This window comes from Nycticebus coucang, chromosome 10, assembly GCF_027406575.1.
Source record: "Nycticebus coucang isolate mNycCou1 chromosome 10, mNycCou1.pri, whole genome shotgun sequence".
Classification (NCBI taxonomy): domain Eukaryota; kingdom Metazoa; phylum Chordata; class Mammalia; order Primates; family Lorisidae; genus Nycticebus; species Nycticebus coucang.
The window spans coordinates 116,184,485-116,247,455 of NC_069789.1; the positions used below are offsets into that span (position 1 = coordinate 116,184,485).

Sequence of the window (62,971 nt, forward strand, 5' to 3'; positions counted from 1 at the left end):
TGAGTCTGGATCATGGAAGCTAGCCCTCTGCCCCTCAGCCTTGCCCAATGAATGCCCAATCCTCTCCTTCCCCTTTTTGGTTCCTGGTATTTTTTTCATTCTCCACATCTGAGAGGTTCCTGGACCTCCAATGTTCTTTCTCCACCTTCGATTTCTTGGAAAGTGGGTTGTCTTCCATTTACACTCTTTACTGAGCCTCCTGCTTCCTACCCAGGTATGTTCTGGCCCTGACCCTCCAAAGGATTTAGCAGATGACCAGTCCCTTGCCCACAGCCCAGCCTTCTCCCTTTAGCCTTGCCCTTCGCTGGTAAATGCAAGCCTTGACTCTGCCCCTTCAGGTGTTATGTTGCAGGCTGTGATCTGGTGCAACCACTGCCAAAAGCAGATTCATCCTTGTCGAAAGTCTCCTGATTGCGGGGGTGAGAGCTGCACCCAGGAGGAGGGGTTGCTGAAGAGGGGTGGGGCGAGACAAGGGACTGAGTCTAGAGAAAACCAAGATGGAGAGAGCAGACAAGAAAAGGCAGGGGTTCAAACCAAATGGAAGGGATATAAGGGAGGGCAAAGAACCATGAAGGAGTGTCCCACAGTCATCCCTCATCCTCAGAACGCAATGTGGAGGTCTATGAAATGGAAGATATGATCCTGGACTGTGAGTTAAGCTGGCATCGGATGTCTCAAGGCCTCACCAATTACAGATTTTATAGGGTGGGGTCCTCAACTCCTGTAACCTTTGAACTCTCTAGTCTATCATGTGAGCTCCTTGGTCCCTGGATCCACTAGCCTGCACCCACAACCCTCATGACCCTTGAGCTATTAGCTGTGGTCTCTACTGACTGCTGGGGACCCAATTCCCTGACCAGTGACACCCTGCACCAAGGCCCCATGATCTTCTCACCCCTGTACTCCCCCAATCCCTGAATTCCCCAGGCCTCTGTGACCCCTTGAGCTTGGGTCTAGGTTTGGGGGAACAATTCTGAGACTTTGGTGTCCGACGGAAAAGAGCCCACCCTGACCAAACCCATGGTGGGTGTAGAGGATGCAGGCAATTACCGCTGCGAGTTGGGCTTGGTGAAGTCCAGTCCAGCCACAATCATCCATTTTCATGTTACAGGTCAGTCCTGCGGTGTTAAGAGTGGGAGTTGGAGCCCAGGGAGTTAGGGGCCAGTTTCAGGGGAGTGACTTCCTGTTGGGTGTGGTTTCAGGCCAAGGGGTGTGGCTTCCTGCTGGGAGCACGGTCTCTGGTCCGCACGCAGGGTCCCCTTAGGTGTGTTCTGGCTTCAAGCAATTGGAGGCGACATTAACTCTTGGAGAGCTGGGTACTGGGGCAGGCTTGCCTTTGCCCTTCTGGGACTGCTTTTTGTCACTTTTCCATCAGTGTTGCCCAAAAGGGCCCAGGAGGAGACACCATCACCAACCACTGCAACAACCGCACAGGACACGATGACCTCGCAGTCGTCCACACCCCTTCTGTCTCCGAAATCCGATAGTATACTGAAAGACCGCCTTGCAGGGCTGCTGATGTGGATCTCGCTGGTGCTGATAGTTTGCCTCGTCTTAGCGTGAGCAACCCACCGGCTAAGGCGGACTTGGAGGGAGGGGTTGGGGTTTCCTGGTACCCAACGCAGAACCAAGTCTGCACTTAGGACTTCCACTCGGGGTGGGGCTTATTTAGGAGGGGGACTCCGGAGGGCGGAGCTTAGATAATTGCAATAGAGGTCAGATAGGAGGCGGCTGGGAGGGGTGTCCCACACTCAATTGGTACCTAATCTCTTTTCTCCCCCAGCATGTGTTGTCGAAAGAAGGTGATAGATTACATAACACTTAAACTATTCTGTACTGACCAAGAAGAGGAAAAGAAATCCCAGGGTCCATCTCGGGCTCCATCTCGGGCTCCATCTCGGGCTGCATCTCAGGGTCCATCTCAGGTTTCATCCAGGGTTCCATCCCAGGTTTCTTCATCCCAGGTTCCAACGAGAACATCCTCAGACTTAAGGAGCGAATAAAGATTCATCTTGTTTAAGTATCTGACTCACTCCTCCAGACTGATCCTAACTTTTGGTATCCTGAAAAGAGAGGTTGGGAGATGGGCTCCTGCCTAAGGGAAAGGGGCTGAAAATGAGGACCCCTGGGTCCTGGAGGAGTCCAGCTGACTGTGAAGTGATTCCAGAATCAAGGAATCAGGCAGGGCCTGCCCTACCCTGATCTCCTCCCCCAGGCCTGGTCTCCTCACAGGACACCCCCTCCCCGCTCTTCCTGCCGGGTTTCCTCTTGCTTTTCCTGTCCCCCACCCAGTTCTGGGAGCTGGGGCAGAGGCAAAGGCTAAACAAGAACAGTGGAACTACCCCGGCCAGTGGAGCTAGGGCCTCCGGGTGCTGCCAGACCCAAAGCAGGGTAAGAGCCAGGGGCCCAGGAGTCCAGCCACCTACTCCCTTGGATGCCAGAGTCAGTCCCTGGCCATCTCCCATCCCAGGACCCAGGAGTCCAGGATCCCATCCCTCTCTTCCACCTGGATTCAAGAGCCTGAGCCCAGACAAACCCCCACTCTGGGGTCCAGGTCCCTTTTATCCCATTCTCACACTGAGTGCCTTAGGAGTTGGGACTATACTCATCCTCCCTTAGGGCCATGCTGTCTGGTGAACGGAAAGAGGGCGGAAGCCCCCGCTTTGGGAAGCTCCATCTCCCTGTGGGTCTGTGGATCAATTCCCCCAGGAAGCAGCTGGCCAAGCTGGGGAGGCGCTGGCCCAGTGCTGCCTCTGTCAAGTGAGTGCCCAACTCCACAGGATTCCTGCCCCTACCCTCCTGCCTTGCATCAGTTCTGGCTTATGGTCCAGTCCCTGCACTGGGACATGGCAGTGACCCTGAAAGGGTTGGCTCTGGTTATTGCACTGTCTGGGCAAGTGAGATGGTGGGCAGGGGGAAACGGTGGGAGAGTGGGAAGATGGGCCAGGAGATGGAGTTAGGTAGGGTGGGCACAGAGGTGGGAACACAGAAGGAGCAGGCGTTTGATTCACCTTCCTTCCTCCCCTCCCTGCTCACCTCTCGGAATTTCCTTTTGTGGGACTCGTATTTATATATTTATTTCTCTTTCTTTGCCTCCTGTCTCTGCCCACCACCCCCATCGCTGCCCACCTCTTCACCACCCGTCTCTGCTTCCTTCTCTTTCTGGGTTCCTGTCCCTCTCTCTCTCTGGGTCTGTACCCAACCTCTCTCCTAATCCGTCCCACGCCCCCATTTTGATGTGTCCTTCTGGATCTCTCCCGCGACTCTGTTCCCCGGCGGACTCCCAGGTCTTCGTCTTCGGACACCGGGAGCCGCAGCAGTGAGCCACTGCTCCCACCCCCACCGCACGTGGAACTGCGGCGAGTGGGCGCGGTCAAGGCGGCCGGAGGAGCTTCTGGTAGCCGCGCCAAACGTATCTCCCAGCTCTTTCGGGGCTCAGGGACTGGGACTACTGGGTCTGGCAGCGTGGGAGGCCCTGGGACTCCGGGGGGCGCGCAGCGCTGGGCCAGCGAGAAGAAACTGCCTGAGCTGGCGGCGGGTGTGGCCCCGGATCCCCCATTAGCCACCCGCGCCACGGCGCCCCCTGGGGTCCTCAAAATCTTCGGCGCTGGACTGGCGTCGGGCGCCAACTACAAGAGCGTGCTGGCCACGGCGCGCTCCACGGCGCGCGAGCTCGTGGCCGAGGCGCTGGAACGCTATGGTCTGGCGGGCAGCCCCGGCAGCGGCCCCGGAGAGAGCAGCTGTGTGGACGCCTTCGCGCTGTGCGATGCCTTGGGTCGGCCTGCGGTGGCCGGCGTAGGCAACGGCGAGTGGAGGGCAGAGCACCTGCGTGTGCTGGGCGACTCGGAGCGCCCGCTGCTGGTGCAGGAGCTGTGGCGGGCGCGGCCTGGCTGGGCGCGGCGCTTCGAGTTGCGAGGCCGCGAGGAGGCGCGCCGCCTGGAGCAGGAGGCCTTTGGCGCGGCGGACAGGGAAGGTGAGTCTGTGGGCCGGCTCTGGGGCGGGGTCTGCAGGGCGAGGGAGAAGGGGCCCTGGTGTGGCGGGCCCCGACTCAGGGGGCGGCGCCTCGGGGGTTGCTGGGCCATACTCGTAGGACCGGGACACCCGGAGCGCGGAGCCGGAGCAAGGCGGGGATCAGCCAGACGGGCGGGCCTGAGAAGAGGGTAGAGCCTGATAGTAGGGTGGGATTTTTCCAGGGGCGGGGTTTGAGGCTCGGGCGGGGCTGGCCTGATGGCTGATGGTGGTTGGCATTGTCCTAGAGTGGATCCGGAGTGGGGTCAGGGCCTTCAGTAGACATTTCGGATTGCCTTGGATGAGGCTGAATATGTAGCGGGGCCTGCAGAATATTGAATCCCGAGGAGCGTTTGTGGGGTCTGGGAGCTGGGCAAGCCTGGCAGGAGGGGCAAGGACAGGCAAGAGTCTGAGGGATGCAGAGGATTCCGCCTGTGTGTTGGAGAGAACTAGAACTGGAGGAGTACCACGTACCACGTCCTCGAGGGCTGTGCAGAGCCTATGGGCGGAGCCTGTGATACTGGGGCGGGGCCTGCGGAAGAGACAAGCATGGAGCATGAGGCGTGGGGCTGGGTGAAGCATAGTGGCTCATGGTGGCAGGTGAGGCGTGGGTATCTGTGGCAGGAGGCTATTCTGCGAAGTAGATTGAGGTGGTTTCCTAGGGGCAGGGTCTATGTTGGTGGAGCCTACAAGAGGAAGGAAATGGGAACAGGGGAATCGGCTCATAGGTCTGGCCTGAAGGGCCTAGGAGTGGGCGGAGCCTCAAAGGGGCTGGCCTTGGATCAGGTGGCCTTAGGCTAGGTTGGCTGCCAAAAGTGGGCACTTGGGAAAGGAAGGGGCTAGAGGAAGAGGTATTTGTAGAGGCTAAGGAACGTTATACCACAAAGGGGCCTGGTTTCTGAAAAGACCCTGCCTAGAACAGGAGGTGGTGTCAAAGATCATATGGCAAGTGTTGGACCGAGCCTGGCAGGGATGGGGCCTGGTACATTGAGGACCAGAGGCTTCTCCGGGAACTCTCTAACAACTTTTCTGTTTCTGAGTCTCCCTTTAGGGGGTAGAGTGTTGTTATCTATTAAACTGATTGGTTTTGAACTCAGGCTTGGATTCCAATCTGTTCTTTGCTAGTTAATCTCAGCAAAAACCTGGTGAGGAGTCAATGGAATATACATATATATGTACCACACACATCCATATATACACACACGTATATATAGCTTGGCACATAGTAGGTACTTAAGAAAGAATGGCGCTGAGGCAGGAGAATTGCTTGAGACCAGGAGTTCAAGACCAGCCTCAGCAAAAGCAAAACCCCATCTCTACAAAAACATAGAAAAATTAGTTGGTTGTAGTGGCAGGTGCCTGTATTCTCAGCTGCTCGGGAAGCTGAAGTAGGAGGATTACTTGAACCCAGGAGTTTGAGGTTTCTGTAAGCTACCATGATACCTCTGCACTCTAACTCAGGCAACAGAGTGAGACTTTGTCTCAAAAAGAAAAATGGCAATTATAATCATCATCTCCCCCCCCCCCCAAAAAAAGTGTTCATTGGCACCTACTATGAACCACATATTTTTTTAGGGCCTTGAGGAATACAGTGGGGACACTGACAGGTAAGGCTCTCACCCTCCCACATCACAAGGCTAGTGGGAAACATCAAATCATTTGGCTCATTTCTACTGTGTGCCTACTATGTGCCAGAGCCTGTGCTGCTCCACACAAAGCCCAGAGTACCTACCTGGTGGTGCAGTTACCTGCTTCAACATGGACTGTCAGGGAAGGGTGTTCAGGAGTTGGTTTCTATCACCCTGAAGGCAGGGTCCTCTCTGTTACCCAGTGCCTAGAACAGTCCCAGGCACACAGTAGGTGCTCAATAAATACCTGTTGCAAGAATGAATGAAATTTCTGAGCTGAAAGCTGCAAAAAGGGTAGTATCCAGGCGGGAAATGTGGTTCAGCCAAAAAGAACACCATACGCAAAAGCCTAAATGTGGGAAGCAGCCTCTTCTCTCTGAAGCCTGTTCTTAGTCTCCTTGTAATTTCTTTGTGTCAATTTGTAAGCTCAGCCTCACTGTTCTATCTTTCTGCAGGCACTGGCGCCCCCTCGTGGCGGCCGCAAAAGAACCGCTCCCGGGCGGCTTCAGGTGGGGCGGCACTGGCCAGTCCTGGTCCAGGGTCGGGATCAGGGTCCTCGACTGGGTCCGGAGGCAAAGAACGCTCGGAAAACTTGTCCCTGAGGCGAAGCGTGTCAGAGCTTAGCTTGCAGGGTCGACGGCGGCGGCAGCAGGAACGCAGGCAGCAGGCACTTAGCATGGCCCCAGGGGCAGCCGACGCCCAAATTGGACCTGCAGACCCCGGAGACTTCGATCAGTTGACTCAGTGCCTTATCCAGGCCCCCAGCAACCGCCCCTACTTCCTGCTTCTCCAGGGCTACCAGGACGCCCAGGTGAGTGTCGCCTTCCCTACCGAAAGAGCTCTATCGGTACCTGTGGCTCAGTGGGTAGGGCACTGGCCCCATGTACAGAGGGTGATGGGTTCGAACCCGGTCCGGACCAAACTGCAACAAAACTAGCCGGGCATTGTTGCGGGCGCCTGTAGTCCCAGCTACTGGAAGGCTAAGGCAAGAGAATCGCCTAAGCCCAAGAGCTGGAGGTTGCTGTGAGCTGTGACGCCACCGCACTCTACGGAGGGCGGGCGACGGAGCGAAACTCTGTCTCTAAAAAAACGAAAAAACCCTGTGAACCACCCGACGGTTGGAGGGCAACAGAACTACAACTCCCAGAATTCTCAGGGTTCTCTGGGAGGTGTGGTCCAGCGAGGTTCCACAGAAGGCGATAAAGTCAGAGACCAAAGAAGGAAGAAAGTAGACAGCTGAGAAAGAGTCTACTGAAGGGGCAAATAGGGAATGGTTCGCTTAGTTCATAGTTGGAGGAAAGCACTGTCTTCCTCAAGAAAGAGTGCATCTTAGAAAGAAGATTTTGGAAATGCCCAGTTTTTGACGGGGAGGGATGGGAGAATCCATCTCCTGGGGCAGGGAAATCATTTGTTGCCTGGATTTTGCTGTGTATGTACGTAGGTTTTATTGGTAGGGGAAGTGAACTAACCATTTTTAAAAGGTGATTGTTTACAAGGAAACGATTTCACCATTATTGATGGAGGCAGGTGGTATCGATACTTCTATTTACTTTACATATTTGGGAGATAATAAAACTTCTTTGTTAGGAAGCAGAGAGGAAGAAAGGATTGGTGGTTGGGGATCTATGGGAAATTACTTCATTAATAGAAATGTAATATTTTACTGGAAGGAAATAAACATTTATTTGTGGTGATGGGATATTATTCGTCCTTGTTGTTGCCCACCTTTGAGTGACAGTGGTACAGCCCAGCTCAGCAATTACAGCTGGGACCAATGGCAAAGCCACTCGAGAAGGTGGTGGAGCTTATTGGACAGTTCCATTTTTACAGGCACAGACAGATCCAATACGGTTAGGCAGCCTGGCTTTGTATGTGGATGAGAGGCTACCACTATTCAGGAAAGAGCTCACATGGAAAAATTCACTCCTCCCTGTAGGGCAAGGGGACAGGGGAGAGCTCATTTTAGCAAGGATCTTGCATATATAACAACAGCCCATTTCTCTGGACAAAGTTGGTGAAGAAGAGACTGTCTTTGGGGAAGGTGGTCAAATCGAAAGAGGATAAGTCCCTTATGGGAAGAGGGGGAAACATTAGAAACATCTATTCCCTGGAGTGGGGTTCATGAGAAATTCCTTTGTGAGAAAGAGTCTTCATTGGAATTGTAGATTCCTTGTGGACAGAAATAATAGGTGAATCTCTTGTAGGAATTCATTTGGATTTGTCTGTTCGTGGAGGGATTGTAATGTGAGCGTCCTTTGTGGGTACTGTGGAAGCATCCCTTCTTGGGCTAAGGGACAGGAGAGCCCGTTGTTGAAAGGGGCTCATGTATTTGGGATCATCTCATTCCTTCAGACAGGAATGGAGAACAGAAGATAGTCAGACTAGAAAAGGCCATTTTTTTCTAGAGGGGCAGGTAAGTAACTGTGTTGTAGGAAGGGGTCTCTTTAGCAGCATCAATTCATGGGGTGGAGTAATGGGAGAGTTCAGTGTAGAAAGGGGATTTATGCATATTAAGATGTCTACTCTCTCAAACATGGTTGGAGAACAGAAGGGCTTATTTTAGGACAGGGGTCAGACTGAATGCTTATTTTTTTTTTTTTTTGGTTTGGCTGGGGCTGGGTTTGAACCCGCCACCCTTGATATATGAGGCTGGCACCCTACCCACTGAGTTAGAGCCCCGCCCTGAATGCTCACATTTTTATAGAATGGAAATGAAAAAGTTCATTTTTAAAAAGTGGTCTTCGGCCGGGCGTAGTGGCTCACGCCCGTAACCCTAGCACTCTAGGAGGCAGGGCCTGGTGGATTGCCCTGAGCTCAGAGGTTCTAGACCAGCCTGAGCCAGAGCCAAAGTGAGACCCTATCTCTACCCAAAAAAAGCCAGGCATTGTGGCGGGCGCCTGTAGTTCCAATACTTGGGAGGCTGAGGCAAGAGAATCGCTTAAGTCCAAGAGTTGGAGGTTGCTGTGAGCTATGATGCCAGGGCACTCTACTAAGGGCCACAAAGTAAGACTCTGTCTCAATAAAATAAATAAATAAATAAAATAAAAAACAAATTCAAACTAAGACTTCGATTGAAAGCCAAAACAACAACAACAACAAAAACCTTCAAACTAAGACGATTGAAAACAAAATTCAATAAAATAAAAAGTGGTCTTCCCTGGTTTGGCACTTGTAGCTCAGTGGTTACGGTGCCAGCCACATACACCCAGGCTGGTGGGTTGGAACCTGGCACAGACCTGCTAAACAATAATGATAACTACAACAAAAAATAGCTAGGCACTGGGGCAGGCGCCTGTAGTCCCAACTACATGGGAGGCTAAGGCAAAAGAATCGCTTGAGCCCAAGAGTTAGAGGTTTCTGTGAGCTGTGATGCCACAGCACTCTACCAAGGGCGACATTGTGAGACTCTGTCTCCAAAAAATAAATAATAAGAAATAAAAATAAAGCAACTTTGGGGCGGCGCCTGTGGCTCAGTCGGTAAGGTGCCGGCCCCATATACTGAGGGTGGCGGGTTCAAACCTGGCCCTGGCCAAACTGCAACCAAAAAATAGCCAGGCGTTGTGGTGGGCACCTGTAGTCCCAGCTACTCGGGAGGCTGAGGCAAGAGAATAGCTTAAGCCCAGGAGTTGGAGGTTGCTATGAGCTGTGTGACGCCACGGCATTCTACCGAGGGCCATAAAGTGAGACTCTGTCTCTACAAAAAATAAATAAATAAAAAAATAAAGCAACTTCAAAAAAAAAAATGGCTCGGGGCCTGTGGCACATTCGTTGGGGCGCCAGCCACATACACTGAGGCTGTCAGGTTCGAACAGAGCCTGGGCCAGCTAAACAAAAAATGACAACTGCAACAAAAAATAGCCAGGAATTGTGGCAGGTGCCTGTAGTCCCAGCTACTTGGGAGGCTGAGGCAAAAGAATTGCTTCAGCCCAAGGGTTGGAGGTTGCTGTGAGCTGTGACACCATGGCACTCTACCGAGGATGACATAGTGAAACCCTGTCTCAAAAAAAAAAAAAAAAACTTGTGGTCTTCTGGAATGCATGTGTTTATTTGGTGTATGAAATGGGACACTCCCTTAAGAGTGTATTCTTCTCCCAAAAGAAGGTATTCTTGGGCGGCGCTTGTGGCTCAAGGAGTAGGGCGCCAGTCCCATATGCCGGAGGTGGCGGGTTCAAACCCAGCCCCGACCAAAAAAAAAAAAAAAAAAAAAAGAAGGTATTCTTTTGTTTTTTTTTTTCAAAAAAAATTTTTTATTCTAATATATAAGCCATTTACTGTTAAGAACATATGTTCTATGACACATCTTTCTTTAGATACACAGAGGAGAAATAGATCCCCTTTAAAATTTTGTATTTGAGGGTGGCTCCTGTGGCTCAGTGGGTAGGGCACTGGCCCCATATACGGAGGGTGGCAGGTTCAAACCCGGCCCCAGCCAAATTGCAACAAAAAAATAGCCGGGCATTGTGGCAGGTGCCTATAGTCCCAGCTACTCATGAAGCTGAGGCAAGAGAATCGCCTAAGCCAAAGAGATGAAGGTTGCTGTGAGCTGTGACGTCACGGCACTCTACCGAGGGTGACAAAGTGAGACTCTTCCTCTTAAAAAAAAAAAAATTGTATTTGACACAATACAGCAAACACCATGACAGGAAAATACACGTGTGTGCCTTGATGAGAAACAAGATAATTGCAGTCTCACAGTGTCTCTCCACAAGATACTTACTAATTACAAAAGGAAAACTAGTAACTTTACAGGAGAAACCTGGCAGACAGCCCTTACCTCAGATCACAGGTTGTGAGGGTATGGTCCTCAAGTACACCCTGATACAAGGGGCTGAGAAGGACCCAGCACTCCTCTGCAGCACTCCTGCCAGGATGCGCAGCTTCAAGCTATTCCTGAAAAAAACAAACAAAAAAACCAGACAAATGCAAATGCAAACTGAGAGACATCCTAAAAAACAGCTGCTCTATGCTCTTCCAAGGTGCCCAGGTCATGCTTTTTTTTGAGGCAGAGTCTTATTATGTCGCCCTCTGTAGAGTGTTTTGGCATCACAGCTCACAGCGACCTCAAACCCTTGGGCTGAAGTGATTCTCTTGCCTCAGCCTCCCAAGTAGCTGGGACTATAGGCACCCACCACAATGTCAAGCTATTTTTTTGTTATTGTTGTCATTGTTGTTTAGCAGGCCCAGGCCAGGCTCGAACCTGCCATCCTCAGTATATGTGGCTAGTACTCTACTCACTGAGCTACAGGCACCAAGCCCTAAGGGGGTATTCTCTTTTTTTTTTTTTTTAGAGACAGAATTTCACTTTATCACTCTCAGTAGAGTGCTATGGCATCACAGCTCACGGCAACCTCCAACTCCTGGGTTTAGGCAATTCTCTTGCCTCAGCCTCCCAAGTAACTGGGACTACAGGCGCCTGCCACAAGGCCTAGCTATTTTTTGTTGTTGCAGTTTGGCTGGGTCTGGGTTTGAACCCACCACTCTCGGTATATGGGGCCAGCATCCTACTTACTGACCCACAGGCGCTGCCCCCTAAGAGGGTATTCTTGAAATTGTCTACTTATAAGCAGAGTTACTAGAAGAGCCCACTGTATGGATATCTCTTTGGAGATGAAAATTGAGATTTTCCATTGATGTATGGGGAAACTCTTTGGAATGCTCTATCAGGAGAGTGGGGGGTAATGGGTGAGTCTATTGTGGGAATATATCTCCTTGGGAATGAGTTAATCATGGGTTGGGCGCATATGAGTGAGTCCACAGTAGTAGAGGGATCTTCTTCGTGGGATGGAGAAATTGGAGAAAACCTTTGTTCAATGGGAGATCTCCTTAAAGATATCTTTTTTTTTTTTTTTTTTTTTTTGTAGAGACAGAGTCTCACTGTACCGCCCTCGGGTAGAGGGCCGTGGCGTCACACGGCTCACAGCAACCTCCAACTCCTGGGCTTACGCGATTCTCTTGCCTCAGCCTCCCTAGTAGCTGGGACTACAGGCGCCCGCCACAACGCCCGGCTATTTTTTTGGTTGCAGTTTGGCCGGGGCTGGGTTTGAACCCACCACCCTCGGCATATGGGGCCGGCGCCCTACTCACTGAGCCACAGGCGCCGCCCTCCTTAAAGATATCTTTTCATTGCATTGGGAATATTGAAAGAAGCTATTATTGGAAGGGGAAATGTATTTGGAAGCTTCCATTACGGGGGACAGAATAATGGATAAGTAGGGCCAAGTATAGGAAAAGGGGAGAGTTCCTTTAAAAACCTTTTTTTTCCTTTAAGGGAGCGTTCTTTGAGGGTGAAGGTAATTGGATAGTCCACTTTGGAAGGGGGGATATCCTTGGACCCATTCCTTGGCTGGATGCCATGGAACAGTCCACTGTAGGAAGGGATTGCCTTGAAGAAGAGGTGAGGAGGATGGGCTAGTCCATTGGAGAAAGATCTCCTTGTAAGCATCTATTCTTTGATGGAATAAAATGGTAGAGTTCACGTCAAGAAAGGGGTTTACTCATAAGTATCTAGTCTTTGGGATGGGTGTTATGGGACATTGTACCATAGATAGTGCCTTGTAAGAGTTCACAGAGAGTCCACTCATTGGAGATAGGACTACTTAGGGTCCTGTGGGAATGGAGGAAATTACCTTGGAAGCATTCATTCAAAGGAGGTGGGACATGCAAAGATTGATTATAGGAAAGAGATCTTGTATATGCAAGCGTCCATTCCTCGCGGAGAGGTGTCCTTAGTGCACCTTCGCTTTCTCTCCAGGACTTCGTGGTGTACGTGATGACAAGGGAGCAGCATGTGTTTGGCCGGGGCGGGAACTCATCCGGCCGAGGCGGGTCCACAGCCCCGTATGTGGACACCTTCCTCAACGCTCCTGACATCCTGCCTCGTCACTGCACAGTGCGTGCGGGCCCGGAGCCCCCTGCCATGGTGCGCCCATCCCGGGGTGCTCCAGTCACACACAATGGGTGCCTCCTGCTGCGGGAGGCCGAGCTACACCCAGGTGACCTCCTGGGGCTGGGCGAGCACTTCCTGTTCATGTACAAGGATCCCCGCAATGGGGGTTCCGGGTCCACGCGGCCGACGTGGCTTCCTGCGCGGCCCGGGGCCACGCCACCAGGCCCTGGCTGGGCCTTCTCCTGTCGCCTGTGCGGCCGAGGCCTGCAGGAGCGCGGCGAGGCGCTGGCCGCCTATCTGGACGGCCGTGAGCCGGTACTGCGCTTCCGGCCGCGCGAGGAGGAGGCGCTGCTGGGTGAGATCGTGCGTGCAGCGGCCGCTGGCGCGGGAGACCTGCCACCGCTTGGACCCGCCACGCTGCTCGCGCTGTGCGTGCAGCATTCTGCCCGGGAGCTGGAGTTGGGCCACCTGCCACGCCTGCTGGGCCGCCTGGCCCGGCTCATCAAAGAGGCAGTCTGGGTGAGTGAGCGCCTCCGACGGCCGACAGCCCCACCTGTGCCCCAAGTCCTTTCTCCAGCTTCCACCATCCGACCTTGAACCCTCTTTCCTATTCTCCCATGATGGGAAGGGCGCCGGCTAACAGCTGGGGCGCCGAGGGATGCTGGGAGTTGTGGAGAGAGGGCACCTTTGGGGATAGTGGAAGAACCCATAATGGGAAATCGGGGTGTCGGGGAGGAGGGAAGATCCGATTGGATAAGAAGCTGGGAGAGACCATTGTGGGAAGTGAAGAGGGCAGCCCCTTTGGAGCAAGAATGGCAACACCATTCTCGGAAGGAAGGGAGAGCGAAGCCATTGGATCTACTGATGGGGTTGCCAGAAAGAAACCATTCAGAGTTGGAGACAGGTTCCATCCTGTTGTGCTAGGGCCTAGTCAGAGAGAAGCTTAGGGAATTTCTTGGAGGTAAAAAGAAACTCCATTTGAGAAGAGGACCTAGGGGCGGCGCCTGTGGCTCAAGGAGTAGGACGCCAGTCCCGAGGTGGCAGGTTCAAACCTAGCCCCCGCCAAAAACCAAAAAAAAAAAAAAAGAGAAGAGGACCTGTGGGAGAGAGACTACTTCTGATCATAGGGATGTGTGTTTTAAAAGGTAAGAAGAGGGTGGCACCTGTGGCTCAGTGAGTAGAGCACCGGCCCCATATACCGAGGGTGACGGGTTCAAACCCAGCCCCGCCAAACTGCAACAACAACAACAAAAAAAAATAGCCAGGCATTGTGGCGGGCACCTGTAGTCCCAGCTACTTGGGAGGCTGAGACAAGAGAATCACCTAAGCCCAGGAGCTGGAGGTTGCTGTGAGCAGTGTGACACCACGGCACTCTACCGAGGATGATAAAGTGAGATAAAAAAAAAAAAGTAAGAAGAGGGAGACACTATTCTGAATCTTGAGATTAGAGTCCATCTGAAAAGTGGGGAGAGTCTCTGTGAAAAAGGTGTTTCCAGAAAAAACAAAGTCTTATTAACTCATAGGCCCTTCAGTGAATCCCTCTCCCCTTGACCCTGATCTTACTGTTCACAGGAAAAGATTAAGGAAATTGGAGACCGTCAACCAGAAAAGTAAGAGAAATTCTGAGCAGAAAGGGCTGGAGGGATGCAGGGGCTGGGATCTCCATCCACTTTTGTGTTCACCCCATGCATGTTTTAGCTCAAGTTTCTGCTCCTCCTTGGGACTCAGCCTGTCCATCTGTGAAGTAGGGGTTGGTCTTGGTCTCCTACTTAGACTTAGATCATGTTTGGACACTTTGATGAGAGTTGGGCAGCAATCACGAAGTCCTTCCTCTTTCCCCAGCCACCCTGAGGGGGTCCCTGAGGTACCCCTGACTCCTGAGGCTGTGTCTGTGGAGCTGCGGCCACTTATGCTATGGATGGCCAATACCACGGAGCTGCTGAGCTTTGTGCAGGAAAAGGTCTTGGAAATGGAGAAAGAGGCTGACCAGGAGGGTGAGCTCTGGCCCAGGCTCAGGCCTGCTTAAACCCCCATTACTCCCTGCACCTGGAGACCTGGGCTTCTAGCTGCCAGCCTTTGGATCTTTCTCTCACCCCCAGGCCTGTCCTCAGACCCACAGCTCTGCAATGACTTGGAATTATGTGATGAGGCCATGGCCCTCCTGGATGAGGTCATCATGTGTACCTTCCAGCAGTCTGTCTACTACCTCACCAAGGTTGGCCTTTCCTCTTGCTTCCTGTTTGATAGAGCATCACTTCCTGTTTAAACTACATTGTATTGCTCTGATGTCACTTCCTATTTGACTCAAGATTTCTTGCTTCTCTGACATGACATCCCGTCTTACCCCAGCACTTTGCTATTGTAACTTCACTTCCTATTTGAACTTACATTGCTTCATGCCTTTCTGGCTTTATTATTGTCTTTGCAATCATCACCTCTTAACAGGCTAACCCCATTATCTTTTTATATCACCACTACCACTTTTTCAGTCTCCCATTTTCTAAGTTGGCGGTTTAGTTGATGATACATCCTATGGGGAGAGAGAAAAATATAGATAAATCAGAGTGTCAGGAACTGTCATTTAAACTGAAGGTCCTCTTCAATCAGGCCTCACTTCCTGTTTTCACTGACTTCACTTCTTCTAGCTCTGAATCCACTCCCTTTTCTGAGCTACAGATCATTTTCCCCTTAAGTGTCCTTCCTGCAGGGGCTGCTTTTTGTGCCAGTTTCCCCTACCACTACCCTTGACCTTACTATTGCTTCTTGGAATTCTCAGGGTTTCTGGCTTGGACGCCCTATCTGTGAAATCAAAAGGGTTCTGTTGGGACAGATAGTCTCTAAGTTCCTCCAGCAGGTGTGATTGTGAAGCCCTTTCCTCTAAGGCTTCACTTCCTTTATATCCTTGCCAAGTGTGCTTTTATTTCCTCTCTGTCTCTGATGTCATTTCCTGTCCTTGGCCTGATCTAACTTTCCACTGGCTAACTGCCACCCTACTACCACTTCCTGACTCTCTATTCTTTTTCTGTCCTTCAGGAACTCTGGATAAATAATTTGACTGAAGGGAGTCTCTTTGTTCAGTATCCTTTGTCCTCCTTGAGCTGTCTCTTGAGAACTACAAGTTCCACAATGCACAAGAGATGGTCTTAAAATACTTAAGAAACTTATAGAAAGCGTTTTTAAAAGATTTGAGTTGTTCCAGGCCTAATAAATGCTAAAAATCTATCTACAAATATATAACAAGGTTCTGCACAGAGAACTTTAGGGTGTTGAGAGTAGTTGGACTACAATTCCCAGAAGCCTTTGGGAAACTTCCCCTTATCTTCACACTCTACCTAAGGTTCCAGGTCTGCTCACTTGTATGCACCTCTGTATCTCCTCAGACTCTGTATTCAACACTGCCTGCTCTCCTGGATAGTAACCCTTTCACAGCTGGGGCAGAGCTGCCAGGGCCTGGCGCAGAGCTAGGGGCCATGCCTCCAGGGTTGAGACCTACCCTGGGCGTGTTCCAGGCAGCCCTGGAACTGACCAACCAGTGCGAACTGCACCCGGACCTAGTATCTCAGACTTTTGGCTACTTGTTCTTCTTCTCCAATGCCTCCCTTCTCAACTCACTGATGGAACGAGGTGAGATTTGGGCTGGGGAGGTTTGCTCCTGTCAGGGAGGCAAAGACAGGAGCCCAAGCTGAAGGATAGAAATGGTCTGAGAGGCAGGAAGAGTCCACCCACAGGTTGCCTCTCATAGCCTTTATACCTTCTAACCACAGGTCAAGGCCGACCTTTCTATCAGTGGTCTCGAGCTGTCCAAATCCGAACCAACCTGGACCTTGTCTTGGACTGGCTACAGGGAGCTGGGCTGGGTGACATTGCCACTGAGTTCTTCCGGAAACTCTCCATGGCTGTGAATCTGCTCTGTGTGCCCCGCACCTCCCTGCTTAAGGTAATTCTCAGTGAACTCTACCCAACCTTGACCTGTGATTCCTCAGTGCACTCAGCTACTCTCTGTATTCATCTCACCCTGGGACTCTGTGTCATCCCTGGCCCAGCTCAGACACTGTGGGTGATGCACTGGCAGATAGAAGGAAGTCAGCACCAACAACGGCCAAATGTGGCTATATCTGAAGCTCAGTGGAACTTATTAAAACTATTAAAAATAGGGTGGCGCCCGTGGCTCAAGGAGTAGGGTGCCGGTCCCATATGCCAGAGGTGGCAGGTTCAAACCCAGCCCCGGCCAAAACACACACACACACACACAAAATAAAGAATCTGTTTAAAAAAAAAAAAACTATTAAAAATAGTTTCCAGGGTCCCTCCCTCAGATATGCTGAGTCAACAAGTCTGGTGTGAGACCAAGGAGTGTGATGGTTAAAAGATTCATTGAACATAAATTATATGCCAAGCACTGTGTTTAGCACTTCTGGTTTAATGTGGATGCAGACCCCTGAAGTATGTTATTGACAATTTTTCAGAGGAAACTAAGAATCAGGTAGGATAGATAGTTCACTTGATTTCATTTATTTATTTTTATTTATCAAATGTTTACAATTTATTTGTTTATTTTTATTTATTTATTGAGACAGAGTCTCAGTCACCCTGGGGTTGAGTGCCATGGCATCATAGCTCAGCCTCCCTAGTAGTTGGGACTACAGGCATCTGCCACAAAGCCTGGCAAGTTTTAGAGACAGGGGCTCGCTCTTGCTCAGGCTCAGGCTGGTCTCAAACTCCTGAGCTCAGGCAAACCACCTGCCTTGGCCTCCCGAGTGCTAGGATTACAGGCATGAACCACCTTGCCCTATAATATATTTAATAAGCCCCAGGAAGTGTTCGAAGTACTTTACAATCTCACCATATTGCATCTTCTTAACAACTCCCTTGGGCAGTTTCTAGTCTTCCAATTTACAGTTGAGGAAACTGAGGTATAGTGACTTGCTAGAAGGTACTAAGTAGCCATGTTGGGATTTTTGAACCCAGGCAGTCTGGGTGTAGTCTCTGATTTTAACCACATTGGTGATTCTGATGCCAGCTAGGTTAGTTACGGAGATTGTCAAATGGATATAAAAAGTGGCCACAATAGAATAATGAATCCTTGTGTACACATCACTACCTTCAATAATATAAACTAATGGCCAGTCTTGTTTCTTCTCTCCCCATCCACTTCCTATATCCTCATGTATTCTTAAGCAAATCACCTTTTTTTTTTAATTTTTTTGTAGAGACAGAGTCTCACTTTATGGCCCTCGGTAGAGTGCCGTGGCATCACACAGCTCACAGCAACCTCCAACTCCTGGGCTTCAGCGATTCTCTTGCCTCAGCCTCCCGAGTAGCAGGGACTACAGGCGCCCGCCACAACGCCCGGCTATTTTTTGGTTGCAGTTCAGCCGGGGCCGGGTTTGAACCCGCCACCCTCGGTATTTGGGGTTGGCGCCTTACCGACTGAGCCACAGGCGCCGCCCAGCAAATCACCTTTTTTTAATATTAAATCATAGCTGGCAAATCACATTTTTTAAAATTGCTAAGACCACATCTTTCCCCATCATCACATCAGTGACAGTTTCACGGTGCTCATAAAACATTGCACAGAACCCCACTATCTGCCCACCACATCCACGCCCTACAGAGATGTACATCTACTTATGATTCTCAGCTGCCCGATAATGACCATGCATTTCTCACTTGGCCTTTCCACCAGGCTTCATGGAGCAGCCTACGAACTGACCACCCCACCCTTACCCCTGCTCAGCTTCACCATCTCCTCAGCCACTACCAGCTGGGGCCTGGCCGTGGGCCACCACCTGCCTGGGACCCTCCCCCTGCAGAGCGAGATGCAGTGGACACAGGTAAGGAGAAGTGGGGATACAAGCACTGGGGCTGCCGGCTTTCTCTCTTCAGTACCCAGGAGTGTATATCCCCAGCCTCTTCCTTCTGATCCAGGATTCTAGACCCTTAGCCCTCTCTTCCCCAGGACCTACATGCTGGACCCAGGCCTCTCCTCCCACAAGATACAGGAGCTCAGGTCCCTGGCTTCCCTCTTTTTTCCCAACATCTCTCCTAGGAGTCGGAGCTCCGGACCCCTCTACCTTCAAGGTCCTTAAGACTTAATTAAATTTCCAACCCTTCCTCCTAGTCCTAGGGACTAAACTGTGTAGCCCGTTTCCAGGCAACTGTGGCTTTTCGTAGTCTGAACTGCTACTCCCATCATCCTTGGGAACTCCCAAGAGTTGCATTTGTTGGGGTGGATCCTGCTCCAGGAATTGCTCAACTCTCCCCAACATATCCTCCTCACGCCCATTTTCAGAATCTAACCCCATCTTCTTTGGCCTCAGGGGACATCTTCGAAAGCTTCTCATCGCACCCTCCCCTCATCCTGCCCTTGGGCAGTTCGCGCTTGCGCCTCATGGGTCCGGTGACAGAGGACGCCTTGCACCGTGAACTGCGTAGGCTTCGCCGCCTTCTCTGGGATCTTGAGCAGCAGGAGCTACCGGCCAATCACCGCCACGGACCCCCCGTGGCCACGCCTCCTTGAAAACTAATAGCAAACGAGTGCACGAACCTTGAAAAATTCAAGGGAGCTCCTTCTCACTGGAGCCCGCCTGAGCGCAGAGCTTTCAGGGAGTTGTAGTTTCTTTCCCCCGCATGCACTGCTGGGAGTTTGAGTTTTCGGGTAGTGGAGGATGGGACCGTGAGAAGATGGGATTGGAATGTTAGTGCCAAGGAGCAATAAAGATATCTGTTGTATTGGCAACGCCTCGATTGTTAAGATCTGGGCGCGCTAGTGATGATGGTTTTCTGTGGAATAAAGTACCAAGGCCCCTGCCTGTAGCATTGGGCCCCTGCCTAGTCCAAGGAGGTATTTATAGCCACGGCCTCAGCTTGCACTTTGTCATATAATCCAACCCAGGAGCACTGGAGCCTCCCACACGCCTCAGAACACAGCTGCCTAAGCTTGCCCTGCCGAATTTCAGGCCCTCAGTCTTGCCAATGGGAACTGCCATCTCTCTGTTCTACCCTAAAGTCCATACTCCAATCCTGCCCTCCTAAGGCCCAGGAGTCTGCTTCCCTAGTCCCCTTCTGGACCTGTCTGCCTGTCGCTGAACACCTCTGTCCCTGTTCCCAGCCTCCTCCCTTCGCAGACTCAGAGGTGCAGACCCTTGCCTGTTTCTGCAAACCCAGGAGTCCAGGCCTCCAATTTGAACTTTTCACTGATCTGAACTGACGTCTGTTGCTGCGTCAGGGAAAACTTAGGCGACAGGTGGCACCTGCCAGCAGGGCCAGGACACGACCACCTGCTGCTGCTGCTCATCCGACGCCCCTCTCCCTGCACCTGCTTCTGTCAATCCGCCTGTGGCTGTTTCACCCCACCCCACAGTCCCAGGACACGCAGGAGGAGCATGCCAGAGAACCCCGACTTCCGCCCCGACCCAGGCCCTCCCAGTGTGGGCCCTTGCACCTCCTCAGGGTCCCAGGCAGGGCTCCTGTCTCCCCCCACCCCACTCTCCAGGCGCCCAGCACGCCTCAGCAAGTGGGGGTCTGAGGAGGTCCCAAGTTGGAGGGGCAGAGCCTGCGGCATCCAGCCTAGACCGCGGGATTCAGCCCACCCCAGAGCACAGCTGCACCAAGCCCACCTGGTGAGGAGCCCCTGGGGTGGAGGGGAGACCCTTTTTAACTCTTCTGTCAATTCTCTGGTCCCAGTCCCTTTCCCACAGACCCTGGTAGCTGATACCCCATTCACTTCCTTCTGACAAGCAGGTTGGGGGACCTTCTATTCCCCCAGACCTGTCAGGCCTTACTCCTCTGGATCCAAAATCTTGGATTCTAGTCTCCTCAGAGACTGAGTTCCAGTCGTTAATCTCCTCCTTCAAGATTCATGAGTCCTGGCCCTGACCCTCCCCCCCCCTTCATAGATCCAAGAGTCCAAACCCCCGGTGCCCTCCTCCTCAGGACCCAGGAGACCTGGATCTCAGGTCCCTACTCTCCCAAGATCCAGGAGTTGAGGCCCTCAGCCCTTCTCTCTCAGACCAGGAGTCCAGTTCCCCTTGAACTCAGAAGTTGTAGCCCAAGGTAGCTCCTATCCCTAACTCCCGGCCCTTTCCCCATTGAGTTCACATGCAGGGGCATCCTCTCCACCTTCACTCTGACCCTGCCCTCTGGGGTGGTCCCTGCCATCTCCCCTGTCCAGGTTCCCATCCTAGACTTGGCAATGACCTTGGCAGCTTCCTCCCAGCGTTCCCAAATCATCCGCTCCAAGTTTCGATCTGGTGAGAGGCTTCTCTCCATGGGTGGGAGAAGGGTGTCCCAGGTCTTGAGAATAGTCTGGGAGCATGTGTTTTCTGTGCAAATGGTAATTCTGCATAAAGGAAGGCCCAGCTAGGGTGGTGCCTGTGGCTCAGTGGGTAGGGCACCGGCCCCATATACCTAGGGTGGAGGGTTTGAACCCGGCCTCAGCCAAACTGCAACATAAAATAGCTGGGCGTTGTGATGGGCACCTGTAGTCTGAGTTACTCAGGAGGCTGAGGCGAGAGAATTGCCTAAACCCAGGTTTGGAGGTTGCTGTGAGCTGTGATGCCACAGCACTCTACCAAGGGTGATAAAGTGACTCTGTCTCTTAAAAAAAAAAAAAAAAAAAGGAGGCCCAGCAAAGGAGTCAGACTGTGGACAACCAATGAGTGGGCAAATGGCTGGTACAATGCTCAGCTCAGGGGAGCAACGGGGAGTGAGTGAGTGGGAGTGGGCTTGAGTAGGGTCAGGCACTAAAGGAACAAGGGCTTAAGCTGAACACATATGCAAAGCAGAGGAGTGGGCAGAATGGCGACTGCAGAGGATCAGTGAGGGAATGCAGGTGAGGGGACAACAAGCTATTCAGCCTTGGTTCAGTGTCTGTAGCTCCAGCCACACACACCAGGGCTGGCGGGTTCACACCTGGCCCACTAAACAATAATGACAACTGCAACAAAAATATAGCCAGGTGTTGTTGCAGGCGCCTGTAGTCCCAGCTACTTGGGAGGCTGAGGCAAGAGAATTGCTTAAGCCCAAGAGTATGAGGTGAGCTGTGACATCACGGCACTCTACCAAGGGTGACATTGTGAGACTCTGTCTTAAAAAAAAAAAGTCCTGTTTGAGGTCCCAGGGCAAGTGGAAAGTGTGTAAGTGAATGGAATTGGGGATGAATCCCCGGGTAAGCAAAGGGTACTTGAGTGTGCAAATGAGTGTGCTTACATGATTGGAATGAGTGGCTGCAAAGGTACAAGTAACCAAAGAGCAAGGAGTGTGCAAAAAGGTGCACATGTGTAGAGAAGAGCAGAAATGCGCAAAGGGAAATCCTTGCTCCAAACTGGGGACCAAATCCTGAATGCAACAGGGTAGGGGGGTTATTGAGGCAGAATGAGCCAAAAGTAAAGAGAGTGTAAAAACAAAAGTGACAGGTCTGCAAAACTGGCAGGTGAGCTCAGAGAGATGAGTACTTACTTATCTCTCTTCAAGGGTGGGTGTGCAGAGAGTGGGACTGTGGGAAGACTCAGAAGTAGCACAGAAGGGAGCAGGCACCTGCAAAACGGGGTGGACAGATGAAAGAAGGTGAGGTGCAAATGGGCCAGGCTGCCAAGATGGCAACTGTGCCAGAGGTGGGGTGGGCACACACTCATGAAGGAGGCATGTGGAGAGTGAGGGGCAGGGCTAACTCCTGCCTGCATGCTGGCTGGCTCCTAGCCCCAGAATGGCTCAGGCCTGCAGCACTCTGCTGGCAGGGAGCAGGCAGGAGGCCGGGGAAGGGAGCAGGCTGCCCGCCCACCAGCCTGCTTGGGGTGTGTAAGGGGGCTGGGCATGAGTGTCCCGCCAACAACCACTGCTCCAGGCCAGGCTCCTGGACACTCCCTTCCCGCCTCCCTCCTCCTACCTCCCACTTCTCTCTATAGTCCTCCAGCTTAGGATCCACAGACGGAATCAGGACTCGTGTAAGTGTGGGCCCCGAAAGGGAGGGAATGGTGGCCCCACTCCCCAGGAGTACAGCTGCCAGACATCCCTTGCTGGTTCCTCCATCTCAGCCCCTGTGCCCCATCGTGTCCTTTCCCAAGGACCCAGGAGTCCAGGTCCCTGGCCATCCCACCCCTAGGAGCTCTGTTTCCTACTCCTCAATCTTTCCTACCCTGAGATGTCTGAATTCAGATCCTGTCTCTTTGGAGAAGGCATACCAGGCATCCCAGACTCCACTCCTGGCACACAGAATAAGCTCAGAATGTGGCTTTCAGCTTCTCCCTCTCCCAAGAACCAGGAGTGCAAGCCCCACCCCATCCCAACAAAACCCCAGAAATCTTCTATCCTCAGCTACCACATACCCCTTGATGACCCAGGACATCATTCCTGTTTTTCTTGAGAATGTAAAAATCTGGGCCCCTAACACCTCCGTCCTCAGACCCAAAAGTCCCGGCAACCAGCTCCCACCACTTGGGTTTTGCTCCCCAGGCCTGCCTCCTGCATCCTGGGGCCCTCCTTTCCACACAACCTTGATCCTCCCTGCCTGGCTTGCTGCCTGCAGGCCTCTCAGGGTCCTTCACTGCCTCTCCAGGCTCAGATCCAGACCTGTGGATCTCAGCCTCAGGCCCAGCACTGGCCCCAGCCTCGGCCTTGGGCCCTGCCCCTTTCCTCTTCAGCCCTGGAGTCCTGCTCCCCGAGCCAGAATATTTTCCTTGGAGGTCTCCAAAGGAGGTGAGTCTCTACCGGAGTGAGAAGTCCTTCTGAAAGTCTAGCCTTGGTCCTTCTTGCTACTCCCCCTTTTTCTCCTATCTTGTGGTGCCAGGCTGACACCATACTTTGTCTGCAGCTCTGAGGCATAGCACATCCTACCTACTTTTTCAGGAGTCTCTCACGATCTCCCAAAGTTGGAGGGAGTCCAAGCCCAGGGAGAATTTGGCATACTACCAATACATGTCCCCACAGCCAAGACAAGGGTCCGGGGCAGACCACCAAGCTGAAGAGGGGTCAGCCCTGGATCCTCCCAGGCGACTTCTGTGGGAAAGGACAAACTTACAGCAGCCACATCCTAGGTATGACTCCCATTACTGTTTTCCCAGGATCCAGAAATTCAAATCCTGGCATTCTCCTCCCTCAAACCCAGAGCCCAAGACCAGAGGAGTTTGGCCTGGAACTCTCTGCTCCCCAAGGGCTCAAGAGACCAATTTCCCAGTCCCTATCCCTGCAGACCCAAGAGTCTGGGCTCCCATTGCCTTCTTCCCATGCACAGAAACCTAGCCCCATGTCTTTGCTCTGGAGAACCGGAATTCTGGGCCCGTTCCTGCATCTTCTCCAGCCCCTGCCTTTGAGGACCCCAGAATGCCTTTCCTCTTCCTACCCCATCTAACCTTTGTTCCCCCCTCATGACTATCGCCAGGATGAAGTCCACTCCCCTCACTCCCTCTCCACCAGGAGTCCCCAGCCCCCCTCCTCCTCCACACAAGTTGGAACTTCAGACCCTTAAACTGGAGGAGCTGACGGTGAGTTTGGGGTGTAACCAGGCTGTAACCACCAAAACGTAGGTGGTTTCCTATGGTGGAGACCCAAAAGTCTAACCCTGCAGCCTCTGCCCCATGGAAATCCAGGAGATCGGGTCGCCAGTTCCATCCTTTTTATGGTCCCAGAAATGCGGACTCTTAGTCCCTCCTCCGTTCCCGATTTCCAAATGTCTTGCCCAGGCTCCCGCCTGCTCCCTGGAGCTCGCCTAGCACCGCCTCTCTCTAACCCACACCCAGGTCTCAGAGTTGAGGCAGCAGCTGCGCCTACGGGGCCTCCCGGTATCTGGGACCAAGGCTATCCTCTTGGAGCGCATGCGCAGTGGCGCCCCGCCCCGCGAGCGCCAGAAACCACGGCGAGAGGACAGCCCTGCGGGTGGTTCCTGGCGGCGCCTCAGGCCTAAAACTCTGGGAGCTGCGCTGCGGCCGGGCTCGGTGAGGGCGGGACTAAGTGAGAGAAGGCAAAGTGGGACAGGGCGAAGTGGGGAGTAGCCAATGAAGTGTGGGGGCGTGGTCCGGCGCCCAGAAAATAAGACCACGAGGGGGAGTGGTTCAGAGCATTGTGGGGCGGACCTTTGGAGAGAAGAAGCCAATGACAGAATAGGGGGTGAGGCCAAAAGAGGGATCGGTGAGCAAAGGGTTGGGACAGCAGAAGGGGTAGAGAGAAAGATTGCGAGTGGGTGGGGTTGCGCCCTGTGACCTGGCCTACGGCGGTTCCAGGTCAAGCCAAATCCAGTATCTCACAGACCACCTCTTCAAAGTGCCGCGGATACCCCTGTGACGGCTCCAGCTCTGGCTCCAACCGTGGCTACAGCCCTGATCCCTTCCTCAGCACCGACCTCAACGGCCCTGACTCTGGAGGAGGAGCTGCAGGAAGCAATACGAAGGGCGCAGGTGAGAGCGTGAGGGTCTAAGAGAGGGTAGGGGGTCTCCGGTCAGGTTCCAGGCTCACGCCAAGTCTGCCTGTTCGCAGTTGCTTCCCAACCAGGGCATCGATGACATCCTGGAAGATCAGGTGGAGCCTGATGGTAAGAGCCGAACTCTTGGATCTGAGGGAAAGGGGGCTGAAGTTCTGGGCTCATGAGTCGGAGGGAGGAGTGGGCTGGGAAACTGGACTTCTGAAATGGGAAATAGAGTCTGGCACCTGGATCCCTGACTTCCTGTGTTCATATACCATTTTTTTCCTTGCAGACGCGCTGCCCCCCATCCCCTTGGACTTCCCAGGCTCCTTTGACGTGCTGTCTCCCTCCCCAGACTCTGAAGGCCCCTGGTCTGTCTTCTCTTCCCTCCCATCCCCTATGAACTCCTCATCCCCCTCTGCCAGAGGCCCCACGGATTCCTTAGACTGGCTGGAGGCCCTGAGTGGGGGGCCTCCAATGGGCTCTGGCCCCCCAGCCCCCAGCATCTTCTCTGCTGACTTATCTGACTCCAGTAGCACCCAGCTGTGGGACCTGCTGGAGATTCCATGGTGATGGATTCTAGGGTTTCCAGACACTACAAACTGGTGGGAAGAGAGACTGAGGGTGGTGAGTGGGGGTTGGAACATCCAGAAGAGCCCCTCCCACAGACAGAGGATCAGAGAAAAATCCCATCTCCACCTGGGAACTGTTACTGACATGCCAACTGCCTGAACTTTGCCTACCTGACCTCTTGATCCCTGTTTATGTTTGTACAGTCAGGGCAAACAAGCTGCTTGCTGCTTCCTTCAGAGATATCTTGAATGATTTTATCCCCCTCTTCCTCCACCCCTCCCCCAGTAAATAACTGCCTGTTGTTTGGGGAATCTGGAAAGTGGTTATGCTATTTATTTATTTATTTATTTTTGAGACAGAGTCTCAGTCTGTCACCCTAGGTAGAATGTAGGGGCATCATAGCTCACAGCAACCTCAAACTCTTGAGCGATGCTCTTGCCTCAGCCTCTACAGTAGCTGGGACTACAGGCATGTGCTACCATGCCTGGCTAGTTTTTTCTATTTTTAGTAGAGACAGGATCTCACTCTTAGGCTGGCCTTGAACTTGTGAGCTCAAGCAATCCACTTGCCTTGGCCCCACAGAGTTCTAGAATTATAAGTGTGAGCCACCAGCCCACCCATAACTACAACTTTAATTAGGCAAGAAATGAATTTCAGGCTGTAACCCTTTATTAAAAACAAAAAACAGGTTCAGCGCCTGTGGCTCAAGCGGCTAAGGCGCCAGCCACATACACCTGAGCTGGTAGGTTCAAATCCAGCCTGGGCCCACCAAACAATGACGGCTGCAAATAAAAAATAGCAGGGCGTTGTGGCGAGCACCTGTAGTCCCAGCTACGTGGGAGGCGGAGGCAGGAGAATCACTTGAGCCCAGGAGTTGGAGGTTGCTGTGAGCTGTGATACCATAGCACTCTACCCAGGGCAACAGCTTGAGGATCTGTCTCAAAAACAAACAAAAAAACACTTTCCTCTCCACTATGGGAGGCCTAGGTGGGTGGATTGCTGGAGTTCAGGAGTTGGAGACCAGGCTAAGCAAAAGTGAGACCTGTCTCTACTAAAAATAGAAAAACAGGGTGTGGTGGCTTGAGCCTGTAATTCCAAGCTAGAGTACCATGGCATCACAGCTCACAGCAACCTCTTAACTGTTGGGCTTAAGCGATTCTCTTGCCTCAGCCTCCCATGTAGCTGGGATTACAGGCCCCTACCACAATGCCCTGCTATTTTTTTGTTGCAGTTGTCATTGTTGTTTGGCAGGCCTGGGCCAGGTTCGAACCCGCCAGCCTTGGTGTATGTGGCCGGTGCCCTACCCACTGAACTATGGGCACCACCCAAAGACATTTCTGTGTTGACACCCTCATACCCATTTGTCCCCATCTCTACCCACCTCATGCCACTCTGTCCCCATTTCCTTCTGCTTGGAGGCCCAAAGAGAGTCGGAGCCAGAGGGTGTGTGTGTGACCCATTCAGGCTGGTTAGGGTGAACTTGCAGGAACCTGGAGCCAGAAGGAAGGTTTGCATCCAGTAATGCCCATGGTCACCCAAATGTTTTGAGGATAAAGGGTTAGATGGTGTGGAAAGGAGGCAATGGAAAGCCAATCAGAGAGAGGAGGGAGGGATATGGATAGAATAAATGGAAGCAAAGGCAGACAGAAATGGGGACAGAGTGGCCTGAGGTGGGTAGAGATGGGGACAGATGGGTATGGGGTAATTGACACAGAAAAGTCTCCAATGGGAAATAGAGACAGACAGGAAACACTGCCACACCTTTCCTGATCCTTCCAGGGCCATTTATCACCTCTCCACGTTTTCAGCCTGACTTAAAAGGTCCTGCAAGACCCAGTCTCCACCCACCTGTTGCAGTAAATGGGACCTCACAAGGCTCCCAGGTGGCCAACACCCCGCTCACTTTCAAATGTTTGCAAGTTCTCTTCCCTCTGCAAGGACACTGCCTTCCAGGGGATCCCTCACATGCTGAGGCAGGTGGATTGCTTGAGCTCACGAGTTTGAGTCCAGCCTGAGCAAGATCCAGACCCCCATCTCTAAAAATAGCCAGACATTGTGGCAGGTACCTTAGTCCCAGCTACTTGGGAGGCTGAGGCAAGAGGATTGCTTGAGGCCAAGAGTTTGAGATTGCTGTGAACTATGATGCCACAGCTCTCTCTTGTGAACTATGATGCCAGGGTGACAAAATGAGACTGTGTCTCAAAAAAAAAAAACAACTCACTATGCCAGCTTCTGAACCAGAGGAACTGTAGTGTTATCCCTCAAGACTTCCAACTTGCTAGAAGATGCCACCAGAAGAAAGATCAAAGCCAATCTGCTTACGTTAAGCCATTGTATTAGGCTGAGCCATATCCAGAGAATTCCTAAATGGTTGTCTAGTTCTTTCCCCCTAGTCACAAATTGCTGTCAGGTCTCTTGAGTTTGACAAATTAAACAACTGAAACATTCTAGAAATTTTAGGAACAACACACATAAGTTGCATAAACATCCATGTCAGGGTTTGGGAGAGAAAGGGGCATCAAATTGTACATAAGAAGCTTGTAGATTTTTTTTTTTTTTGTAGAGACAGAGTCTCACTTTATGGCCCTCAGTAGAGTGCCGTGGCCTCACACAGCTCACAGCAACCTCCAACTCCTGGGCTTAAGCGATTCTCTTGCCTCAGCCTCCCGAGTAGCTGGGACTACAGGCGCCCGCCATAACGCCCGGCTATTTTTTGGTTGCGGTTTGGCCGGGGCCGGGTTTGAACCCGCCACCCTCCGTATATGGGGCCGGCGCCTTACCGACTGAGCCACAGGTGCCGCCCTGTAGATTTTTTTCATCCTATGACTTTGTTTTCAATAAGGTGTTCTCCTCATCCTGACACCTCTTGCCAGCTCCACTGCCCAAAGATCAAGGAACAGATCAGCATGTCACCACCTCCTAAGGAGTGAGCAGTGTAGAGGCCTGACACAGAAATCGATTTCTTCCCCGATACTAGCATCTTCAACTGCACATCTTCCCATTCTTTACTCCATTTTGGCCCTTTCAAGTGTGGGATCATTCATTCCTCATCTGAATCCAGAAGGGCTGGTAGTTTTACATCTGTCACTGAAGAAGGAGCATTCCCTTCTACCCATTAATCATCTTCCCGTGCTTCGCTTACTATTTCTATTGGGTTCTTGTTTGGAATGTCTCATTTTCATTCCTTCAAAGCTTTCCATCAGCATAGGTTCTTTCTTTTCATCCTCCTCCTCTTCCTCAGACAATGGTGAAAAGGCAAACCTCTGGTTGTTGGCAGATGGTTGCCAGAGAATCATGATGACAAAGAAGATCATGGAGAACAGCAAGGGCCAAATGGCATCATCCACCCACAGCTCCCACCAGTCCGATTGACATGCCGCTCTTCTGAACTTCCTGGTTGTCCAGATGATAAACATAATATATGCTGCCACTGCCGAGGTGTGTTGGTGAAAGGTCAATACAACGAGAGTTTTACAATGTTCCTCCAGTTTTAATAGCTTCATTGTTTGAGTCAGGCTAATATCTATAATATAATACAGGCAGCAGTTGCTGAGAGGGTCAGGTTTACCATCAGAGCCAAGAGACAAGAAATACACCCAGTAATTCTGAGGACCCCTTTCATGCCAGAGAACAAAGAGGGCTCCTGCTACCACAACCTTCTGAAGGGTGACTCCTAAGTGTGGCTTGACTATGCCATATCCCAGGCTGACTATGATGACCAGCATTCGAGCCAGTGAGCATTTCACTGCCCAAAGCAGCTCTGCAAGGAGCAAGGCACCTTGGACAGATTCTCCTTTGTACCGAATATTCTGAAATTGTGCATAAAAGACAGCCTTCTCAAGCATTCTCAGGAAGATTACGGCACCAATCCAAAACTGAATTCTCAGGAGACCTCTTCAGTAGCAGGCAGACCAGGCCAGCCACAGAACACCAAACAGGGCGTATCCAATACACATCACCATAAAAAAATCATCAAGGAATAGTCTTCAAGTGTAAGATATGCATAGGGATCCTTCACTTCAACAGTCATAGTAAAAAGATTATTTAAAAAATTTTCTTTTGATGATTCCTTTGAGGATAAAATGCTGACATGTACAATAAAAACGTATGGTGCATCTTGCCAAGTTTGCAATGATTCATGCGTTGCAGTTTTGTCTCCAATAAAGGTAAACATTTGTTCCATTCTCCTTAGCCTCCTGTTTTTCTTTTCTTTTTTTTTTGCATTGACCGGGGCTGGGTTTGAATTGCCACCTCCAACATATGGGGCCAGTGCCCTACTCCTTTGAGCCACAGGCAGCCTCATGTTTTTCTCCTAAAAGAGACAGTCGATGCACAAAATCCCAAGAAAAGCTCTGTTTTATTTTTTTATATAATGATGCAGTTTTTATTGTATTGTATTTTAATTAATTAATTGTTATTTATTTATTTATTTATTTATTTTGAGACAGAGTCACACTTTGTCGTCCTCTGTAGAGTGCTATGTCATCCCAGCTCACAGCAACCTCAAACTCTTGGACTCAGGGGATTCTCTTGCCTCAGCCTCCCAAGTAGCCAGGACTACAGGCGCCTGCCATAACACCCTGCTATTTTTAGAGTCTCTCTCTGGCTTAGGCTGGTCTTGAATTCATGAGTTCAGGCAATACACCCGCCTCAGCCTCCCAAAGTGCTAGGATTACAGGCATGAGCCACCATGCCCGGCCAAAGCTGTGTTTTAAAGAGTACACTGCAGTTCTGGAACAATTTTGATGATGTTTGATATTTGCCAGACAAGCCTTTTTTTTCCTTGAGTTTTTCCAAATATTTCTCTAAGTCTTTTCCCTTGAAGTTATAGATTTCATTATGACAATCAGCACTTTTCAGATACCAGGTTATATTCAAAGACTGATCACAAGGTTCTCCATCAAATTTCAGAAATATAGAGGTATTTCTGAAGAGGATCTTTCCAAAACTAAAATAATTTTTCCCTTTTCTGATGAGACACCACTCCTCCTCTCCCTCCTGTTGCTGAAGTGGCCCTGACAGTCCTCTTAAGATTTTTTTCCAGTTTTGGCCGGGGCCGGGCTTGAACTTGCCACCCCTGGTATATGGGGCCAGCTCCCTACTTCTTGAGCCCCCTTTTAAGATTTTTTTTTTGTAAAGATAAGAGTCTGATCTCAAATTTTTAGGCTCCAGGGATCCTCAGCCTTCCAAAGAGCTGGGATTATAGGCATGAGCCACCACACCTAGCCTACATAAAGTTCTAGAAATATAAAGCTTAAATGACAGAAAGCAGATCAGTGGTTTCCTGCAGCTGGGAGCTGGGAGATTAACTGCAAAGAACACAAAGAAACTCTTCAGAGTGATGGAAATTTCTCTATTTTGATTATGCTGCTGGTTATACAACTACATAATTATAAAAAATCATACTGGACGCTGAAGTGGGTGCATCTTTCCTTAATTGCCTTATTAACATATAATTCACTTACCTTATAAGTCATCCAATTAAAATGTACAATTCATGGCTTTTAGCATATGCACAGAGTTGTTCCTCCACCTCCACAATCAATTTTAGAATATTTTTGTTACCCCAAAGAGAAACTCCATTCCATTTAGCTGTCACTCCTAATCTCCCCCAGCCCTTAGCAACCACTAATCTACTTCCTGTCTCTATAGATATGCCTATTCTTGACATTTAATATAAATGGAATCATATAATATGTGGCATTTGTGTCTGCCTTTTTCCACTTAGCATTACATTTTCTATGTTCTTCAACATTGTAGCCTGTGTCAGTGCATTACTCCTTATTATGTCTGAATAATATTCCACTGTATGGACAAATTAATTTTTCTTATAGAGATGGAAGTCTCACTCTTGTTCAGGCTAGTCTTGAACTCGTGAGCCCAAGTGATCCTCCGGCCTCATCCTCCCAGAGTACTAGGATTACAGGCCACTGCACCTTGTTACATTTTATTTATCCATGTAGAGGATGATCATTTAGCTTGTTTCCGGTTTTTGACTACAATGAATAATGCTGCTTTAAACAAGTGGGCACATTTTATTGTGTTCAATAACTCTGGGGAGTTGGACGGCGCCTGTGGCTCAAAGTGGTAGGGCACCGGTCCCATATGCCAGAGGTGGCAGGTTCAAACCCAGTCCCGGCCAAAACCCACAAAAAAAAAAAAAAGATAAAATAACTCTGGGGAGTAAATACCAGGCAGAACTAAACTGTTTTGTTTAGAGATGCATCCAGACATCATAAAAGGATAAAGAAAAGCAGGTATATGCCAACAAAAGTTATTCACTATCAACTCCAGTGGAGAAGGAGAGGCTTACTGGGGTTTTTTTGGTTCCTGACAGTATCCCACGTGTGCAGTGAAGGGTTGACTAAGCACACCTGCATTGTCCAAGCCCTGCACGTTTCAAAGAAAGATTCTGAAGCCTTGACTGGCTCCTAGGCAGTAACCTCTAAGTCCTTGGAATGTCCTGACTGATAAGAGTGTCTTGGTTTACCTGGAATTTTGGGTATTGTCAGTCTATGCTAACAGTATGATTTAGTTTGGGGTCCTTGGGCCACACTGTATTAGTGTATCCCTCTGGAGAGATAAAAGGTTGAATTACTAAAGTCAGCCATATGACGCCACGCCACTCTACCCAGGACAACAGAGTAAGACTCTGTCTCAAAAAAAAGAATAAATGGGCAATAAAACTGGGTGTTTCATGTCAATGTGACCCTTACTACCAAGGCTTGGAAGAGTTTCTTTGATAATACTCCATAGTGCTGTCACCCAGTAAACCTCTTTCTCTCTGGGCAGTGCCTGTGATTCAGTGAGTAGGGCGCCATACTGAGGGTGGAGGGTTCGAACCCAGCCCCAGCCAAACTGCAACAAAAAATAGCTGGGTGTTGTGGCAGCCATCTGTAGTCCCAGCTACTCGGGAGGCTGAGGCAAGAGAATTGCCTAAGCCCAGGAGTTGGAGGTTGCTGTGAGCTGTGATGCCATAGCACTCTACCGAGGGCGAGAAAGTGAGAGTCTGTCTCAAAAAAACAAACAAACAAAAAAAACAACCAAACGGGTGGTGCCTGTGGCTCAAAGGGATAGGGCGCCGGCCCCATATGCCAGAGGTGGCAGGTTCATCCTCCTGCCTCAGCTTCCTGAGTAGCTAAAACCACCCTGGCCGAAAACTGCAAAAATAAATAAATAAATAAATAAAAACTTTTTTTCTCCACTGGAGAATTAATCACTGTCCATGCAACTCCACTGGAAGAGCACAGCTAGAAACGTGTGTTTGGTCTCTCCTGGACTCTGCCCTATGTATCTTAACCTTTCCTAATTTTAATCTATATCCCTTCACTGTAATAAATCATACTTACGAGTATAACAGCTTATCTGAGTTCTGTGACTTTTATTGTTTATTTATTTTTTTGAGACAGAGTCTCACTATGTTGCCCTGGGTAGAGTGCTATGGTGTCACAGCTCACAGCAACCTCAAACTCTTGAGCTCAAGCAATGTTCTTGCCTTAGCCTCCCAAGTAGCTGGGACTATAGGCACCCACTACAATACCCAGCTATTTTTTGTTATAGTTGTCAATGTTGTTTAGTAGGCCCAAGAGGGGTTCGAACTCACCAGCCCCTGGGTATGTGGCCAGCACCCTAACCATTGAACAACGTGGGTGCTGAGCCGAGTTCTGTGACTTTTAGTAGCAGATCACTGAACCCAAAAGTTATCTTGGGGACTTTTGAGACACCAGGTCTTAACCTGTATGAGATTTAAACAGGTTTACTGCCCATTTATTATTATTTTTTTTTTTTGTAGAGACAGGGTCTTACTTTATGGCCCTCGGTAGAGTGCCGTGGCCTCACACAGCTCACAGCAACCTCCAACTCCTGGGCTTAAGAGATTCTCTTGCCTCAGCCTCCCGAGTAGCTGGGACTACAGGCACCCGCCACAACGCCCGGCTATTTTTTGGTTGCAGTTCAGCCAGGGCCGGCGCCTTACCGACTGAGCCACAGGCGCTGCCCCATTTTTTTTTTTCTTTTTTTCTTGAGACAGAGTCTTACTCTGTTGCCCTGGGTAGAGTGCGGTGGCATCATAGCTTACAGCAATCTTAAACTCTTGTGCCCAAGCGATCCTCCTGCCTCAGCTTCCTGAGTAGCTAAAACCACAGGCACCCACCACAACATCCAGCTAATTTTCCTTTTTTTTTTTTTTTTAATAGAGACAGGGTCTTGCTCTTGCTCAAGCTGGTCTCGAACTCCTGAACTCAAACGATCCACCCACCTCAGCTTCCCGGAGTGCTAGGATTACAGGAGTGAGCCACTGTGCCCAGCCCACTTTATTCTTTAAAGTGTGTGCATTTCATGATGCTTCATATGTATGATGTTGCAATATTTAAAAAAAAGAGAGAGTTCATGATTAACTAAAGGTGACAAAGAAAGTGGAAGAATCAAAAATAAGTTTCTGGGTTAGGCTGACCTAGAAAACAAAAGTGTGACAGATGAGAAAAAAAATAGATTCAAGGAAAATAAGGAAGAAATACTAGATTCATTTAGACCTATTGAGTTTGAGGAACCCAACAGCAGGCAGCCTTTTACTTAGCAGACTGACTTGAAACTCAGGATAAGCAATAACAAGATATTGATCCTCACTAAAGGAGACACGCAATTGGAAACCAGATGCCATTTTTCTCTCACAAAGTTGTGTACATTTAAAAGGGTAATAATATCCAACACTGGCAAGCTTATGGGAAAATCAGCATTTATACATGGTTGGAAAGAATGTAAGTTTTTCACAAGGCATACAGTACAGTACTATTAATTTTTTTTATTTGCCCAGGCTAGAGTGCGGTGACCTCAGCTTAGTTCACAGCAAGCTCAAACTCCCAGCCTCAAGCAATTCTCATGCCTCAGCCATCCTAGTAGCTGGGTCTACAATGCCCAGCTAATTTTTCTATTTTTTTTTTTTTTTGTAGAGACAGAGTCTTACTTTATGGCCCTTGGTAGGGTGCCGTGGCCTCACACAGCTCACAGCAACCTCCAACTCCTGGGCTTAAGCAATTCTCTTGCCTCAGCCTCCCGAGTAGCTGGGACTACAGGCGCCCGCCACAACGCCAGGCTATTTTTTTGGTTGCAGTTTGGCCAGGGCCGGGTTTGAACCCACCACCCTGGGTATATGGGGCCGGTGCCTTACTGACTGAGCCACAGGCGCCGCCCTAATTTTTCTATTTTTATTTATTTATTTATTTATTTATTTTGAGACAGAGCCTCAAGCTGTCGCCCTAGGTAGAGTCCTGTGGCATCACAGCTCACAGCAACTTCCAACTCCTGGGTTACAGCGAGTCTCCTGCCTCAGCCTACCAAGTAGCTGGGACTACAGGCGCCTGCCACAATGCCTGGCTTTTTTTGGGTGCAGATGTCGTTGTTTGGTGGGCCCATGCTGGATTTGAACCCGCCATTTCAGGTGTATGTGGCTGGCGCCTTAGCTGCTTGAGCCACAGGCACCGAGCCTATTTTTATTTTTAAATTTTTTTGATACAGAGTCTCACTATGTCTCCACCTTAGTAGAGTGCTGTGGCTTCACTGAGCTTCGGGTGCTGCCTAATTTTTCTATTTTTAGCTCAGGCTGGTTTCAAACTCCTGTCCTCAACCAATCCTCCTGCCTCGGCCTCCCAGAATGCTAGGATTATAAGCATGAGCCACCTTGCCCAGGCAAATTATTGTGGTTTTAAGTCATTATTATTTTGGGGGTGGGGGAAACAGAGTCTCACTTTGTCATCCACGGTAGAGTGCCGTGGCGTCAGCTCACAGCAACCTCTAACTCCCGGGCTTAGGTGATTCTCTTGCCTCAGCCTCCTGAGTAGCTCGGACTACAGGCACCTGCCACAATGCCTAGCTGTTTTTTTTTTGTTGTTGTTGCAGTTTGGCTGCAGCCAGGTTCCAACTTGCCACCCTCAGTATATGGGGCCGGCGCCTTACCCACTGAGCCACAGGAGCCACCAAGTCATTATTTTTTTAAAAAGAGATCACACATCTGGGCAGTGCCTGTGGCTCAGTGAGTAGGGCACCGGTCCCATACACCGAGGGTGGCGGGTTCAAGCCCAGCCCTGGCCAAACTGCAACAACAACAACAAAAAAAGAGATCACACATCTTTTCGTTTAATTTTCTTTTTTTGACACAGGTTCTCACTCTGTTGCCCAAGCTGGAGTGAAGAGGTGCAATCATAGCTCACTGCACCCTTGAACTCCTAGGCTCAAGTGGTCCTGAGTCACCTCAGTCTCCAGAGTAGCTGAGACTACAGGAACATGCCACTACATGTAGCTAATTTTTCTTCTTCTTTTTTTTTCCCCTGTAGCGATGAAGTCTTTTTTTTTTTTTTGAGACAGAGTCTCACTTTGTCACTCTCAGTAGAGTGCCATGGCATCATAGCTTCTATAACTCTTTGGGCTCAAGCTATTTTCTTGCCTTAGCCTCCCAAGTGGCTGGGACTACAGGCACCTGTCACAACACCGGGCTATTTTTAGAGAGAGGGTCTCCCTCTTGCTCAGGCTGGTCTCGAACCTGTGAGCTCAGGGTAATCCATCTGCCTTGGCCTTCCAGCATGCTAGGATTACAGGCATGAGCCACTGCACCTGGCCTAGATGAAGTCTTACCATGCTACCCAAGCTGGTCTCAAACTCCTGGCCTTAAGCAACCTTCCCACTTTGGCCTCCCAAAGTGGTAGCATTATAAGAATGAGCCACTGTACCAGGTTCTTAAATTTATTTTTTTCAGAGATAGACTCTCACTCTATTGCCCAGGCTAAAGTGTAGGGACTATTCACTGTCTTAATCACAGCTCACCATAGCCTTGGTCTGTTGGGTTCAAGTCCCAAGTTCTTGGACTACCAGGTTCTAGAGTATGTTCCTAATGGTGGTTGGATGAATATTATTTTTTTGATGTCTGTGTAATGGTTACAAATGTATCCTCTAAGAAGGAAGGATATCATGGAATATTTGTAACAGATGTGCACCAACACATATTGAAAGAATGAATGGAATGCCCTCAAGTTCACTGAGCCATCCTATTCCCAAGTCCTCAAGGATAAATATCCCAGGCCCACAGAAGCCACAGCCACAGAGGTGGGGCACATGCTCTTGGCTGCACACCAGGCATTAGCCAAGAAGGCAGTTTTGTGCAAACTGGATCAGGCACCCTTTCTAGAGCAAATAACCAGAAAAAAAGTTAGCCCTCTGGGCAGATACAGACCCAAGGACACCTGGCTTGGTAAGTAAATCGTGGGTTTAAGTCCCTCTGTTTAAGTCCCACTGGCTTCCTTGACCAGGTGCCTTTATGTCATGAACAACCTACACAACCACTTGGGGCAACCCCATTGTCTGCTCTAGGGCCATTCCCTCTCTTTCTTAGCAAAATTACTCAATGTTTCTGCAGGTTGCCATGTCCTTCAGACAAGGCCGGTTAACTCCCCAGCTGCAGGACGTGAGGCTATGCCAATCCCAGTGGGTTTATCTGCCTTGCCTCCTAGTGGGCTACCTGGGCAGGTGAAAATTCCTGCCAATGAGATATGGGGGGAAGTTGAGGAAGGGCTTAGGAAGGTATCCATCATTCTTCAAAAGAGACCTAAAACGAGTCTCTTTTAGCTGCCTCTGAAAGGGGTTATGTGATGTGACATCTGAATATGTAACAGCCCCTTTGGGATCATGAAGCAACTGGGTTAAGAGGAGATGAAGATGAATGGAGCTAGTGTCACTCATGACTTTGTTGACCTGCTAAGTAAAGTAACCCCGATGCTGGGCCATCTCTACTCTTATTGTGTGAAACACACAAATATAGTTCTTGAACCACCTAATTGGGACTTCTGTTACTTGCAGCCCAAAGCATCTTCATGCAAGAGGTTATACATTTTATATATGTAACAAAGTACTTCTCATGCCTTGGAACTGATCTTGGGGGAGTCAGAAAAGGAGAAGGTATTTCAAAGGATGGGTTAGCACTAGTGCTTATGTAAGGGGGACAAGTCTGCAGGGATCCCCACCCATTCTGGAAGGAAGGCTGCCTTTGGCTTAAAGAGTTTGAGAAAGGGAGAATCTGGGAGAGTGTAATTGGCCAGGTAGATGGTCTCTCCACCAGCAAGGTAGGCAGCCCAGATCCCAAATGTCCCAATGGTCATGATGGTGTGGTTGCACTGTGTCAGCAGTGCAAAATCCTTGGCAGGTGAGACCTCAATGCCATTTCCAGCAAACACCACGTCTCCACGGGAGGCATCAATGTTTTCCCGACACCAGGCCATGCCATTGCTGGTGACCACAAAGATGGCAGAGCTGTAACGAGCCCGGAACCAGTCCAGGGCCTGCTCTAGGTATCGCCGGTCAGCCACCACACCTTTCCACACATTGGGCATGACGTGGACATAGTCCCCCCGGCGCACGTGGACTCCCACAAAGGTGCCTGGCTGGCTCCCATTCACCCGCAGACCCCACAGAAATCTCTGGGCCTCCTCACGCACATGGTCATGCAGAGTGAACTCCTGGAGGATCTCATGGCGCAGGTGGTGGTAGAAGGTCCAGGAGCAGGGGTAGCCCGTGAGGCGCACGTAGTCGCCCCCTATGTGGCGGTACCGCTCCTCCATCCAGTCATTCAGGTGGTAGTTCTGCCAGTGGATGATGGTCGTGGTGCTGGGCAGCACTGGGAGGGTGATTCTGAAAATAGGGGACAGTGTCCTGTGCATCTCAGGCAGGATGAATGCAGGCCGCCCATTCATCTTGGCAAGGGCATACAGGGTGGCATACTGGCCCATCTGGTTCCCCAGGCGGCCTATGGCATTGATTGTCCACATGGGTGCTGGCCTCTGTAACTTTGTCAAGGACAGGCCCATCTGGTCCCCCATGCGGCCTACGGTGTTGCTCATCCCCATGGGCGCTGGCCTCTGTAACTTCCTCGAGGACTGGTCCATCTGGTTCCCAAGATCGTTGGCCTTGATCGTTGACATGGGAGCTGACATCTCTAACTCCCTTGAGGACTGGCCTATTGGGCTCCCCATGTGACCTGTGGTATTGATCATCCAAGTGGGTGCTGGCGACTGTAACTCCCACAAGGGCTGAATCTTTGCCAGCCGCTGCTGCAGGTGAAATATGGTGGAAGCCGTGAAGACAAAGAGGAAGACGTTGGCCGCAGGAAAGGAGAAAGGCACTTGAATGCTAAGCATGGCTATCAAGGAGGGAAAGCAGAGTGTGTTAGCTGGGAGATGGAGGCCAGGTAGCGCACAGGGGTCATTCAGCAATAGTGAGTGTGGGTTTACTTTGTGTGTGTGTACATACTTGGTACATACTTGTGTACATGTATGCAGGTATGTCTCTAGGGCAGCGGTTCTCAACCTGTGGGTCACGACCCCTTTGTAACAATGAAAATACATCGCAGCATTAGGAAGGTTGAGAACCACTGCATTTAGAGTATGTGTGTGCAGGCGTGTCTGCCCTGTGGTCATGTGTCTACACAGGGGTATATATGCACTGTCTATTTACATGTGGATATCGACACATGGTGTACATATATGTATATGTGCAGAATTGTGTGTGTACCACCGGACATGTGTACATTGTAGGGTATGGTGTGTATATACTGTGTATTTTTAAGGGTGTGTATATATACAAAGAGTGCCAGAAGATGTATAAATATTTTAAGAAGGGAAAAAACTGTATTAAAATAATACTTGGCTCAGCGCCTGTGGCTCAAGCAGCTAAGGTGCCAGCCACATACACCTGAGCTGGCAGATTCAAATCCTGCCCTGTCTCACCAAAAAACAACAACGGAAAATGGTGTTGTGGGGCGGCACCGGCCCCATTTGCCGAGGGTGGCGGGTTCAAACCCAGCCCCGGCCAAACGGCAACAAAAAAATAGCTGGGCGTTGTGGCGGGCGCCTGTAGTCCCAGCTGCTCGGGAGGCTGAGGCAAGAGAATCGCGTAAGCCCAAGAGTTAGAGGTTGCTGTGAGCCGTGTGACGCCAAGGCACTCTACCTGAGGGCGGTACAGTGAGACTCTGTCTCTACAAAAAAAAAAAAAAGAAATAAATAAAAAGAAAATGGTGTTGTGGTGAGCACCTGTAGTCCCAAGTACTTGGGAGGCAGAGGCAGAATCACTTGAGCCCAGGAGTTGGAGGTTGCTGTGAGCTGTGATGCCATGGCACTCTACCCAGCGCAACAGCTTTCAGCTCTGTCTCAAAAAAAGTAACATAAATAAATAAATAAAATAAAATTGTAATACTCAAGGCTTGGCATCCATAGCACAGTGGTTACGGCACCAGCCACATACACCAAGGCTGGTGGGTTCGAACCCGGCCCAGGCCAGCTAAAACAACAATGGCAATTGCAATGAAAAATAGCTGATGGGTGGCGCCTGTGGCTCAGTCGGTAGGGTGCCGGCCCCATATACCGAGGGTGACGGGTTCAAACCCAGCCCCGGCCAAACTGCAACCGAAAAATAGTCGGGTGTTGTGGCGGGCACCTGTAGTCCCAGCTACTCGGGAGGCTGAGGCAAGAGAATCGCTTAAGCCTGGGAGTTGGAGGTTGCTGTGAGCTGTGTGAGGCCACGGCACTCTACCGAGGGCCATAAAGTGAGACTCTGTCTTTACAAAAAAAAAAAAAAAAAAGAAAAATAGCTGGGCATTGTGGCGGGTACCTATAGTCCCAGCTACTTGGGAGGCTGAGGCGAGAATCCTTAAGCCCAAGAGTTTGATGTTTCTGTGAGCTGTGATGCCACAGCACTCTACCAAGGGTGAGTGACATAGTGAGACTGTGTCTCAAAAAAAAAATTGTAATACTCAAGTCACTGGGCAGTGCCTATGGCTCAGTGGGTAGGGCGCCAGCCCCATATACCGAGGGTGGTGGGTTCAAACCCAGCCCTGGCCAAACCGCAATAAAAAAATAGCTGGGCATTGTGGCGGGCACCTGTAGTCCCAGCTACTTGGGAGGCTGAGACAAGATAATAGCCTAAGCTCAGGAGTTGGAGGTTGCTGTGAGCTGAGACTCCACAGCACTCTACCGAGGGCCATAAAGTGAGACTCTGTCTCTTAAAAAAAAAAAATACTCAAGTTACATTGACTTCTGCAATGACAAGAGGTGCTTGAGGTGGCTTGTGTTCATCTTTTTTTGAGGCAGAGTCTCACTATGTCGCCCTCAGTAGAGTGCGTGGTGTCACAGCTCACAGCAACATCCCTTGGGATCAAGCAATTCTCTTGCCTCAGCCTTCCTTGTAGCTGGGACTACAAGTACCTGCCACAATGCCTGGCTGTTTGTTTGTTTGTTTATTTGTTTAGCAGGCTCAGGCTGGGTTCGAACCCACCAACCCGGGTGCATGTGGCCAGTGTCCTAAATGCCGGGCTTCCAGCCTTGTGTTCATTTTTTATTGTCAGTGTATACTGAGTATTACAGTGTAATATGTACAAAAAAAAAGAGAGAGAGAGAGAAACAATGTAATATGTACAATTACCACAGAAGTGGTTGTGAAGATGGCAAGCATGTATCTGTGTATTTATAGGAGTGTGAGGAGTGTGTACACACATGGTATGTTTAAATGTGGGTGTTCATATTTATTTATTTCAAGACAGAGTCTTGCTCTGTTGCCCAGGCTGGAGTGCAGTAGAGTCATCAAAGCTCACAGCAACCTCAAACTCTTGGTCTCAAGTGATCCTCCTGAGTAGCTGGGACTATAAGTGTACACCACTGTGCTCCACTAATTTTTCTATTTTTGGTAGAGATAGAGTCTTGCTCTTGCTTAGGTTGGTCTCCAACTCCTGAGCTCAAGCAATCCTCCTGCCTCAGCTTCCCAGAGTACTATGATTATAAGTGTGAGGCCCCGGCCCAAATGTAGGTGTTTGGACTGTGGGTGTACATACGCAGGTGTCTATATACAGTGGGTACAAGTGTATGTACTCGGTATTTACTGGGGATCCAGTGTCTACAGATATTCATCTTCTGCACACCCTGCATACATCCCCTTTGGAGGAAAATTGTCCTGGACATCAAGGACTCAATCACCTGACATGGCTACAGCTAACTGAGCCTGAGATGAACATGCAGCTCCATGGCGCCCTGTCCATTCACTGGCCATGTGCAGGCTGGCTCTAAGAAATGAGTTGTGTCAATTAAATTATCTTGGGTATCTTTTTTTTTTTTTTTTTTGTAGAGACAGAGTTTCACTTATTGCCCTCGGTAGAGTGCCGTGGCGTCACACAGCTCACAGCAATCTCCAACTCCTGGGCTTAGGCGATTCTCCTGCCTCAGCCTCCAGAGTAGCTGGGACTACAGGCGCCCGCCACAACGCCTGGCTAATTTTTTGTTGCAGTTTGGCCGGGGCTGGGTTTGAACCCGCCACCCTCGGTATATGGGGCCGGTGCCCTGCTCACTGAGCCACAGGCGCTGCCCTATCTTGGGTATTTTTATTACAAGACCCTGAAGGCAGTTGGCAGGTGATGTTGAAAAAAAGAATAAGGGGGACAGGACACAATTATAAGAGGGACTTCACCTAAAAAATGCAATCAATGTAACCTGGTTCTTTGTACCCTCAATGAATCCCCAACAATTAAAAATAAAGAGAGAGAGGCTCTTAAAGATAAAAATGTACTTGTATCCCACTGCTAATTTAGCTGTCAAATCTGGTGTTTCATTATATTAAAAGCAATAAATCAGTAATAAATAAATAAATAAATAAGAGAGAGAGAGGCTCGTCTGTGGCTCAAGCGGCTAAGGCACTAGCCACATACACCTGAGCTGGTGGGTTCAAATTCAGCCCAGGCCCGCCAAACAACAATGACGGCTGCAACCAAAAAATAGCTAGGTGTTGTGGTGGGTGCCTGTAATCCCAGCTACTTGGGAGGCAGAGGCAGGAGAATCGCTTGAGCCCAGGAGTTGGAGGTTGCTGTGAGCTGTGATGCCACAGCACTCTACCCAGGGTGAAAGCTCGAGTCTCTGTCTCAAAATAAAATAAAATAAAAAATAAAAATAAAGAGAGAGAATAGGGGGTGGGCACACTGGCTCATACCTGTAATACTAGCACTGTGGGTGGCCAACAAGAGTTTGAGATGGCTTGAGTTTAGGACTTTGAGACCAGCCTGAGCATGAGTAAGACCCTGTCTCTACAAAAAAATAGAAAAATTAGGCTCACCGCCCATAGCACAGTGGTTATGGTGCCAGCCACATACACCAGAGCTGGCGTGTTTGAACCTGACCTGGGCCAGCTAAACAACAATGACAACTGTAATAAAAAAAAATAGCCAGGCATTGTGGCAGACACCTGTAGTCCCACCTACTTGGGAGGCTGAGGCAAGAGAATCCTTAAGCCCAAGAGTTTGAGGTTGCTGTGAGCTGTGATGCCACAGCACTCTATTGAGGGTGACATAGTGAGACTCTGTCTAAAACTAAAAAAAAAAATAGTAAAATTATGCTTGGCGCCTGTAGCTCAGTGCTTAGGGCACCAGCCACATACACTGGGGTTAGAGGTTCCAACCCAGCCCAGGCCTGCTAAATAACAATGACAACAATAACAACAACGAAAATAACCAGGCATTGTGGCAGGTGCCTGAAGTCCCAGCTACTTGGGAGGCTGAGGCAAGAGAATTGCTTAAGCCCAAGAGTTTGAAGTTGCTGTGAGCTGTGATACCATAGCACTCTACTTGGGTGACATAGGGTGACATAGTGAGACTCTGTCTAAAAAAAAGTTAGCTAGGTGGAATGTGCCCGTAGTTCGAGCTGCTCGGGAGGGTGAGGCAGGAGGACTGCTGAAGCCCAGGAGTGTGAGGCTGCTGTGAGCTATGATGACATCACTGTACTCTAGCCTATGCAACAGAGCAAGACCCTGTTTTAAAAAACAAACAAAAGAAAGAGAAAGAAAGAAAGAGGAAAGAAGGAAGGGAAGGAGGGAGACAAAAACGGAGGGAGGAAGGGATGGAGGAAGGAAGGAAAGAAAAAGAGAATAGGGGTTGGAGCAGTTGTGATGGGTGACACGAAGGCTGAAGCAAGGGAGCCAGTGACCCCTGGTAACTAGAAGATAATCTGCACAGCCATGCAGCGTATTCAAGGCTGAGCAAAGTGGCTCCCACCTATAATTCTAGCACTGTGGGAGGCCAAGGCAGGTGGATCACTTGAGCTCAGGAGTTCAAGACCACCCTGAGCAAGACTGAGATCCGGTCTCTACTAACAATGGAAAAATTAGCTGGATGTGGTGATGGGCACCGGTAGTCCCAGCTTCTCAAGAGGCTGAGGTGAGATCACTTGAGCCCAGGAGTGTCAGGCTGCTATGAGCTATGATGATGTCATGGCACTCTATCCAGGACTACAGATTGAGACTGTGTCTAAAAAAAATAAAAATATGGGCAGCGCCTGTGGCTCAGTGAGTAGGGCGCCGGCCCCATATGCCAAGGGTGGCGGGTTCAAACCCAGCCCCGGCCAAACCGCAACAAAAAAAATAGCCGGGCGTTGTGGCGGGCGCCTGTCGTCCCAGCTGCTCGGGAGGCTGAGGCAAGAGAATCACGGAAGCCCAAGAGTTAGAGGTTGCTGTGAGCCGTGTGATGCCACGGCACTCTACCCGAGGGCGGTACAATGAGACTCTGTCTCTACAAAAAAAGTAAAAATAAAAATAAATAAATTTGAGTACTGAAGAATACTTCAGTCCTGGCCAAGAAATCCCACCGTATATGCAAGCACATATACAATCCATTCTTTTCAACTCTAGTTACAACAGAAATTAGTTCCAGTAACGAGGTGGCTGCATAGAACCAACCTTCAGAAAATGTGTATGGTACCACCAGAGGTGAAGGGCAACGAGAATTTCCCAGCCTCTTAAGGAAAACTTGAGCTAGTGGTTTGTAGAGCAAAGCAGTTAATTAAACTGTTCATCCTGCCTTGGCCTCCCAGAGAGTTCTAAGATTACAGGCGTGAGCCTCTGTGCCCAGCCAATAATTCAGTTCTAATGCCACATTAGGTGGTTAGAAGCCAATAAGTAAAAGGAGAACAATTATCACATAGCATTGTCACAGTTAACACTTTATTATTGCTGAAGTGACTATGGACCTTCTCGTCCTACAGGCTGGGCTGGACCAACACCTGTGGTATGTTGCCACAGTCAGAGTCCAAGTGTGGCCACTGATTAAGATTAGACTCTGAGCACTGGGGACAGGGATATCAGGGAGGAGTCAAAGGAATGAGGGCTCCAACCCTCTGAGATTTCCCAAAGGATTTGCTGCCTCCTCCCTAGTGACTGGGAGGTTTTTTTTTTTTTTTTTTGCAGTTTTTGGCCAGGGCTGGGTTTGAACCCACCACCTCCGGCATATGGGGCTGGCGCCCTACTCCTTTGAGCCACAGGCCCCGCCCAGGGGAGGTTCTTTTTAAACCTCTTCCTCATGAGCAGATGTGAGTAGCAGCACATCCTAGAGGGCTCTGCACAAAGGTAGGTCAGAGACAAAAGGTTTCCAGCTGACTTGGTCCAATGCCTGTGTTCTCTGTCAGAGTATGGACTGATGTTTCCAAGAAGGTAATACTGAGGCTAAATCAATCTGGGTGTGACTTAGTTGAACCTGAGAAGATGCCAGAGCGAGGCAGGTGTGGTCTCTAAGCTAATAAAAGTCAGCATAGGATGAAACACTGCAGTACTCCTACTTTCAATGTGTAAGTTGCTGAACCCTTAGAGCCCATTAAGATCACCTGAGAGTAACCAGAAGCAACTCAGCCTCATCAACTCAATCCCTGAATCTGAACTGAATCGACCAGCTTAGGGTCCAGGCCCCTTGCATTTTTCTCAGGTGTTGACCCGAACCAGACTTGGGAATAGTACAACCCCCTTCTTTTCCTTTTTGATTTGTTTGTTCATTTATTTCTGTCACCCTGGGTAGAGTGCCATGGTGTCATAGCTCATAGCAACCTCAAACTCCTGGTCTCTAGTGATTCTCTTGCCTCAGCTTCCTGAGTAGCTGGGACTACGGGCACCCACCACAATGCCCGGCTATTTTTAGAGATGGGGTCTCCCTCTTGCCCAGGCTGGTCTCAAACTCCTGAGCTCAAGCAATGTGCCCATCTTGGCCTCTCAAAGTGTTAGGATTACAGGCGTGAGCCACCGAACCTGGCCTTCCTTTTTGATTTGTATGAAGGAGTTGGGCGGGGGTGGGGGTGGTGAGAGGGCATGGGGGTGGGCAGAGCCTGGGCTCATTTCATAGCCAGGCTAATGTTCATGAAAAGCTTAGTTTTGTTTTAGCATCAGGCCAAAGATCAGTGGGTTTTCACTTCTTATAATGGGTGCATTGAAGGTGATTTTTTTTTTTTTGAGACAGTCTTACTTTGTTGCCCTGGGTAGAGTGCGATGGCATTATAGCTCACAGCAACCTCAAACTCCTGGGCTCAAGCCATCCTCTTGCCTGAGCCTCTAGAGTAGCTGAGACTATAGGCACCCGCCACCATGCCCTGCTACTTTTACTATTTTGTTTTTTAATTTCTTTTTATTGTTTTTGTTGATAATTTATTCATTAGGATCTTTATATTTTCTTATTTTGGAACTCTTACTAGACAATCATTGAAACTTTTGAATGTATTCTCCATCTCTGAAATTTTACACTTATTTTCTCTTTGTTCTTTTCTAATATATTCTGAGGAAATACTTTTTTTTTTGCTGGCTGGGTTTGAACCCTCCACTTCTGGTATATGGGGTTGGCGCCCTACTCCTTTGAGCCACAGGCGCCGCCCTCCTATTTTTTTTTTTTTTTTTTGTGTACAGACAGAGTTTCACTTTATTGCCCTTGGTAGAGTGCCGTGGCGTCACACAGCTCACAGCAACCTCCAACTCCTGGGCTTAGGCGATTCTCCTGCCTCAGCCTCCCGAGTAGCTGGGACTACAGGTGCCCGCCATAACACCCAGCTATTTTTTGGTTGCAGTTTGGCCGGGGCTGGGTTTGAACCCGCCACCCTCGGCATATGGGGCCGGCGCCCTACTCACTGAGCCACAGGCGCCGCCCACGCCCTCCTATTTTTAATAGAGATGGTGTCTCACTCTTCCTCAGGCTGATCTTCAACTTCTGAGCTCAGGCAATCCACCTGCTTCACCCTCCCAGAGCACTGTGATTACAGATGTGAATCATTGAGCTGGGCCTGGAGGTGACGTTTAGACCAAGGAGTCAGACATGAAGCAGAAGGAAGCAAACTTGAAAGCAGAATCAATCTCATTTGTAGATTGTGACTTCTGAGACCAGCTAAGGTAGCTGAGTAGTATCAACTGCAGATGTAGCAGACAGACCTTGAGCAGCTTCCTCCTGGGGAGATGGGTACCATGGTTGATTTCTTCCTTTTTTTTTTTTTGGAATGAAACTAAAGCTATGGGATAGAAAGTATATATGATGGACAATCCTAGTAAGAGATAGTACATTTTTGCTTGTCCAACCCACAGGCCTTGTTACAGTCTGCAGAAGGCTAAACTGCTCCCCTCCAAGAAAGATATGTTGGAACCCTAATCCCCAGTACTTCAGAATTTGGAGACAGGATCGTTACAGAGGTAATCAAGTTGAAAATAATATGATTAGGGCTCGGCGCCTGTGGCTCAAGTGAGCTGGCAGGTTCGAATCCAGCCCAGGCCTGCCAAACAACAATGATGGCTGCAACCAAAAAATAGCTGGGTGTTGTGGTGGGTGCCTGTAGTCCCAGCTACTTGGGAGCCGGAGGCAGGAGAATCGCTTGAGCCCAGGAGTTGGAGGTTGCTGTGGGCTGTGATGCCACAGCTCTCTACCCAGGGCGACAGCTTGAGGCTCTGTCTCAAAAAAAAAAAAAAAAATATATATATATATATATGATTAGATGGGCCTTAATTCAATATGACTGATGTTCTTAGGAGAAACCAATCATAAATAGCCCACGTGACACTGGCCCAACAGTGACCCCTCCTTTGGCCAGTCCATGGTATGTGGGGTGGGTGCTGGTTCAAAGTACAAGTGGAGGCCAGATACAATGGCTCACACCTGCAATCCTAGCACTCTAGGAGGCTGAGGCAGGTGGATTGCCTGAGCTCAGGAGTTCACGACCAGCCTGAACAAGAGCAAAACCCCATCTCTACTAAAAATAGAAAAAACTAGCCAGGTGTCGTGGTGGCCACCTGTACTTTCAGCTATTTGAGAGGGTGAGGCAAGAAGAAATTCACTTGAGCCCAAGAGTTGGAGGTTGCTGTGAGCTATGATGCCATGGAACTCAATCCAGAGTGACAGAATCTAAAAACAAAAAACTAAAAACTAAAAAGTAAAGGACAGATGGGACTGAACAATATTGTCTCCCTTGGGAATTTGAAATTAGAAGCACACAGAGGGTAGCCAGGGTATGGTGGGTCTGAAGGGCCCAGCTAGTGCAACAGCCTTTTTTTTTTTTTTTTTATTTCACAGCAACCTCCAACTCTTGGGCTCAAGTGATCCTCTTGCTCAGTTTTTCTACTTTTAGTAGAGGGGGGGGGGTCTCACTTTTGCTCAGGCTGGTCCAAACTTGTGAACTCAAGCAACGCACCAGCCTCCCAGAGTGCTAGGATTACAGGTGTGAGCCACCACTCCCGGCTGGTGCAGCAGCTTAAAGCCATATCCAAAATGAAGTAAAAAGGCCATGAGCAGGGCAAACTCAGCTATGAGACTAGAACCTGAGTTAAAAGGGGTAGCACCTGTGGCTCAAAGGGGTAGGGCACTGGCCCCATATGCCACAGGTGGCAGGTTCAAACCCAGCCTGGCCAAAAACTGCAAAAAAAAAAAAAAAAAAAAAAAAACTGAGTTGGAGGCCAGCTGTGGTGGCTCACACCTGTAGTCCTAGCACGCTAGACGGCTGAGGCAGGTGGATTGTTTGAGCTCAAGCGTTTGAGACCAGCCTGAGCAAGACTGAGAGCCCCATCTTAACTAAAAACGGAAAAAACTAGCTGGGCTTTGTGGAGGGTACCTGTAGACCCAGCTACTCTGGAGGCTGAGGCAAGAGGATCTCTTGAACAGAGACTAAACCTTACTGACTCAGAGTAAAGACTTGTACAGATAGATTTTTGTTTTAATTTAAAAATCCCTTTTCTTTTTCTCCCTTTTTTTCTTTCTGGTGTTGGAGTCTTATTTAGAAAACAGGATATATCGCTTCTCGGCCTTTTGGCTAAGATCAAGTGTAGAAAACAGGATAAATGATGTTGTTATCAAAAGTTGAAAAAAAAAAGAGGATCTCTTGAGGCCAGGAGTTTGAGGCTGTTGAGAGCTATGATGACGCCAGAGTACTTTACTGAGGGTAGAGTGAGACTGTCTCTAAAACAAACAAACAACAACAACAAAAAAAACTGAGTTAAACTATCCTGAGGGAGATGGAAAATGTCACTGTGGTGCTATTGGCTTCTGAGTCCCATGCCAAGGCGACTGTGCTGCATTTTAATCCTTTAATCCATCCTAAAGGGATGTCAAGCCCCAGCCCTGGTTCTGGGTGGAAAGGCCTGGGAGCTGGGGATAGGCAGGTGGCCGCGGGGGGGCCGGGGGGGCGCGGGTTCCAGGACAGGGCTGGGAGAACTGGCTTGCCTGGCTTACTCTCTGTGGAGCAGCCTCGGGTTTTCTTCCCACTTCTTCTGGGTGTTTCTCTCTTCCTTTCTCCAACTAGATTGTGAGCACTGCAAGGACATGGAGGAAACATGGGACATTTAGGGAAATGCTTGTGGGAGGGTGCACAGATGGAGGGAAGGAGGGAGAGAGGAAGCAAGCCGTGAGATTCACCACATTCCCCTCCAAATTATGGCACCTGGGCATTTGAGACAACAACAGAAGGAGGTGGGTCTCCCTGACTTTCTTCAGCCCTTCTCTGCTGAAGTAGGTCACAGGATACTCATCCCAAGGCATCCTTCCTATACCTCATCTCTGAAAACACAAGGACACAGACAGGAGTCTGAACAAACAGCCCTTGCTAAGTTCTGTCCAGTTTATTCCCATTAGATCACAGCCCCTTTGTCCAGTTGCCCATCCTTGTGAACAACAGTCCATGCCTCATCAAGCCTCAGCATAAAAATATTAAAACATACTTTTCCGGCGGCACCTGTGGCTCAGTGAGTAGGGCGCCAGCCCCATATGGTGAGGGTGGCGGGTTCAAACCCAGCCCTGGCCAAACTGCAACCAAAAAATAGCCGGGTGTTGTGGCGGGCGCCTGTAGTCCCAGCTGCTCGGGAGGCTGAGGCAAGAGAATCACCTAAGCCCAGGAGTTAGAGGTTGCTGTGAGCTGTGTGACGCCACGGCACTCTACCCGAGGCGGTACAGTGAGACTCTGTCTCTACAAAAAAACTCCCAAAACATAGTATTCCCCGTTTCTTTAAGTCTTCATTTCTTTTGTTTATTTTTGAGAGAGGGTCTCACTGTGTCATCCTGGCTGGAGTGCAGTGGCACCATCTCTGCCGACTTTAAGGATCCTCCCACCTCAGCCTTCCTATTAGCTGAGAGTACAGTACATGTCCCCACACTCAGCTAATTAAAAAAAAAAAAATGTTTTGTAGAAATGGAGATCTCACTACATTGCCCAGGCTGGTTGCAAACTTCTGGCCTCAAGTAATCTTCCTGATTTGACCTCCCAAAGTGCTGGGATTGCCAGGCGTTGTGGCGGGCGCCTGTAGTCCTAGCTACTTGGGAGGCTGAGGCAAGAGAATCACCTAAGCCCAGAAGCTGGAGGTTGCTGTGAGCTGTGTGACGCCATAGCACTCTACTGAGGGCGATAAAGTGAGACTCTGTCTCAAAAAAAAAAAAAACCAAAGTGATGGGGCAGCGCCTGTGGCTCAGTCGGTAGGGCGCCGGCCCCATATACGGAGGGTGGCGGGTTCAAACCTGGCCCCCGCCAAACTGCAACCAAAAAATAGCCGGGCGTTGTGGCGGGCGCCTGTAGTCCCAGCTGCTCGGGAGGCTGAGGCAAGAGAATTGCTTAAGCCCCGGAGTTGGAGGTTGCTGTGAGCTGGGTGAGGCCACGGCACTCTACTGAGGGCCATAAAGTGAGACTCTGTCTCTACAAAAAAAAACCAAAAAAACAAAGTGCTGGGATTCCAGGTAAGCCAGTGCACCTTGCCACCTTTTTCTTTCTTTCTTTTCTTCTTCTTCTTCTTTTTTTTTTTGCAGTTTGTGGCCAGGGCCGTGTTTGAACCCGCTACACCCAGTATATGGGGTTGGCGCCCTACTCCTTTGAGCCACAGGCGCCTCCCATCACCACCTTTTTCATTTTTAAAGGCTCCCATGTTAGGCTGGGAGCTTGACTCACGCCTGTAATCTAGCACTCTGGGAGGCCGAGGCAAGCAGATCACCTGAGCTCATGAGTTCGAGACCAGCCTGAGCCACAGAGAGACCCTTGTTTTTAAAAATAGCCAGGCATAGGGCGGCGCCTGTGGCTCAGTGAGTAGGGCGCCGGCCCCATATGCCGAGGGTGGCGGATTCAAACCCAGCCCCGGCCAAACTGCAACAAAAAATAGCCTGGCGTTGTGGCGGGCGCCTGTAGTCCCAGCTGCTTGGGAGGCTGAGGCAAGAGAATCGCATAAGCCCAAGAGTTAGAGGTTGCTGTGAGCCGTGTGATGCCACGGCACTCTACCCGAGGGTGGTACAGTGAGACTCTGTCTCTACAAAAAAAAAAAAAAAAATAGCCAGGCATTGTGGCGGGCACCTGCAGTCCCAGCTTCCTGGGAGGCTGAGACAAGAGAATCGCTTAAGCCCAAGAGTTTGAGGTTGCTGTGAGCCATGGCATTCTACCAAGGGTGACATAGTGAGACTCTGTCTCAAAAAAAAAAAAAAAAAAGACTCCTATGTCATATTAAACTTTTATTAGGCAAATTTGTTATGCTTTTATGTTGTTAATCTGTCTTTCATTATAGGCACCTCAACCATAAACTTTATGATGGATGAGGAAAAGATATAAATTTTTCAGGGCCAGGCAAAGTGGCTCGTGCCTGTAATCCCAGCACTCTGGGAGGCTAAGGCAGGTGGATTGCTTGAGTTCAGGAGTTCAAGAATAGCCTGAACAAAAGCAAGACCCTGTCTCTACTAAAAACAGAGAAACTAGCAGGGTATGGTGGCAGGTGACTGTAGTCCCAGCTACTCAGGAGGCTGAGGCAAGAGGATGGCTTGAACCCAGGAGTTTGAGGTTGCTGTGATCTAGGCTGACACCATGGCACTTTACGCAGGGCACAGAGTGAGAATCTGTTTCAAAAAATCCAAAAAACAGGCAGGGCCTGTGGCTCAGTGAGTAGGGCACTGGCCCCATATACCAAGGGTAGTGAGTTTGAACCCGGCCCTCAGCCAAACTGCAACAAAAAAATAGCCAGGCATCTGTACAGCTACTCAGGAGGCTGAGGCAGGAGAATCGCCTAAGCCCAGGAGTTGGAGATTGCTGTGAGCTGTGATTTTTTAAAAAAAATCCAAAAAACAACCCCTTTTGATCTCTGGGACCCTGAAAGGAGAACATCTTGTCCCCTCCAAATTTGATTACAGCAAACAGAAGGACAATAATTTAGTTTGATTTAGGTAAAAAGAAAGGCTGAGTGTCAATATCTCTGCCTCCTTGGTTCTTCCCTCCCGCCTCACCCAGGAAGGCAGCTGGGTGGCTGCTGAGTGGCCCAGATCAGGAAGCTCCTCTCTGACCTTGACTGAGCCTGCAAAGAGAGGAGGAAGAGGTGGGGAGCCTGGCAGAGAGTAAGATCCAAAGTCTGAGAGTGGGAGCTGCCCTAGGAGATCGCAAAATACTGTACTTAGGTTTAGAGAGAAGCCCTGGGGGGTAGGGGGTCATGGTCGTGTGCCTCTGGTTAGCTGTGTGACCTTGATCCAGGGCCTTTACTTCTCTGTGCTTCAATGTCCCTATCTGTCCAAAACTGGGAGATAAAAATCCCTCAATGGCAATGCTCTGTTATATGGAGCAAGGTTGAGTCCTCAAACTCACATTTGGTTCAGGCTTGAGGTAAGCCCTGCCTGGGGGCATTAAATTATCAACTTTTAACAACTCTGTGAGTAGGCGATCTCAGGCCTACTTTACTGTAAGGGAAACTGAGGCTCAAGAGACTGGCCCAGGGCTGCAGAGCTACAAGAGGTGCTGAGTGTGGAGAAGCCCCAGGACGTGGTGGAACTGACATGGTAGAGGCTGGGATGGCAAGTGATACAAGGTTACCCCATTCAGAGCTGAACAGGGACGCCCATTTTCTAGGCCTGGGTGAGCTCAAAAATCAGTCTCATCACAGACTCCCTTTCCTAGGTACAAACAGGCCCTTTCCAGGCCACATTCTCTGGGCTCAAGCAAGGTCAAGGAAAAAGCAGCCTGATCAGTATCTCATCTGTGCAGTTCCTCCCTAGCCTACTGCCTCGCCTGGGGCTAGGACTGGAAGGCATGAACTCCTTTGCTAATTTTAGGATGATTTCTGCCTGCAGGCTTCTGGCCAGGCATACATCCCCAAATCCCCTGCCCGCAGGATAGGAAAAGCAGTATATAATCCTAGACAGAAGGCCCACAGCAGCTTCCCACCTGAGTTCCCCCCTCCACTGCCAGAGGTTCTATTCTCCCTCTTTTGCTTATCTATCTCTTTTATCTTTCAGAAAACCTCTGTAGCTTACACTGTTGCTTACTGGTGTGGTCCGAAACCTGGAGCTCAAGAACTGGACAGGGTGGTGCCCTATGGCTCAAGGAGTAGGGCGCTGGCCCCATATGCCGGAGGTGGCGTGTTCAAACCCGGCCCCAGCCAAAAAAATAAAAAAGAACTGGACAAAGAGATTCCGGCTACAGCAGAGGTTGGGATGGCCAGAGCTGGGATGGTACGGGGAGAATGCAAAAGCAGCTGGCCACAGCTCTTGGGGCTGTGCTGTTTCTGATAATGGGGAGGAACCTGGGTCTCCCCTAGACCTCTGAGGTCAAGAAGTCCAACTCGTTATTAGCTCTCCATTCCTACAACTTTGTCACTTCATGTACCCCAGGCTGAGTAGGACTGTCAGGGTCCCCTCCTCCTATCCGCTCCCTGGGGTCTTCCCAGGGAGATGGCTGTAGAGGAAACCAGCCCCCGTGTCTCCCAGGGTAATGGGGTCCCCGGTATCTGCAGATGACTTCTTTTGAATTCTCCTTGTCTTATCCACTTCTTTCTTTTCTTTGAGACGGAGTCTCAACTTGTTGCCTTTGGTAGAGTGCTCTGGCATTACAACTCACAGCAAACTCAAACTCTTGGGTTCAAGTGATTCTCTTGCCTCAGCCTCCCTAGTTAGCTGGGACTACAGGCGCCTACCATAACACCCAGCTATTTTTGTGTGTTTTTTGTTTTTTTAGCAGGCCTGAGCCGGGTACATGTGGCCAGGGCCCTAACCACTAAACTATGGCACCCAGCCATCATTCACGTCTTTCTATTCCAGGCCAGGGCTCATCTACTCCTGCCTGGACCCAGGCTCCTGCCCCCTCCCCAGCCTTCAATCTGTTCCCCCTCCACCCCCAGTGCTGGCCTGAGCCCTGCCAGGGCTCCCCACTCTCAAGACAGAATCCCAGCCTCTGGCCCAGCCCCCTCTTGTCACCTCTGATCAGGAAGCCCTTCCCTACCTGCTCCTCCAAGGTGAGCTCAGTTTCCTGCTCTCCCCTCCCTCCAGCCCTCCCTGTGGCTCCTCTGCTTGGCGTCATCATGACTATTCCAACGTTGGGGAAGAGATGGAAGTTTAAGACAAAAATGTGGGGCCGATTCTACTTTACTTTCAGGCCCAGAGTGGGTGGGGGACCAAGCACTTCCTGGGATGGGGCCAGGCTCTGAGGTGGGGCTGGGGTCTGGTATCTGTGAGGCCTCTAAGGACCACAGTCCTATAGTTAGCAACCCCAGGGTGGGAACAGGAAAAGCCAGTTCCCACCAGCTGTAATCTAGCCTTTCTGTCAGCATTTATTACCTTTATTACCAGGTGGTTCCTGATGACTGTGACTGGAGGAGGGAGGGGTGAATTTGTGGCCTGAGGTGAGGGGCCGGGGTGGGACTTAAGCAGCATGGAGGTGAGCTGGGTGGATGGAGCTTCAGAGGGCAGAGGCTCTGCTGCCCAGGGGTGAACCCTCCTCTCCTTGAAAGCCTTGATCTGGGGGTACATTCCAGAGGGGACCAGAGACCAGTAAGGGCACAGCTGGGTCTCCACTTCCCAAATCTTTGCTGTCTGAGGGGCAAAGTGTGCAGGTGGGTATAAATGCACGTGTGTCCCCATCCCGCTTGCCTTCTCTCACCTGGTTCTGGCTGAAGAAATTGGGGACTTGGTGACAGGGTTACTCTGCAGGCAGGTGAGTGCTCCCGTTCCCTCCAGGTCTCTTCACTCAGGCCCAGTGAACCCTCCTGAGCTTTCTAGCATCCGTGACTGGAAACTCCGCCCAGGATCTACCTGCCTTCCCAGGTTGGGTGTGGCTGGGCTGCAGTGAGTGGGGAGGTAACCCAAGGCCCCTCCTCCCACACTGGTGCCTGCCAGGAAGTCCATCTTTTTTTTTTTTTTTATGAGACAGAGTTTCACTATGTCGCCTTCTGTAGAGTACTGTAATGTCACAGCTCACAGCAACCTCAAACTCTTGGGCTTAAGCGATTCTGTTGCCGCAGCCTCCCACGTAGCTGGGACTACAGATGCCTGCCACAATGCCTGGCTATTTTTTGGTTGTAGTTGTTGTTTAGCAGGGCTGGGCTGGGTGTCAACCCGCCAGTCCTGGTGTATGTGGCTGGCACCCTAGCCACTGAGCTATAGGCGCTGAGCCAGAAAGTCCACCTTGTTGGCCCTTAGTTCCTACAGCTGCATCAGGCATCTCAGCATCTCAGGCCTGGCCACAGGAGTAGGGAGGGGAAAGAGGCACAGTCAAGATCCCTTCCTCCATCTGGGTACCCTGGGGGTTTTCCTTGGGGGACTACAGTAGCCAGAACAGAAAAGGGTCCCCAGTTTCTCCCTTCCCTGCCCAACTCCATGCTGTCAGGGAGGCATCCAAGAAGGCAGCCTGAAGGAGGGGACAGAGTCCAGCTGGGCCAGGCTCTTCCTGAGTCTGAGCCCCTAGAATCCTAAATTATTTTGGCAAACAGGTGTGTCAGACCCTTATCTACTGACTCATTCAGTCTCCACAATTCCGTGAGGTAGGCATGCGTACACACTGTTGTACACAGGGGAAACCAAAGCACAGAGAGGCCAAGTACCCTGTTGAAGAATATTCGGGTAGAGCAATGAATTTTTTTTCTCTTTTTCCTTCCTTCCTTCCTTCTTTTTTTTAGTAGAGATAGGATCTCACTCTTGCTCAGGCTGGTCTTGAACTCCTGAGCTGAAACAATCCTCCTGCCTCAGCCTCCCAGAGTGCTAGGATTACAGGCCCAGAGTGTAGATTATAGGGCTACTATAGTCCCCCAAGGAAGACCCTCAGGGTAGCTAGATGGAATGAGCCACCTTACCTGGCCAGAAGTTTAACGATAGGTTCAAGTGTGCTGTGAGATAGAAAAGGCTGAAAAACACTGGGCTAGAGAGTCATAGAACCTGGGATTTGAAAGCAAGCTGGTTGAATCTTGGAAAACACCTGGCAAATAGCAACTCTTCCTAGTTTCCCTTATTTCAAAACTGCTGTCAGGAGGCTGGGTGCAGTGGGTCATACCTGTAATCCTAGCACTCTGGGAGGCCAAGGTGAGTAGATCGCCTGAGCTCACAGGTTGGAGACCAGCCTGAGCCAGAGTGAGACCCCGTCTTTAAAAATAGCTGGGCAATTAGCCGGGCGTTGTGGCGGGCGCCTGTAGTCCCAGCTACTCGGGAGGCTGAGGCAAGAGAATCGCTTAAGCCCAGGAGTTGGAGGTTGCTGTGAGCTGTGTGAGGCCACAGCACTCTACCGAGGGCCATAAAGTGAGATGCCTCTACCAAAAAAAAAAAAAAAAAATAGCTGGGCATTATGGCAGCAGGCACCTGTATTCCCAGCTACTTGGGAGGCTGAGGTGAGGATCACTTGAGCCCAAGAATTAGAGGTTGCTGTGAACTGTGACGCCACGGCATTCTACCCAGGGCTACAAAATGAGACTCTGTCTCGAAAAACAATGCTGTCAGGAAATCACCATTTTGCATCTACTCATGGTATCATGGTATCACGATAAGCAGTGCCCATCTATGGCTGCCAAAATCATGTGCGAGATTGATGAGGAGTTTTTTTTTCTGGGGAGGGAATAATAGTGGGCTCAGCAGTCCCAATACTGAGAGGGAGACAAGGAGCCCCTCTGAGCCCTGAGTGAAGAAGCAGCAGGAGGTTTGCTCCACCTATGAAGCTCCCTTGAAAAAAACTCCAAAGCCTGGGTAACCTAGCAAGACCCCATTTCTAGGCATAAAAAAAGAAACAAAATTAGCCGGGCTTGGTGGTGTGCACCAGTAGTCCCAGCTACTTGAGAGGCTAAGGAGGAATATTTGAGGTCAGGGCTTTGAGACCAGCCTGGGCAACAGTGAGACCTCATCTCTACAAAAGCAGAAAAACTCGCTGGGCATGGTGGTATATGCCAATAGTTCCAGCTACTTGGGAAGCTGAGGCAAGAGGGTCACTTGAATCCAGGAGGTTGAAGCTGCAGTGAGTTATGATCGCATGCCTGCATTCCAGCCTGGGAGACAGAGCAAGACCCTGTCTCTGATAAACAAACAAACAAAAAAAAACCCTCTATATCAGATCAAGCTTCTCTAACCACCAGCTTTCAGAAAAACAGGAGGATAAAGTTGCTGGTGAATCAACACCATGAGGATGCAATCAGCCAAGTCCAGAATGTGGGACAGTCTATGGGTGAAATGACCTGGTTTCTCCAATGATTCAGTGACATGGGAAAAAGACACAGGAGGAGCATTATAAAAGATGCAAGGCAGATTTCTCCCCTCCATGAATGTTTGACGGATGTTCCAAAGTCATAAGGATGCAGGACAATTGTTCATTTATGTGACTTTTAGCCTCCTGGCCCCCAGACTCCTAAAATGCTTTTTTTTTTTTTTTTTTTTTTTTTGGCCTGGGCTGGGTTTGAACCCGCCACCTTCGGCATATGGGACCGGCGCTCTACCCCTTTGAGCCACAGGCGCCGCCCCCTAAAATGCTTTGTTAGCATTTTCACATAACAGCCTCACAGATTCCCAACATTCCCTGGAGGAGACAGCACTCCCCCACTGAGGACTCGTCCTAAGACCTTTGCTCTCTCAGCGGTGTGCTGGTAAACACTTTAACAACTAGCTCTCTGGAGGAAAGAACCCTGGTTAGTAGCACTTGTAATTTCCATGGTGTAAATATTTCTAGATTAACATGCCATCATTGAATTGGGGCTGGGTGTGGTGGCTCACACCTATAATCCTAGCACTCTAGGAGGCCAAAGTGGGCGGATCACTTGAGCGCAGGAGTTGGAGACCAGTCTGAGCAAGAGTGAGACTCTGTCTCTAAAAACAAAAAAGAAAAAAAAATTGGCTGTGCATGGTAGCTCACCGCCTGTAATGCTAGCACTCTGGGAGGCTGAGGTGGGTAGATTGCTTGAGTTCACGAGTTCAAGACCAGCCTGAGCAAAAGTGAGACCCCCCCATCTCTACTAAAAGAAAAACTGAGGCAAGAGGATCGCTTGAGCCCGAGTTGGAGGTTGCTATGAGCTATGATGTGACAGCACTCTGCTCAGGGTGACAGCTTGAGACTCTGTCTCAAAAAAAAAAAAAATGGAGAAAAAATTTTTAAATGGACATGAAATTGGAAAGAGATGCACAGTATGACTTTTTTTTTTTGGTAGTGACAGAGTCTCACTGTTCTACCCTCAGGTAGAGTGCCATGACGTCACATGGCTCACAGCAACTTCTAACTCTTGGGCTTACACGATTCTCTAGCTTCAGCCTCCCGAGTAGCTGGGACTACAGGCGCCCGCCACAACACCCAGCTATTTTTTTGTTGCAGTTTGGCCGGGGCTGGGTTTGAACCCGCCACCCTCGGCATATGGGGCCAGCACCCGACTCACTGAGCCACAGGTGCCACCCCAGTATGATATTGTGAGGGATTATCACAAGCCCAGGTGAAACAGGGAACTGTAGGTGTGAGGGAGTATCTCTGTCACTCTCTCTGTCCCCAGTGCACTATACTCCTGGGCATGTGCACTTCAAAAGGCTCTTCGGCTTAGGAGTTGTCTGATCCATACAATGAATATTTAATTCAGCACCTACTCTGTGCTGGATACCATTTGGGGGCAGGGATAGGAGATCTCTAACTTTATGGAACTTAATAGCTCCCATCTTGCTCTGCTTCCTTTTTCCCCTCTATGGTAAGGGAGGGAAGCACTTGGGGTAGAGGCAGGACAGGAGAAAAGACAGAAGCAGGTGGAGAAGAGCTTGTCACCTTCTGCTTTGGAACCCCCAGTACAGTCAGAACATATTGTATTGGTTTGTTTTGAGACAGAGACTCATTCTATTGCCCCCAGAATGCTGTGGCATTAGTTAACAGCTCCCAGCAACCTCAAACTCTTGGCCTTAAGCAATCCTCTCTGCCTTAGCCTCCCAAGAAGCTGGTACTACAGGTGCCCACCACAATGTTCAGCTAAATCAGTCCTTATAAATACATTAGTAAAATTAGGTAGGCCAGTGAAGCGGCTCATGCCGCTAACCCCAGTACTTTGGGAAGCTGAGGCAGAAGAACTGCTTAAGGCCAGGAGTTTGAGACCAGCCAGGGCAACATAGTGAGACCCTGTCTCTACAAAAAATAAAAAAATTAGCTGGGTGTGGTGGCTCATGTCTGTAGTACCAGCTACTCAGGAAACTGAGGCAGGAGGATCTTCTGAGCCTAGGAATTGGAGGTTGCAGTGAGCCAGGATGATTACACTGCACTCTAGCCAGGGGAACAGAGCAAGACTTAAAATACCTTAAAAGCTCCATTTCTTCTATGTTTACTGATTTCAGCTTTTTCTCTCTCTTTTTTTTTTTTTTTTTGTGGTTTTTGGCCGGGGCTGGGTTTGAACCCGCCACCTCCAGCATATGGGACCAGCGCCCTACTCCTTGAGCCACAGGCACCACCCAGCTTTTTCTCTCTTTAAAAAGGGATAGTAGGGAGGCACCTGTGGCTCAGTGAGTAGGGCACTGGCCCCCATATACCGAGGTGGTGGGTTCAAACCTGGCCCCGGCCAAACTGCAACAAAAAGTAGCTGGGCGTTGTGGTGGGCGCCTGTAGTCCCAGCTACTCACAGCTCACAGCAACCTCCAAGTCTCAGGCTGAAGCAAGAGAATCACCTAAGCCCAAGAACTGGAGGTTGCTGTGAGCTATGACAGCACAGCACTCTACTGAGGGCGACAGAGTGAGACTCTGTCTCTAAATAGTAAATAAATAAATAAAAATAAAAAGGGATAGTAATTTTCACCTTCAACTTTGTCAGCTCTTGTAACTTTTCCTCCCTCTAGATTAAGACAGTTTAAGTCTATTGTTAGGGCCTGACATTTATCTTAAAAGTTTAAGAAAACAATTTTTTCCTCCAATACAACTTGGTACTATACTTTTGACCTTTCCTGGTATGTCTAAATTCATCAATATGGTCGGAAAACTTCACATGCCATTGCTAGAAGTCATTTATTCCTCAAGGTACTAGTTTTTCTTACTCACTTCCCTCTATAATCTCCTGTATACTCATGACCCTGGAGACACTCTTGTTGTGTCTGATTAATACCTTTTTCAGCAGGTTTAACTTCCAAGTTATCTAAATGGGAGTCACACACACACACACAACCAATTGCAATACAATTGGGGGAACTGGCCTAAAAGAATCAAAGATTTTACACTTTATTGTTGTTCTTTTGTGTTGTTCTTTTTAGGTTTTTGACAACTAGAAAAATTAAACTTTAAAAGGGTTAAGTATTGTACTCATATAACTTACTATATTGTCATTAAAGTCTTTTGATGACTATCACTCTTGGTTAAGTAAATGACCATTATTTTACAGTAACCTGTAATTTTATTCTGAATAAATGTTTTAAACCTTTAATATTTGACAAACTTTCCAAAAACAAAAGTCCAAATTTAGTCCTTTTAACCTCAAACTAGCTTTTTTTTTTTTGTAGAGACAGAGTCTCACTTTACCGCCCTCAGTAGAGTGCCATGAGGTCACACAGCTCACAGCAACCTCCAGCTCCTGGGCTTAGGCAGCTCTCTTGCCTCAGCCTCCCGAGCAGCTGGGACTACAGGCGCCTGCCACAACGCCCAGCCATTTTTTTGTTTCAGTTTGGCTGGGGCCGGGTTTGAACCCACTACCCTTGGTATTTGGGACCGGTGCCCTATTCACTGAGCCACAGGCACCACCCTCAAACTAGCTTTTTAATAATAGAGCCAATTAAAAATCTAAGAGAAGGGCAGTGCCTGTGGCTCAAAGGAGTAGGGCGCCAGCCCCATATGCCAGAGGTGGCAGGTTCAAACCCAGCCCCAGCCAAAAACAGCAAAAAAAAAAAAAAAAAATCTGAGACAGTCTCACTTTATTGCCCTTGGTAGAGTGCTGTGACATTACACAGCTCACAGCAACCTCCAACTCCTGGGCTAAACCATAGGCACCGCCTAGATTTTTTTTTTTTTTTTGCTGTTTTTGGCCGGGGCTGGGTTTGAACCTGCCACCTCTGGCATATGGGGCCGGCGCCCTACTCCTTTGAGCCACAGGCACGGCCCTTCTCTTAGATTTTTAATTGGCTCTATTATTAAAAAGCTAGTTTGAGGGCGGCACCTGTGGCTCAGTCGGTAAGGCGCCGGCCCCATATACCGAGGGTGGCGGGTTCAAACCCGGCCCCGGCTGAACTGCAACCAAAAAATAGCTGGGCATCGTGGTGGGCGCCTGTAGTCCCAGCTACTCGGGAGGCTGAGGCAAGAGAATCGCTTAGGCCCAGGAGTTGGAGGTTGCTGTGAGCTGTGTGAGGCCACGGCACTCTACCGAGGGCCATAAAGTGAGACTCTGTCTCTACCAAAAAAAAAAAAAAGCCAGTTTGAGGGCAGTGCCTGTGGCTCAGTGAATAGGGCACCAGTCCCATATACCAAGGGTAGAGGTTTCAAAACCGGCCTAGGCCAAACTGCAAAAAAAAAAAAAAATGGCTGGGCATTATGGCGGGCGCCTGTAGTCCCAGCTACTCAGGAGGTTGAGGCAAAAGAATTGCCTAAGGCCAGAAGTTGGAGGTTGCCCTTGGTAGAGTGCTGGAGGTGGCAGGTTCAAACCCAGCCCCGGCCAAAAACAGCAAAAAAAAAAAAAAAAATCTAGGCGGTGCCTATGGTTTAGCTACTGAGGAGATTGAGGCAAAAGAATCGCCTAAGCCCAGGAGTTGGAGGTTGCTGTGAGCTGTGTGATGTTACAGCACTCTACTGAGGGCAATAAAGTGAGACTCTGTCTCTACAAAAAAACAAACAAAAAAACTAAGAGAAACTAAGTTTATTTGGTATGTTAAAACAACATGGAAAGATGGCGGTGCCTGTGGCTCAAAGGAGTAGGGCACCGGCCCCATATGCCGGAGGTGGCAGGTTCAAACCAAGCCCTGGCCAAAAAAAACTGCAAAAAAAAAAAAAAAAAAAAAAATATATATATATATATATATATGGAAAGCATTGTCAAATATGAAATGTATTTAACTTTCCTTGGGTTGTAGTTGTATAAATATATTATGAATATCTGTTCCAAAACTGGATGCAGCTCCCAAAATTCTAATATGTATTGGTATATGTTATCGATAATAATTATGTGTGCTGAATTGTCATATGGCACATATATAAGCGAATCTCCTTTGTGTCTTTAACCATGACTCTTCTAAGACTTTTCTCATTGACAGTTATTTTACTTTGATTCTTCTCAAACAAATGTTTATAATCAGCTACATCCAAGGTAGATGCTTGGATGCTTGCTTCTTTAAGAAGAAAATATATTTTTTTTAAGTTTATTCTTTTTTATTTTTTATTTTGCAGTTTTTTTTTTGGCTGGGGCTGGGTTTGAACCCGCCACCTCCAGCATATGGGGCCTGCGCCCTCCTCCTTTGAGCCACAGGCACCACCAAGAATGAAAATATTATTGATGACTTCTTACTTAAAACATGACTGATTCTCAGGTGGCGCCTGTGGCTCAAGGAGTAGGGCGCTGGTCCCATATGCTGGAGGTGGCGGGTTCAAACCCAGCCCCGGCCAAAAAACCACAAAAAAAAAAAACATGACTGATTCTCTTGGTTTGTTTTCCACAGTCACGACAAGTATTAAGTAAACAGCAATTTTACTTGATAGCTCCAGGATTTAAAACTATTGAATCCCACTGGGCTCAACCTATTTTTTACTGCCAAGGACCTGCCACTAACACTGCAGACATTCTTGCTCCAGGCCCAAGGACTACCTTAGAAGAGGTGATTGTGTGAGGTGATAAGGGCAGATTTAGAAGGATGGAATTCCACCCTCTGGTTGGGCACACAGAAGCCTGGACAAAATACTAAATGAGAGACTTTGCCTTTTCATGCCATATGGTTCAAACATCCATCTCAAGCATACACAATTCCCTGCTGGGAACAGACTTAGAGCTTCTTGGGTACAGTTGTTCCCAGTT

At 49.6% G+C, this 62,971-nt stretch overlaps 4 protein-coding genes and 1 pseudogene across 9 annotated transcripts; 3 read left to right on the forward strand and 2 right to left on the reverse strand.

Moving 5' to 3' along the window:
* The first annotated feature begins 985 nt into the window (after nt 1-985).
* On the forward strand, nt 986-2,011 carry IZUMO1 (izumo sperm-oocyte fusion 1). Its single transcript, XM_053606492.1, has 3 exons — nt 986-1,111; nt 1,376-1,559; nt 1,784-2,011. Exons 1-3 carry the CDS (start codon nt 1,021-1,023, stop codon nt 2,001-2,003), a joined length of 495 nt encoding a protein of 164 aa, XP_053462467.1. The 5' UTR covers nt 986-1,020; the 3' UTR covers nt 2,004-2,011.
* Nucleotides 2,012-2,255: 244 nt separating this feature from the next.
* On the forward strand, nt 2,256-19,271 carry RASIP1 (Ras interacting protein 1). Its single transcript, XM_053606432.1, has 12 exons — nt 2,256-2,391; nt 2,620-2,760; nt 3,288-3,973; nt 6,092-6,447; nt 12,388-13,041; nt 14,095-14,132; nt 14,365-14,516; nt 14,622-14,737; nt 15,903-16,146; nt 16,287-16,459; nt 18,209-18,356; nt 18,843-19,271. Exons 2-12 carry the CDS (start codon nt 2,624-2,626, stop codon nt 19,040-19,042), a joined length of 2,904 nt encoding a protein of 967 aa, XP_053462407.1. The 5' UTR covers nt 2,256-2,391; nt 2,620-2,623; the 3' UTR covers nt 19,043-19,271.
* Nucleotides 19,272-19,777: 506 nt separating this feature from the next.
* On the forward strand, nt 19,778-27,633 carry MAMSTR (MEF2 activating motif and SAP domain containing transcriptional regulator). 6 transcript variants are annotated; one of them, XM_053606454.1, is made up of 11 exons: nt 20,025-20,144; nt 20,458-20,577; nt 20,696-20,774; nt 22,428-22,466; nt 23,048-23,217; nt 23,368-23,555; nt 23,900-24,002; nt 24,258-24,452; nt 24,738-24,911; nt 24,991-25,045; nt 25,209-27,633. In XM_053606454.1, exons 3-11 carry the CDS (start codon nt 20,717-20,719, stop codon nt 25,487-25,489), a joined length of 1,263 nt encoding a protein of 420 aa, XP_053462429.1. In that variant the 5' UTR covers nt 20,025-20,144; nt 20,458-20,577; nt 20,696-20,716; the 3' UTR covers nt 25,490-27,633. The 6 variants fall into 6 exon arrangements, with proteins under 6 accessions (XP_053462427.1, XP_053462428.1, XP_053462429.1 ...); XM_053606455.1 differs by lacking the exon at nt 20,458-20,577 and adding an exon at nt 21,997-22,089 and having other exon boundaries at nt 20,087-20,144; XM_053606456.1 differs by lacking the exon at nt 20,458-20,577 and adding an exon at nt 21,997-22,089 and having other exon boundaries at nt 20,087-20,144; nt 23,078-23,217.
* A 430-nt stretch (nt 27,634-28,063) lies between these two features.
* On the reverse strand, nt 28,064-29,668 carry LOC128596770 (transmembrane protein 87A-like; annotated as a pseudogene).
* A 5,927-nt stretch (nt 29,669-35,595) lies between these two features.
* FUT2 (fucosyltransferase 2) lies at nt 35,596-54,773 on the reverse strand. Its single transcript, XM_053606471.1, has 2 exons — nt 54,664-54,773; nt 35,596-38,669 (listed from the first exon to the last, which is right to left on the reverse strand). Exon 2 carries the CDS (start codon nt 38,665-38,667, stop codon nt 37,456-37,458), a length of 1,212 nt encoding a protein of 403 aa, XP_053462446.1. The 5' UTR covers nt 38,668-38,669; nt 54,664-54,773; the 3' UTR covers nt 35,596-37,455.
* Between the last annotated feature and the right edge of the window lie 8,198 nt (nt 54,774-62,971).

What these genes read in the sequence shown, in the direction of transcription:
- FUT2 (XM_053606471.1), bottom strand. Translation starts at nt 38,667, where the DNA reads ATGCTTAGCATTCAAGTGCCTTTCTCCTTTCCTGCGGCCAACGTCTTC.
- IZUMO1 (XM_053606492.1), top strand. Translation starts at nt 1,021, where the DNA reads ATGGTGGGTGTAGAGGATGCAGGCAATTACCGCTGCGAGTTGGGCTTG. An exon ending in CATCCATTTTCATGTTACAG is followed by an intron (nt 1,112 to 1,375) that starts GTCAGTCCTGCG and finishes CTTTTCCATCAG; the next exon opens with TGTTGCCCAAAAGGGCCCAG. An exon ending in ATAGTTTGCCTCGTCTTAGC is followed by an intron (nt 1,560 to 1,783) that starts GTGAGCAACCCA and finishes TTTCTCCCCCAG; the next exon opens with CATGTGTTGTCGAAAGAAGG.
- RASIP1 (XM_053606432.1), top strand. Translation starts at nt 2,624, where the DNA reads ATGCTGTCTGGTGAACGGAAAGAGGGCGGAAGCCCCCGCTTTGGGAAG. An exon ending in AGGGCTACCAGGACGCCCAG is followed by an intron (nt 6,448 to 12,387) that starts GTGAGTGTCGCC and finishes CTTTCTCTCCAG; the next exon opens with GACTTCGTGGTGTACGTGAT. An exon ending in GCGAGATGCAGTGGACACAG is followed by an intron (nt 18,357 to 18,842) that starts GTAAGGAGAAGT and finishes CTTTGGCCTCAG; the next exon opens with GGGACATCTTCGAAAGCTTC.
- MAMSTR (XM_053606452.1), top strand. Translation starts at nt 19,908, where the DNA reads ATGCCAGAGAACCCCGACTTCCGCCCCGACCCAGGCCCTCCCAGTGTG. An exon ending in AGCTGCACCAAGCCCACCTG is followed by an intron (nt 20,145 to 20,695) that starts GTGAGGAGCCCC and finishes TCCCCTGTCCAG; the next exon opens with GTTCCCATCCTAGACTTGGC. An exon ending in AAGCAATACGAAGGGCGCAG is followed by an intron (nt 24,912 to 24,990) that starts GTGAGAGCGTGA and finishes GCCTGTTCGCAG; the next exon opens with TTGCTTCCCAACCAGGGCAT.